Source organism: Homalodisca vitripennis, chromosome 1 (genome assembly GCF_021130785.1).
Source record: "Homalodisca vitripennis isolate AUS2020 chromosome 1, UT_GWSS_2.1, whole genome shotgun sequence".
In the NCBI taxonomy this organism is placed as follows: Eukaryota; Metazoa; Arthropoda; class Insecta; order Hemiptera; family Cicadellidae; genus Homalodisca; species Homalodisca vitripennis.
Window position 1 is genome coordinate 21,464,205 of NC_060207.1, and position 72,089 is coordinate 21,536,293.

The 72,089-nt window shown below is 32.1% G+C and overlaps 3 protein-coding genes across 3 annotated transcripts; 2 read left to right on the forward strand and 1 right to left on the reverse strand.

The window, feature by feature from the left end:
- Nucleotides 1-850: 850 nt before the first annotated feature.
- Nucleotides 851-20,079, forward strand: LOC124358019 (protein BANP-like). The gene is made up of 7 exons (XM_046810256.1): nt 851-993; nt 3,247-3,547; nt 5,092-5,274; nt 9,101-9,248; nt 12,402-12,542; nt 13,156-13,272; nt 17,142-20,079. The coding sequence occupies exons 2-7, from the start codon at nt 3,441-3,443 to the stop codon at nt 17,301-17,303; spliced, it is 858 nt and encodes a 285-aa protein (XP_046666212.1). The 5' UTR covers nt 851-993; nt 3,247-3,440; the 3' UTR covers nt 17,304-20,079.
- Nucleotides 20,080-22,720: 2,641 nt separating this feature from the next.
- Nucleotides 22,721-36,646, reverse strand: LOC124358021. The gene is made up of 2 exons (XM_046810272.1): nt 36,468-36,646; nt 22,721-26,921 (listed from the first exon to the last, which is right to left on the reverse strand). Exon 2 carries the CDS (start codon nt 26,912-26,914, stop codon nt 25,574-25,576), a length of 1,341 nt encoding a protein of 446 aa, XP_046666228.1. The 5' UTR covers nt 26,915-26,921; nt 36,468-36,646; the 3' UTR covers nt 22,721-25,573.
- Nucleotides 36,647-40,050: 3,404 nt separating this feature from the next.
- LOC124352655 (uncharacterized protein KIAA1143 homolog) lies at nt 40,051-44,961 on the forward strand. The gene is made up of 2 exons (XM_046802259.1): nt 40,051-40,448; nt 44,722-44,961. Exons 1-2 carry the CDS (start codon nt 40,341-40,343, stop codon nt 44,944-44,946), a joined length of 333 nt encoding a protein of 110 aa, XP_046658215.1. The 5' UTR covers nt 40,051-40,340; the 3' UTR covers nt 44,947-44,961.
- The last annotated feature ends 27,128 nt before the right edge of the window (nt 44,962-72,089 follow it).

Here is a 72,089-nt window from a genome sequence, read left to right on the forward strand (position 1 = left end):
CATAACATGAACAATTAGAAGTGTTTTTATTAACACTTTCATAATATCTAATATTGTTGCAAAAAACTGAACATAAATGTGAGCAAAGTAGTTTGTTGCTGGTAGGATCAGTATCGTATTAGAGACTTTGACTTCTCCGTTTCCGGTGAGGTGAATAGGGTACTACAACGAGAGTGCGTTTAAAATGTAACTGGAGATCGGGTAAAAATCTTGACAAAAGTACTTTCCACTCTATTTTTTTTTTTGTTTTACTCTATGGTCTCTACTACTGTTGCCATCTGGATCTGTGTCTGCTTCGTCGTCAGTCAGTGTTGATTCACTTAGTGTGTACTTCTGTTATAAAATCAGTTTTAGTGGGCCGACGTAGAATATTATCGTATATCGCGAGAAATCGTGTATTTTTACGTGATATCGAACCAACGTATAGGTCAAGACAACAATATTTGGTGGAGGGAATTTTAAATATTGCCTACAGTAAGTTCGTTGGAATGCATATTAGAAACCTTATTTCATTTTCCATTTACTTATTTGGAATTCTAAATTCTTTGACAAATAAATATTTTAGCTAGTATGTTAAAGGTTTTTACTGTTAAATTAACATACTATTACTTATCCTGTTCTGTCATGCTAGGAGCAGCTTTTTTACAGTTTAGGCCGATATACTGTGTAACTTTTGGTAAGCCTAACCATCAATCCCAGCCACAGTCCATACATTTGGAATAGGCCTAATGATATGATTAGTCAAATCATTCATTTTATATATTTACTGTATAATAATCTTACAGTGCTTCAATAGAGTACTATACATTTTATCCCTATTTAATATTAAGTTTATAAATGTACAAAACCCTGTAATCTCAAGTTGTTGCACATATCATTAAAAACAAAACAATTCAAATTTTATTTATTTACCAGGAACTTGATCAATATATTATGACATTTTAATCAGGTTTGTGAGAGAGGAGTAAGAAGGCTGCATTGTCTAGCCATTAGGTAATTGATTGTAATAATATAGTAGTAAATTATGATCATCAATGAAAACAAGGTAGTTTATTTTTAAATCTCAGAAACTTTTTAACAATAAAGATGTAACAGTCATGTCGCCGCACTACAAGATAGTCTACCTGAAGTAACAACGCTACTGTGGGTTTTTATATTTATCTTAGAGCAGTGTGTTGAGATCTAGAGCGTGAATGTCTATTTGTATAAAAAATACAAATAGTAGTTAAAAAACTACTAGGCTATAATTTTTGTATGGATGGCTTTTCTTTATTTTTCCTATCGGTTACCATCAAAAATTGGTTTGTTGTATAGGCTTTGTAAAAAGTGGTTAAATGACATTTTTCGTTAAAAATTTAATAATTCCAGGACTAACATCAGATAAAGTAGCAATATGTCAAACAGTTGTTTAACAAATCTTTAAAAAATTCCGTTTTTTGGGGCTTGTTAAATGTTAGAAAATTACTGCTCAGTGGGTCAATGGTTGATGTGAAATAAATGGAGTAGCTTAAATGAGTGTACTTGGTAATTTATCATGTAATTAACTTAAGCTATTGGTTGGCCTAATTGATTGTAAGTAATTAGAATAACTATTAGCACATTGTTGAGCAATTGCTCAAGATTTCCTGGACTGAAGTAGCTGAAAATGAAATGAATATACTAATGTTGCTTCAACATTTTTGAGCAATTCTTAGTTAATAAAAACTTCAGCCTGGGATCAAAAACTAATCTTACAAAATAGTGATCTAACTGTTTATATGGTTGTAGTATTTCATGCAGATGTGAGCAGGTTTTAAAGTTGAAGTAGCTAAGTTAATGTTAATGATGGATTACTTATGAGAATAAATAATAATAAAAATATATTTCAAATTCATACTTCACTCCAAAATATAATAATGATAATTTTTAATAGACAAGTTATATAAAAATATTGCAATTGCAATTTTGCACAGTTTCAAAAAACGTATATCAAATTAATTGTAACAATGGTAAAAAGTAACAGATATACCCTTTGAAAACATTTGTGATTTTTACTGAAAGAAAGAACTCAAGAAAATACTTCTGTTTGATATAATTGTACTAAAAGGCCAAATTACGCCATTCAATGGTCTTGATTTTTAATATTAGAGCAAGGAATAGTTTTTAAAGACAAACAACTGTACATGCAATTAAAAGTACTCTTTCTTCTTACTTTGACCTAAAACATCTATGTCATGTAAATACATGCTTAACCAAAACAAAAACAAATATATTTAACAGATACACAATCAAAACTTAGATATATATACTTGGACAATATGTGAGAATATTAAATTAACTGCTCAGAAATAAAGATGAAGAACAAAAAATTCTTCACAAGTTGAACAGTTTTATTTAAATTCACTTCATACGAAGAACATTATTAGTACACTATAGTATGTTGCATTATAGAAGTAACTTTCATTTTATTCTCTATTCACGCATATTTTGGTGGTGGGAGAGAGGGTATTTATTTAGAAGCATTCTGGATTTTTTCAGAAAAATGTAATCATTTAGGTATCGCTTATTAACTCAAGCACTTCTGGTGCCGTATTTATGGTAGTTGAATCAGGAGAGTTGGGGATTTATTTGTGTGTTTACATTGTTTAAAATTAATCAAATTAAATGACTGATCGATAAATTGTACTTGATAGACAGATAACATAAAACTGTTAAGAATAATACTTGATTTTCTTTGCAGTTCTTACTCTTAATTTGATGTAATTTAACTTTTATGTACTTAACGAGAAACATGTGACTATTAAAATATTGTAGGTAACAAGTGTTTTATGTACAATTAGAGTAGTGGTCCCTGAAGCTTGGCTGAAGATTGCCAGTCTCTCTCCAATTTCTCCCCCTTCAGCCCAGTGTCACACCCTACAAATATATGACAGTCTCACTGGTTTAATACAAAATACGGATGTTGATAGCTAGCCACAACATCCATGTTTCTTACAAACAATGTTTAGATATAATTTGCCATAGTCAGATTCACCAAATGTGATAAGAAGTTTAAACAGGTTTTCTGTGGGTTATAATTTCCTAATTGTAAATTACAAAACAGTAGTGATATGTGATTTATATATTTTATTTTAAATGATCCAGAATTTTAATGTTTGACAGCTATGCTGTCTCACATATATTAGAAAAAGATTGATTATTTAACCTAATTATATATGGAAAGACTGTTTTAAGTTTAGTCAAACTTCATGTCTTCTTTTTTTTAAGGTTTTGTTGAAATATGACAACCAATGCACAAACAAAGAAGTCTGAGTGGTCTGCAGAGGAGCAAATATACAACAATATTGTACAACAGTTGATTGTCATCCATAACTCCTTCAACGAGAAAGTTAAACAATTAGAGGCGAAAATCGACAATTTTGTCTCAAATATTAAAGATATCTTATCAGAAAATTCAATCAATGAAAAACGATCACATTGTTGTGAAGAAGTTTTGCAAAAAACTCTCAGGAATAGAAAATATAATCCAGAATGTTTCCAAGAAAAGAGACCGATCTGAGGATAGGAAGTAAGTATAAATTATTTATAATTTTTACAGTGTAATGTTTTGTGAATAGCTTGCTATATTATTCTTAGAGCACATGTAACAAAAGTTAGATTCAATTCAGTTAACAACAACTTTATTCATTTAGTGTACACAAAGATATACAAGGATAGTGTCAGGATTTTAATTCACGTCCATACTAGGTAAATAACAGAATACATACAAAAAAGATTCATCACAGAAAGTAGAGAAATTTTAAAAATAAAATTATTAAGGTTACAGTTAAAACAGTTGAAATTTAAACAGTTACACTTAAAACAGCTTTGGGCACAAAACTATTAACACGTTCACAACAACATGTACCACATCGGGTACACGCAAACTTTCACTACTGCCGTCGTGTACACATCGGACTTTCATAAAACGCCGTGTACCCAATCAGGCTTTCGTAATATGTAATTCGTGTGCCCAATGAAGTACACGTTGCTATGCATTTTAATAGTGCTTTTTTATTGTTTGCCTGTCTTTGTGGTTTGTTAAATGTGATCCGGTGATTACATAAATACCTTAGACTATCTTGTACCCTGTCAGGCGCACGATTGTTTAATTTGAGATAAATTAATTTTTTAGTTACTGTATCACTTGGGTACACAGAAAAAACACTGGAAAAAACATATTGAAATAAACTTAAAAAAAAAAATTTTTTTGCAAAATTCTGAAGCCTACATACATTTCTCGATATACTTAGACGTTTAACGCAAGAAAACTACAGTTTTTTTGCCGTTATTATTGAAAAATTCAACGGCAAATGAAAAAGTCTGGATATAATCAGTTTTTGTGAACATGTTAATTATGGAGTACCCTACCTCCAGAGTCATCATATGATAATTCATCAAAGGAATATATGGCCTTATAGATGAGAAACTTTTTAAATTTTATTTTACATTTATTCAATGTGGCCTCTGACTTAATTTCAATAGGAAGATTGTTATAATATTTTGATCCAATATACTTAGATTTCTTTATAACGTAGTTTAAAGTTGTAAGGTGTGTGGAGGCTTATTGCTACATTATTACGATTTCTTGTGAAATAGTTGTAATTATCTCCTACCAACTCCAGTCCTTAAGTTTGTTTTTAGTTGACAAAATCATTTCAAAAATATACATCCCGTAAACTGTCATAATATTTTCTCCTCTAAAGTATTCTTTAACGGATGTTTCTATCATGAAGATTAAAAATGATTCTAATGGTTTTTTTCTGAATTTTTAGAATAGAATTTAGATTATTTACAGCAGTAGCGCAGTATAGTAAGATTCCAAAAGATATTATTGAAGGAATGTACCAAAAATGAACAACCCTTAAGGTTTCTTTCTCAGTCTAATCAATGCATATAAACCTGATGAAATTTTGGAAAGTAATTTTTCTCTACATGAACATTCCAATTAAGAGTTTTGCCTGTTTCTAAACTGAAAAATTTTTTGACTATCTTTCACACACACGCACACACACACTGTTTGAAAGATATTTCTTTGGATGAGGTAACTTCTCTATAAGATTTGACTGATAGTGCAGAGGGAGGAGTGCCGGTGGTGGTGGTACCTAACTACAAGCCCCAGCCGCCAGTACTAGCAGACAATGAAGGCACGATACAGGTGATCGCACTTAACAGTGAAGCTGACTATCCCAACGGGTCCTGGCTGGGCAACGAGAAGAACCCAGAGGCCAGGGTTAGGGTACCTATCACACCTTCGTGAGTATTTCTTTCATCATTAGTGTAAAGTTATGTAAATATTACTTTTGTTTATATTATACATTAGATAACCATTTACTAAATAAGTGTTAGTTTGGGTTAGAGTTAGAGGAATTCAAAAATTTTTTAAAAATACAATAATTACAAGTTTTTTTAGAAGATTTGACTGTTAAGATGTATGGATTTAAGTTAATGTAACTAAATTTTTAAAAATAAATGCACTTTACTGTATTGATTATTATTTCACATCAGTTGAAGACTAAAAAACTGTGATAAGAACAGACTGATGATAATTTTGCATTGAACTTCGCATCAGGATTGCAGCAAGCAGAGGTTCTACTACTGCATTTTGTTTTGAATGTTTTCCATTGCACTGTTTTATAACTTAGTACCTATAGTAAGGCTGACATAATACAAAAATACACAAGGAAATAAATTATAAAATGTTTACCAAAAGTTCAGTTTTGTGAACAGATGCTTTTAACGCTAGGACTGCTGACATGCTAAATCTGTTAAATAGGGTTCGGTTTTGTGCATGTTGCTAGCCTTTTTTAAACAATCCTTAAAAAAAATACTAAACCTGTTTAATACAATTATACATTGTGTAGCACATCATGTTTTCTCATTAAATGAAGTTTTAGAAGCAGCTACTATGATTTATAAATGTTATGTTGTACTGTATGTTGTCATAAAAAGAATGAGAACCAAGAAAACTTTTTGTTTACCAAAGTTTTATTTTTTACAACTTTTAAGCATAAAAAAGAAAGAAAATTCCAAATAGCCAAAATGTGTGGAATATTATGCAGAAACAGTACACTAATTATTTTTTTATAGGTACCTACCTTAGTATGGCTGTAAGTTTCAGAAAAAATATCTTTATATTGTGAAAAGTATATCTTGTTAGAAAATAACAATATATGTAACCAAAGCTATAAAGTTATACTTTTAGGAAAAAAGGAAATAAAAATTTTGTAGAAATCCATATGTTTAGTGAAAACCCCAAAATCCCCCCCCCCATTAATATAAGCTTAAAAATAGGCTCTATACTGAATTTTTATACTTGTATGGAAATATATCTCACATAGGAAAATAAGTAGAGGATCAAAATACTGTGAACCAATGAAGAAACAATGAAACAAATCAATATAAAATTACATGTTCATCTAAAAACATACAATAAATGAATATCTCATTTTGGAAGAGAAATATGACATTTGTTGGACAAATAAATAATGTTTTTCACACTAAATGTGCCACTTTCATTATCTATGTAAATATAGAACACTTCACATTACTAATCAACGTAATCCTTACTTACTAGTACATTATGTAATAAAAGAACTTACTGCACTTCAATAAGGTTATAACTTGCGTTACCAAGATAGCTAGAATGGTATAATTGATTTGACACTTGTTGTGGGAGAAAGAAATTACCTCCAAATTCGTTTTGATACTGTTGTCAACCCCATAGAACAAAATGCTCAATGTAGAAGCTTTTTTTAAATTATTTAGATTCATCGAATTATAAAGGAGTTTTTAAATTTTCCCAAACAATGTATTTTGTGCAAACAGGTACAATGTAAGTGTGTGGAAGAGTGTTTATTGTAAACAAAGTAGGACACGGAATGAAATGGGAATCACAAGGCTGAAAAAATAATTAATTTCTGCATTTTGTAGCATTTTGCAATGATGTGTCAGTCACGTCATATCAGTCCTGTAATTGGTTAAAATTACGTATTTGGTAGTTTCATCAGACCACCAGCATTAACTTTCAAAATTGTGTTTTTGCAAACTCGTTACATTACACATATTTATAGTACATTTTAAATATATATATATATATATATATACATGTAATGTAATGAATTTGATAAACGCTCTTTAAATATATATATAGGTATAAATATCATCCAGATATTTAGCCAATAAATAGTACTTTCATCCAAAAATCCAGAAGCGCATAAATGACACTCAGCTTTTTCTAAAACCATCAATGATGTGCTTCACACACTGCTAGGTCTAAGAGATTGAACGTCATATTAATTTTGATTCAGAATTCAGATTCAGGGGTAAAAATACATTACATTTTAATGGAACAGTCAATTGCCACAATTTGCGTTATGGGTCTGACATAAACTCACATTGGAAGATAAAAACTTGCACACAATATCCACAATAATAGAAAGTATGGCATAATTTTAAGGGATTCTGTTGTTAGACCTTTTGTTTATTTTAATATCCAAAGAAATTGAGTATGGTGGAAGATATTAATCGACTTTCAATTCTTTCTTTTAACAGGATGGTACCCCATTGCACTACAACACACATTGATGATTGATTCATGGAAAGTACAGTATCAATGAAACAGTACCACAAAACCTTAACAATTAGGATTTAAAAACCGTTGCTACATTATCATATCAGATGTTTAAGGAAGTGTTAGATAGGTCTTTGACTCTACGCTTATTTATATAAAGAAGTATACAACTGGTTGAGTTAAGTTTTTAGTTCATGCAATTGTACCGTTATTATAATACATATATTAATTGACTTTGGAGCTAATATTCTATAAATCAGAACAACCTTTCGGAAATACTTAATTTATTCCGATTTAAAGTTCACCCAAAAATTTAACAAAGTTTACAAACTTTAGATTTGATTTTCTTCAAAAACTTCTCACAATCGGTCAAATCTAATTAAGAGTCTGATCAAAATTAAAATGAAACTAAAAATGTATACTTCTCCAAAATGGTTTTAAATTAACAAAATAAAATAAAAAGTTCTCTTGTCAAAATATTCAAAATCAAAATAACAAAACTTGATATTAACTTTACAACCAAAATCTAATTTACAATACTTCAAAATTGAATTAATTCTCAGACTCTGTAATGTGGGAAACTTTAAAAATTAATTTAATCACAACAGTATAAAATAAAAGATATTAACTAAACGCTGGTACGGGACTTACTACTTTGAAGACTATGGAGGCTGAAAGGAAACTATTACGCACTTAAAGAAAATTTAAAAACTTGATTTAAATTACACCCGGTAAAAATTACTCTATATCCCAAACTATAGGATTAGAGGAAGAACTACTGCTTCTAAACTCGACGTCTGTACGCTGTGATCGACACTCCAAAACAGCTCCCCTCTCTCAAGCCAACCGGCTCGGGAACGTATCACCGATGACATCTCGATCAGCTGATTTCCTGGTCTAACCAACAAACAATGTCCACGCACCGTGTTTAGTTAACAATGGAGCCTACTTCCTACCGCGATTCAGCATAATAATTATAACTATGGTACACAATTATTTCACTTTTAACATGAAAAAAGGTCACATTAAAAAAAATTGTGAGATGCCCCATTGTGCAAAGTGCATTGTATGCATTACGTTGACAATAATTCTCGCTTTAACTAGGCGTTCTATATTGTATTAGATTGATACAGATAAATCTAATGTGCATCATTCTTATTTTTTAAAGATTTTCAATAAGTAGCTATTACGCAATTGGGGAGTTTTATATTTGAAAATGTTGATATACTACCTCTGCAAACTTCCATTTTTAGGTAAAGTTATCAAAATTTACAATTTTTAGTCACAACTATTCTACTATTCAGGATTTGCCAATTTATAGACATTCGCACGCAAGAGGATGTGTGAATTTTGAGGGACTTGGTGTAGACAATTCTTATATTATGTTCTTAGTTTACACCTTTTATTAATTTATAATTTACTTTATGTATGGTACATTTGGTATGGTTTTTAATTCTATCTATTAAAAGCGTGTTGAAAGTAATACATTTTTTGTTTTGTTCTGTTAAGGCAACTTCTCCACATAAACTCCTTGTGCACCACTCCTGAAAAAATGGCCATTGTGCTTCTAGACTACCTTTTTTCTCAAGAAACTCAAGCCAAATCAAATTTGTCAGGAAAAGGCAAACACTTTAAGAAGCAACTGGACCCATTAAAGGTAATTTCATTTTAAATATATATTTTTAAATTAAAATAACTATTGAAACACACATAGTCTTTTTTTCACTGTTCATAAGGCCTTTAATCAGTATAATTTATAATCAGACTTAAATTGTTTAAATTGATAGAACATATTATTAAAATATTAAGTAGAGTACAGAAAGGAAAATAATCTTTTGAATAGGTCCTGTATGTCAATAAACACTAGTCAGAAGGATTTACGGCACTGTAATAACATCTCCTTATTATTTGTTTTAGTCATAAGAGTCTAATATTGGCCTTCGGAGTTTAGAAGGCTGTTAAATAAAAATTATCATATTTGTCTTCATTTTATCATTTATTGACTGAAAACCCTGAACAACATCTATAATAAATTAGAGTTAAATTGGTTTTAACATGAATTAATGATAAATTAATAATAATAAACACTACAACGTGTATAATAATGATGGTAATAGCAATAATTGGTGATATTAAATTAATAATTTAATATTTGTAAATTATATTATGAGTTTACTTCCTATTCAGAGTCAAAAATTCAGATAATCGTCAATGGCCAAGAGCTGATTACAAAGTCTGGAGATAGTGGTGTAATAAGTTCATGCCCTGAGGCAGAAGGTTCACACAAAACTGGATCCGGATTATTGTGTTGTTTCGTTTATAGACAGAGTGAAGTCTAGAATTCTAGATGAGTTGGATATGAACCATGATGTATGGAGTGCTCTCAATGCAGAAGGCAATTGATAAATCTTGTACCTCAATAATAATTGAGACTAAAACATTTGTTGGTTTTGGCCAAGTCAAAAATGATATGAAACTCATAATTTAAAGAAGGACAGAAACTTATTCCAAAATCTTTGATGTAACCAACCTTTCTCATCTCATTTCTGCGTTGGTGTTGAAAAGCATCAGAATATTACATTTTATGAAAAGATACACATACGCACATTTCTCACTGTTCAGTCTCATATCAGTAGCTTTATGGTCTTACACTAATTTAATTTGTTCTGGAGCTCCCTGGAGTATAGAGTGAATGAGGAATATAGTTTCAAATCAGCAACGAAAACATGTTAATGAAAAAGGATTTTACCATTAAATAAAGATAATTTTTGATAAAGATAAAATAAGTATGAATAGTTGTTTTTGTTTATGACACTAAGAATGGATTGAAAATCTTGTTCTGTAGAGGATTTCCATATTGCATATTGAAGAGGATGTTCAGAGTTATGCATGTATACACAATGACATCTTACAGTAAGTGTAACTTGATGGACACATTTCCTAAATTCTGTTTATTAAGTAGAAGCATCTGAATTCAACCCATTAAAACCTATACAAATTTTGTAATGTTAATAAACCAAAACATATTGTTTTATTAAACAGTTTTTTGTAGCATTAATATGTCAAATATATCTACGTAAGGTGCCTCTTAACTGACCACATGTGTGTTCCTTAGTCATGTAAAGGAAAAGCGGGTTAAAATGAAAATCACCATTATACTATCTCTATAATATAAAATATAATAAGCATAAAGGCATTGCATTTATAGCTAGTAACAGTTTGTTTCATAGTCATTAAAACTTGTTCACTTAGCTCAATATGTAAATTAATGATCCAAAAAGCAATACATAACATTTGAAGAAAAGGTTCACAATAAACTGTAAGTAATATTTTATGCAATTTAATTGTTCTGCACACAACTCATATCTAAGACAGTAAAATCATTAACTTATTTATTATTATTGCACTGAGAGTGGCTGCAATAGTTACAAAAATAGAACAATGCTTTTTGAGAACAGCAATTTGTCCTCTTTTACAGGTGTCAAATTTTAAAACATAAGGTTAACACGTTCGTTGTGGCTGACTGCCCAGTCTGTCAGTGGTAACAATATTTAGAGCTCTTTTTCTCACTATAGTATGTGCTGGAATCTAATAGCAGATGTCTGAAACTTTTCAGACTTACTACCTTACTGCTCTATAAGTTTGTACTTATGGCAATTCTGGTGGCTACACAGGCAGTTATTGCGTAATTTATTATTTTTCCACTGTTTCATGCTACTATCTTTGTTATACATAACAAACGTAGCAATGTTAGGAAAGCTTAATTCAATGTGAATATTGAGTTCAGCTGCAGTTCACTCTACTGCAGCGTCTAGAATCTGACACTGTCTCAGACTTGACTCTTGGAAGTCAGAGTCCTGTTTATCTAAAGAAATCCAAAAATAGTTTCAACATCAAAGACTCATAGGCTACAGAATATAAAAATATAGTGTCTAAGTGAAGAGGTATTTTCATTGTCTCATCAAGTGCACAATTTAGTGCAAGATCTTTCTGTCATGGTCTCTAAGCAAAGTTGAGCAACCGAGTTTTCTCCACAAAACGTAGGTATGTTAGGAAAGATTCCAGATGCTGCACTAAGAGGAAGGTGGAATGGAGCTAAACTCAAAATTCAAATTGAATCAACCCTTCCTACAATTTTGTCTTGACGTTGGTGTGGCTAGCTGCCTGTGCAGTCATGGTGATTTCACATGTGTGGATACCTTTTTTCAGTTAAAACTAGTTTTTTTTATAATTTCCAAAAAAAATAATGCATATACAATAAAATTTATGAAATTAAACTTTCAGGCATACCTACCTTTGCGATACCTATATTATGTTAGAAAAGTAAATGCTGTTAGAGACCTCTATTCTGTATACAGCGAAGCTATTTTTAACTCAGTAGACCAGAGAACAGATTCTTCTGTAGTCTGCTGACTGGAAATTGCTGACTTAACTATCATCTGTTTAAGATGGTATCTTCAAGTTAAAGATATGTCACTTCTGCTGGGAGTTTGCTTTACACATTATTAGTGATTATGAAGCGATTGCCCTCATTAGGTGGTGACACCTATAAAGTATTTTTCTAAAATCTGGTGAAGTGGGAGTTTTAGCTCCTAAGGTCTTAAAGTTTATCAAGAGTCTCAAGATGATCTGTGTTGTCTACATTTCATTGTTAAGTCACAATAGATCCCCAAGATTGTGGTGGCATGCATTATTATCTTGCCCTTTCAGTGGTGGTCTGGTAGATTGAATGCAAATCTGTTATAAATGTCTTTTGACCTGTTTCATGTTCAGCAAATGTTTTCATAAGTTTGTGGTTGATTTCTTTTAGATCTATGGCATAAAAACACATCTGATTCATAAGTTCAACATCTCTGAGCGTGATTGGTACAGAATCAAACAAAATATTGATTCAAAGTGCCGCACTGCATGGAGGAAAAAGTCCATGGGCATACCGCTCTCCAAAAGTAAAGTAAGTTCAACCCTAATAAGTTGCTATTTGAATAACAATACAACTAATATTCTCTTATAAGAATAAAAGTATAACAAGAATTATAGACATTGTTCGTCTAATTTTCATGTAATTAAATGATAATATAATTTATTCTTTGTTAAATTTACATACAAGATATATGTTTACATTCTGATGTTTCCAATTTACAAATTCAGAATGTTACTCCTGATCTTATGTTATGTTATCTGCACAGTGTCTTATGTATGATATAGGTAATTAGATGTTCTGTGCTCTATACAGTATATCAAACAATGATCTGACAAACCAAAGGTATATCTTATATATATATATATAAGATATATATCCGTGTTAAAAATTTTCTAGTACATCTCATTGAACATTTTATTATTTACAGTGGTTGTATTTTACAGAATATTCTCCAAATGTGTGTTTCTCTGTAAAAGCTCGTACAATTGTTTCTATAAACATCTTAAAAAACAGAACTTGTATATTAGGGCATGAAGTAGACTAAAATATGACGATACAATAATGGAGGAGGAGTTTGAAGGTAAAGTTCTGTCCGATACTACTACTATTAAGTCATTTTGATAATGTTTTTTTTTTCTTTAAGGCAAAACCAACAACAAATTCAGAAGAGGAACCTGTAGAAAAGATTATAAGAAGCAACTCAATTGTATTGGCTGGTCCATTTATAAGTGAAGAAAATTCACAGGAACTCTCTTCTATGGTGAGAAATTATATTTTGTTGTAACTATAATTAGAACTAATGTTTTTTTACTTTTCCATCTTATGTTATCTGTCCGTCACCATTATATTTTCCACTCCTGTTCTATTTCAGCCATAAGTAGATGGTATTTTGCTTAATTCCTGTATAATTTGTGCCCAATTATTTTGATGTGATGTCAGTATAGTACTTATACATTTAAGCTTCATAATCAAAACTATTTTCAGTTATATTTATTTCTGTCACTTAACTTTTTCTTAGTTTGTTTTTGTAGTTGATAGTATTACAGATGCTTAAAAATAAAGATCAATTTCTTGTGGTACAAATATAAGATTTCCCTTCAGTCCTTAACACAGTTAGAATAATTAAACTACAAAACTAAAAACTTGTTTGGTAGATCCTGGTATTTAAACTTAAGACACTATTTTTTATGTCACAATTCATACAAACTTTTCATTGGAATTAACCCATTAAGGATGTATTTACTGAGGCCTCTGCAGGAGCAATAAAATTGGGCAAAAATGTAAGACTGGTTTCTAAAACAAAATCCATAAAAGAGCAATAGCTTTTTACCACTGTCTTGACAGTAAAATCTTCATTTAATATAAAATACTATGACACATCTTTATTATTTTTTAGTTACTTTCTAACATAACATAACATGCTTTATCTAAAATATGACAATGTTTTTACATTTTATAACAATTTTCATGTATATATAGAAAATAATAAGCTTACAAATAAAATGGAAAATGTAGCTAAAATGTACAAATAAAATATAAGTAATGATTTATGCTTTTGATGGACATGTACTTAAACTTCTTGTTTCCTACAAAATTTAGATATTTATATTCACTGTAAATAAAATTACTTTAAAAATAATGAAACACACTGCTTAATTATAAAATAATCAAAATAACCTTCTTCTTAACGTTCAAATTCTTCATCCTCGCACAAACTGTGAATCGACAAAAACTTTTTGAACACAGGAAATATTTACATCTTCTGTGCTTCTACCTCTATCAACTATACCAGAATTGCACTTATAATCATTGTCTAATAACAAAGCAACAACAGTCCTGGTTTTATTTTTACAAGCATTACGATCAATCTCTAATTTAAACAAAAACAAATAATGCACCTAACCTCGCATGTGGTAGCTAACAATCGAAAACAATACCAAAGAACAAAGAAACAGGTGATCAATTCAGTGCTGCCAGTAACAAAACTAGAGGAAATGTATTTTCCTCGTAATAAATGAACGAGTTAATAACCGTAGCAAAGATACCTAACAGGTATTTTCAGAACTAGAACAGTCCATAACAATAAAAAACTGCTAAACATTGAAGACGAGACCAGCTCGTCGATCGGCATTCAACCCATTCCGCTTGGTACAAAACCAGCTTGCCTGTCTTCCCCAATGGGTTAAACACAGTAACATTTAGGATTATAAAGAAGTTAGGTCATGTAAAATTATAAATGTTGAAATCCATTGTATCATGTAATGAGCTGAAGGAGTACACCAGTAAACAAGACAGCATACTCATAAAATTTTATGGTGAACTGACCTTGTCAAGTTCTTTAATCAAAGTATTCAAATTTTGAATTACTCCTTTTAAAAATTGTATTTGTATGTTAAAAAAATGTTCATCAGAAATGAACTTTTTAAAAGCATTAATTTATATTCGAAAATTTACATTAAAAATATGAGACGTTAAATGATTTGAAAGAAAATACAAAATAAATAATTTTGAATTTTATGAAAAATTGATAACAATTTTCTGATTGTTGTTGGTTTTATTTTACTTGTAATACCTTTCAAATAAACTTATTGTCCCTTACAGTTTGTGTGTTACAATCAGTTGATGATTTGAAAAATTCAAAGGATTCTTCTTCATTTAATGCAGATAATGAAAGATGTATAAACATTTGTTTAACATGTTCTGGAAGTTTATTAAATTCATTACAATTGTTTTAATTTATAAGGTTTTTAAGCGTAAGAAACAGTAGAGATTTTGCACAGTTCATTTTCACACTATATTTTTATAGGATGAATTTGACTATTTAGTAAAATAATTTTTTATTTTAGAATTGTTTTTCATTATATTTTGATGCAAATCTAAATAATTGTACGATTTTAAAACAAATTATGTTATATTAGAACAATTTGTCATAATGTAATTTTAAATTTAAGTATGTGATTATTCATCCTTTGTTTTTAAGAAAAAAGTAAGAAGGATTCTAATAGATTTACTGTTTAATTTAGTTTTTTTAGTAATATGGCAATAAGTTTTATAGATTTTTTAATGGTTTTGAAAAATGATTTTTCAGATTCATTTTTGGTATGTACATTAAGTATAGATTTTTCATTCATCTTTTTACGGCTCAGAAAAAGTTTTGGGAACTTTACCATATGATTTTATAGATCTGTTTATGGTATTTTATACAGTATTTATATGTGAATTTATGTTATGATAGTTGCGGGGCAAACAAGCGCTAAAAAAAGAATACTATAGCTACTGTAATACGTTTTGAGGCAAACGTATCAGGCCAGAAAATGTCTCCTAGGCTTAAACTGGCTATTACTAAGTGTCATTGTATAGGTCAGTTTTATACAGAAACATTGTTTACATTCTTTCCAATGTTGTCTAAACATCGTTCATGTAAAATTTTTTCTAGAAGTAATCGTAGACATGTATGAAGGAAACATTGTCGACAAATAGATAAGTCTTTTCAAAGTACTATTCAAGTCTGTATTCACCTTTTGTTAACAATAGGTTGATAGTGATGGTGGACTGGTAAAATACTATTTAGGACCTATATTATAATGCCATATTTGTTTTTTTTTTTTATCAGAAATGTATATGGATATTATTTAAATTTTTTTGGTATCTTAGATAATATAACTATTAAAATGTAACAAATTACTTTTATAACAATACAACTTATGTTAAAGATGAGATTCATGAAACATGTGGTTACATTTTTGTTTATACAAATTTATTGTGTTTGTTTAGTTAATAACAAAATTAAGTACAGTGTATGTATTTATTATACAAACTATGTTCTTAAAAGACTGACATAAAATAGAAAATCAAATGAATAATTATTTTACAGCATTCTTAAAAAAAATTTCATTTTGAAGTAAACTTTCACTTTGATAGCATCACTATATAAGTTTAATTTGATTTTTCTTTAGAAAAATATACTATATATTGAAACTGGAAGTTAGTTTTTAAAGCTTTTCCTATATTAGTCACAATGTGTTGGAAAAATATGGGATTGTCATCATTACTAAAAATATAAAAAAATATTAAAGACTCATTTTCTATTTTTATTTTTTAGTTTTTGTATTCATTTTAACAATAATATAATATGTGCCATTTTCTGCACTCAATTGCATAAAATATAAAGAAAGAATTATATAAATTGGTTTAATATTTGTTGAAATTGTTTAACAATAACTTTTTTCTCAAAACACTCATAAATTTACAGATTAGCACTTTATGTGTATGACTTTAGAAAATGGCTGTGGCACTTAAACTCTGCCAGAATACATGTAGGTTAGCAAAATTATTTCTATTTTTCTGAAACTATTTACTTTAATTAGTTTAATTAATTAAACAATCTTTAAGGAGACACCTTATTAGCTTTGAACTCTCTATTTTAGATAAGTCTCACCAACTCAGGGATAAAAAAGATCTTTTCTTCAGTTCAGTGTTAAAAAAAATTATTGTTGGACTAATTTGTGTGAATTTCACCAACTAAACCGAAAAGATTGAAAAAACTCAAATCTATGAGATATTTAGTAAAATTAAGAAGGTTAATTTTAAATAAAATCATTATTAATCTATTTTTTTTACATTTTTCAGATAATTGAAGACACAGATTGTTTTACACTGACAGGTTGCTGTGAACAGACTCTGACAATCATCACAGACAGTGGAGAGGTCAATGTTCCGATATTAAGCACAGAAGACAGTTTGAGTGATGACCATACTACAACAGATGAAATGCTTGGATTATCATCATAACTTGCCACTGTGCCACTCTAGGCTGCTAATAGACTTTGAAAATCATCACAGACAGTGGAGAGGTCAATGTTCCGATATTAAGCACAGAAGACAGTTTGAGTGATGACCATACTACAACAGATGAAATGCTTGGATTATCATCATAACTTGCCACTGTGCCACTCTAGGCTGCTAATAGACTGAAAATCATCAAAGACAGGGGAGAGGTCGATGTTCTGATTTGAGCACTGAAGAGAGTCTGAGTCATGATCACATTACAAAAGATGGAATTGTTATCATAACTTACCATCTTAAACCGTGAAGAGGCCAATATTATGGTGTTGAGCACTGAAGACAGTTCTGAGTCATGATCACATTACAAAAGATGGAATTGTTATCATAACTTACCATCTTAAACCGTGAAGAGGCCAATATTATGGTGTTGAGCACTGAAGACAGTTTCTGAGTCATGATCACATTACAAAAGATGGAATTGTTATCATAACTTACCATCTTAAACAGTGAAGAGGCCAATATTATGGTGTTGAGCACTGAAGACAGTTCTGAGTCATGATCACATTACAAAAGATGGAATTGTTATCATAACTTACCATCTTAAACCGTGAAGAGGCCAATATTATGGTGTTGAGCACTGAAGACAGTTCTGAGTCATGATCACATTACAAAAGATGGAATTGTTATCATAACTTACCATCTTAAACAGTGAAGAGGCCAATATTATGGTGTTGAGCACTGAAGACAGTTCTGAGTCATGATCACATTACAAAAGATGGAATTGTTATCATAACTTACCATCTTAAACAGTGAAGAGGCCAATATTATGGTGTTGAGCACTGAAGACAGTTCTGAGTCATGATCACATTACAAAAGATGGAATTGTTATCATAACTTACCATCTTAAACAGTGAAGAGGCCAATATTATGGTGTTGAGCACTGAAGACAGTTCTGAGTCATGATCACGCTACAAAAGATGGAATTGTCATCATAAGTTACCATAACAAATCGTGGAGAGGTCTATATTCTGGTGTTGAGCACTGAAGACAGTTCTGAGTCATGATCATGCTACAAAAGATGGAATTGTCATCATAAGTTACCATAACAAATCGTGGAGAGGTCTATATTCTGGTGTTGAGCACTGAAGACAGTTCTGAGTCATGATCATGCTACAAAAGATGGAATTGTCATCATAAGTTACCATAACAAATCGTGGAGAGGTCTATATTCTGGTGTTGAGCACTGAAGACAGTTCTGTCATGATCACGCTACAAAAGATGGAATTGTCATCATAACTTGCCATCTTAAACCATGGAGAGGTCAATATTCTGAGAAGGCAGTCTGAGTCATGAAGACTACAAAAGGTGGGATTGTCATCATTACTTGCCACTGTCTAACTCTGGCGGGCTGTGAACAGACTCTGACAATCATCACAGACAGTGGAAAGGTCAATTTTCTGATAATGAGCACTGAAGACAGTCTGAGTGATCACAATACTACAACAGATGATATGAACTCATTATAACCGTAATATAATTGCAGCTGTTTATCTGCCCGAATAGAGATTATTTTCTTTTCTACTGCCACTTTTAATTTGCTGAGAGGAATGGCAGTCTCAGGTGCTATCATCAGGTTCAAGGCTGTGGCATGTAATCTGTAGAGGGTGCTATGAAAGTGTCCAGGATCAAGCTCCAGAGTTCACTAGAGGGTCATAACATTCTACCAGCCCAATCAATTAACTCAACTTCCATCAAAACTTCACGGATTGCTGTGTGCACTGACAATCGTCACAGACAGGTATTTGAGAGTTAAATGTTTTGATATTGAGCACCAAAGACAGTCTGAGCACTCAACAACCTCTCATCAGACATGTTGAGACCAGCACTACTAAAAACTTGTAGTAGTTTCACTCTAAATTGGAACATTGATGAACTCAATAGACAATGGAAAGGAGGATTAGATATTATTACTCCACAACTGAGTAAAGTAATTATCATTGTAATTTATCATGTTTCATTTATTGTGATGCTTTGCATAATTCCTCATATAGAGACAACAGAGGATTGAATGTTTCCCCCACTGACAGCCAAATACTACCACAAAAATAAAATCTTGAGTTGTCATCAACACTTATTGTACTCTGTCTAGTGTTGTTTTTAACAGCAAGTAAAATATAAACAGCAATGAGATAAGTTTTTATAGATGTATAAATAAGATATACTGTGTACCAATTATAAGATTTTCAAATCTTAAAGGTGTTTTTGGAACTTTGATTTAAAACTGAAAGTAATTCATGAACAGTTATTTGAATAAATAAATGTGCCATTTACCTTAGAAGACAAAGATTTTCATGTATTTGTTAAAACTTGCATGAAGTATAAAGATCACATGTTTTTTTATTATTATTTTAAAGTTCTTATCTATATCAAACAGTAAGTGAAAATTAATTTTACAAACTTTCATATTGACATTTCCTTAATCGTCTAGACATATTAGATTTTATAAAAATAAGCAAAGCAAACTGATTTGATTCCTAAATCATCATTAACAATGTCACTCTCTGTACTTGTAAGGCTGTTGTAGAAAGTTCCAGATAGTATAATAAACTAAAAAACACAAAGAATAAATTATAATTGTAAACAAATATTTACAAGAAACTTTTATATTTAATTTATTGGATTGAGTTTGCATTATATATGAATTATTTATTTATTTATTGCCACCACAATAAAATATGTAGTCATAAATATTATGATTGACATTAAATGATTTCATACAGTACATTGTTATATATGATTGTTACCCTACTGGTGATGTCTCAATAAAGATAGAATAGCTATTTATTATTTGAATCATTAGTTAATTGATGAAAATCAACATTATTTCAACAAAATAACACTAGAGCTGATTTAATATTGCATTCGGATCAGAATTTTAGTGTTTATTGAATTATATATATATATATATATATATATATATATATATATATACAGACACATATATATGGTTGAACGTATAAAATGTTAAAAATTGGTGACCAGATCTGATTTCAGTGGTGTTCAGTACCTTCCCTACCTCACCAGAACTTTTATCATTTAAACTCTATGAAACCTAACACATTTAAAATATTGCATGAAACCTCAATTCTACATAGACACATGAGTTTTATGATGAAGCTCAGACCATGGAATTCCATAATAACCATGGAATTTGGGCGATCATCTGAAACCTTTCATTTAGGCTGACACAATTTCTCATTTGTCTGCCTGTAGGACATCTCAAGAATAAAAATGAGCTATAAACTTGAACTATAAATTTTGCATGCAACATTAGTGCAGCCTGTTACACAACACGTGGTGTAGCAACGTAGCGTACTCCTACCTTGTATTAAGTTCTTGAAAGAAAGCCAATAGCATCAAGAATTGTTATGTTGTATTGGGTAATTAAAGCATGTCAATTGAAACCTGCAAAAATATGGGTTATATGAAAAAACTTCTGATCATATTTCTATTTTACTCGAATTGGAGTTAATGTACACTTATCTAAAATTTGTAAGTATTGGAATTGTAATTTTGAATCAAAATAAATTTGTTCATTATACAACATTTGTGTTAAATGTCAAAGAATAACTTTCCAAAACAATAACAATTTTATTCATATGGAGTATAATAAACAAACTGAAAATATAATCATTTATAGTCAAAGTTAAGCGAATTTATATAGAATAAATTTCAAGTATTTTAATATAAATATTTTTATTTTTTTTTATCTAATAAACAACAAAATGTCAGTTTGAGATCAACATTTTAAAGTGACTACTATGAAATTAAATGTTACGAGTGCTAATAAAACAAATATTTTTTGTACTGTATTGTATCACCATTTTAACTGTTAGTTGGCAAACATAAAAAATATAAAATATTACAACCAGGATTTTCTTATTCTTAGACTAGTTGTTTGGACTTGTTCCATTTTTTTCAAACATCCTGTGTATCTCTGGCGTTACTGAATGTTATAGAAGTTCTATTATGAAGCCTATGAACTATATTGATTTAACACCTTCACTGCAGCTCTATCTTGAGTGATAAGTATTTTAATGACAGCAAGCGCACTAGGGTATCTGCCGCAGAACGTGTTAAGTCAGGCTTATACACTAGTAAATATAAGTGGTGAGTCTATTTTGGTAAATAATTTGACCCTACTCTCTATCAAAAAGTATAGATACCCGTGTTTGAACGTTAAGTACAAATTTAACCATTAAGAGGTAAAATAACAAGAGTTACATTAAAATTTAGCTTTTTCATTTCTGCATTTAGACATCTAAAATAATTATTCATAAACAATGACTTCCAGTGTTTATGTTAATAAGAATAATAAACTGCCTGGGCATTAATTCCCTCGACAGTCTGACGGGTTATCTACTCAAACGAACAGGCACTGTGTGCAGCAAATAACAAAACCAGCTCAATTAAATCTGTGATAAAAATTAAACATTTTAAATAGTGGTTAAAAAAAATACATTCCCAAAATAATGTTTAAGGACTCCATAACGAAACCAATGCTGAATTGTTGAATCATTGTAATGTGATAATGACTTTCATATAATTCTAAAATTTCATGTTCAAAAACAGTCCATGAGATATGAATTTTCAAAGTTGCAGTTTGGTTACAAAGCATGAAAAACCCATTACCTTTTTTCGTTCTTACCATCATAAAAACTGGAAGTTATTGTTGGTAAATACAGTAATTTACTAAGTGCAGATATAAACGAGCTAAATTTTAATATTACTCCCGTTATTTTAGCTCTGCTAGTTAGTTTATGGTTATTGTTCAAAATCTGGTATCTATACTTTTTGATCTGAAAGTAGGAGTGTTATCTTTTTTGATTGATCTAATCACTTCTAAAGAGAAATTAACTGTACACAGATTATTCATATTCACTAGTAAGATTGAACAATATACAATTGTTAATATTAAGCAGAGAATTGATTTATGTATCAAATGAAAACCTGTGACATAGCCATGGTAGAAGGGTTGTTTCAATGTGAATATTGAGTTAAGCTTCATTTCACTTTTTGCTTAGTGTAGTGCCTGAAATTTGTGTATAGAGGAAGCACTAAGCAGGAGATGAAATGGAACTTAACTAAATATTCACATTGGAATAATCCCTCCCACCATAGCTATGTTATTGTAAAAAAACTCTGATGTGCTTTAGGATCTTATCTGAAACATTATAATGTACCATATGTCATGCAATGGAACTGTTACCAATCTGAGGTCATGTTCTTCTGAAAAGATCCAAAAAATAGTCAGCGACAAAGAATTTTAAAATTAACTCTTTACACTGTTTTAAAATTGTGATGAAACAGGATTAAAATGTATAAAAAAAGGAGATGAGGTATTTGAATGAAAATACAATTAATTATTTGGTAAACCTTTATTCATATTAGTAGTGTAAAATATTACAATATAAATTTAAACAGGCTGATTGATGGAGACTTCCGTGGCCCTGTGGCAGCTCTCTATAACAAACATGAGGGCCACGGACGCCTCCAACCAGAAAATCAAATACTAGTACTGTGATATTTGTCAGTTGCATAAAGGCAATTAATTTATTATTTAAAATTATAAAATCCTAAACTGATAGTCTTGAAATTTGATTCTATTAGTGCTTATATTCTTGATTATTTTGTTACGTCATTCATGCTTCAAGAGTTAGTAAATCATTTCTACTAATGTTAAAACTATTGTGATACTAATATATAATTAAATAATATAAAGCTGTTAGTATTTTCTATTCACCACCAGTGTATCGTACTAACTACTAATATAATGGAATTGGAAATTCAAAAATGTACAAAAGTAACCTAAAATGTGGTAACCTTTCTGTAGTACAGCTCTGATACAGAATTGAAGTGTTAATTATTATGCTATTCTATGTACAACTTAAAGAAGATGAGTGTTTTGTAGGTGTTGCAATACTGTCTTTATGGGGCTCATTAAAAAAATCACTTCTTTGCAGAAATGTAAAACAAAGTGAACAGATAAATTATTAAGCAATACACTACCAAAAAATATTGCAATAAGAACAATTTTTTCACTCCCATTATAATAACCAATATGATTAACTTTATTTTTCTCTTGTCAATCTTGAAGTAATTTGGAATGAGCCGAAAAATCAATGTCTTGTCAGCCTTGTGGGTTCACAAGGAGGTTCAGGTAAGAGAAGATCCATATGATGACATTTGCTGATGATCTGACAGTATGAAGAATTGTAGTAGAGGAGGTACAAAAATAGGTGATGCATGGGTTACTAGATACATTCTGTGGTGAGTTTCAATTCAAGGGTAAGTACAATCAATATATCACAACGCTACTGGCAGAGACAAGTGGAGGTTTACTTCCTCTGTGATTGGGTCTCGTATTGTATTGATGGAAAGTAGTGCCAAATTTGAGTAATGCCCCAGTGACAGGACTGAACTGATACCTCTTCAATCATCTTTCAAACACAAAATTCACTAGACCAATCAACGAATTAAATGAATAAGCTGTAACAATGTTTGATGTATTTGTTAACTATACTCTTCAGAGGAGAGGCTTAAATAAAGGAACAAGAGCAAGTTGTAAACATACAAGACGAGGTTTTTGAGGAGCACCACTGGTTAATCATAGATCCGTAACCATATGATTTGCCTGCAGCTATTTGCAACCATTTGTTTAAAGAATCAAAGGAAAGGGTGATTTGGATTTTCATGTGAAGAGGATGGAGGATATAACTAACCAAAGATACAAGCAAGCAGGACTAGTGTGAGTGCACACCGTTTCCAAGAGCCCAGTGCGGAAAGCACAGACTATAGATCAGGGAAATAAATAAAATGTTCCTACTCTCATAATTACTTATTTGAGAGTAAGTAATTATGTTACATCTATAAGTGTAACACCTAATATCGTAGGACCTTAAGAATCTGACAGATGTCTTAGGGAGGTTGCCGAGGTGATAGTATAGTGTTGTGTGTTGGTGACATGAGAAGCGATACTGTGCAGAGGCCACCATAATGGGCACTCCGATCATTCCAATTCTCTTTTAAAACTATTTCCTTCTCAATGTATTATGCTGATTTCATACAACTTCATATGATAATCTTCAGACTAGTGTAATTTTAAGTATATATTTTGCGGTATTCTAGATTAAAATTTTACTTCAATACAATCAGTTGCATCTTAAAACTCTTAGTTGATCGATACTGGCCCAGACTCATCCAAGATGCAACTGGTCAAATCTTCTTACTAAGTTCAATTTAAAGCAGTTATTGTTTTAACTTTAGCTAATAGGTTTAGTTACTGGTTCTTTGTTAAATGTTCCAAGAGTTTAAAAGTAAATTTTTGCAAAATGTATCTGATACAATACAAGATAAATAGGTTATTAGTAGTGTTGATAAACTTTAAACTCTACTTATATACATACCTTATTTTAAGGATTAGTAAATACAAACAGATATATATATATATATATATTTATTTATGAAAACCATAGATTACAGTTCACATTTTAAAACACATGATTGTGAACATTAGTTTTTAATTACAGTAGTTAAAAAATAGTTGAATTCTTTTCAAAATTAGCCTATTGAAATTCAAACTTTATTTTTCAAAACATAAACAGTGCAATAAGTATTTCAGTAAGGTATATGACTAGTTTTCAGCAAAAATAAGTAATTTCTTACATATGCCCTGATGAAACTTTGGTATAGAATTACAGGTACTATTTTGTTAATAATAACCATATTAAAACAAATTTGATTTTAGGTATTAAAACTATAAATAATGTATCTTAAATTTAACTTATAACAAATGAAAGAGATAGTATAAAAGAAGAAGCAACAAAATGTAAAGACAATGTTAAAGAAATAGTAAGTACTGATCACTAAACAATTAAATACTAAACTAAACACTAAAAAATGTTAGTTGTAGTATATTTTATATGCAATTTCGTAAGTAATTTTGTTTTGTCCAATTTTATTGCATGTTTGGTTTTAGAACTGTGTTCTTCTGTTGACGAAATTTTTTTTACCTGATGGTTTTTCTTGTCTGTCTTCGTTAACTCATGTTCTCTAATAGAGGCTGAGTTATAACTATATGGAATGTTGTACATTCTGGCATAGTGAAGGAATAATGTGGTTTAAAATTATTCACTAAGCTGTGTTTTACACAGTTTTAGACATCGCCCTATATTTTATCTTTGTCATTTGAGAACTTTTGTTATAAAAAAACAATGTTATTTATCATCAGACTGTCCATTTGTTTTCAGACACAAGGGTGTGTGATGAAACCAACAATGACGCACTAAGTAACTGTTCCTGTAGAACTTAGCATTGCACGCACCACAACGATATTGAGCACTTAGGCTGAGACCCTTGTGCTGACATTGTAAGTGGTTCAAGAGCTGAGCATTGTTTTCAAAATCTTCATAACACAAACCACACTTGAAGTGGTTAGTAGTTAATGGACTCACTCCATCATGCTCCAGGTGGAACTTCGTAAAGAAAGATGTAGTCTTCTCACAAGGATTCTTTGGAGGCGTCATGTTCGGTTTGAATACTGGTGAAGAAGACTGATACAGCTGTCTCTTTTCCTTCTTAAACAAAGAAAACCATTTTACTTTATTTTTCTTCACTTTAATGGGTTGGTTAGGTATTAAATTATTCTCTTTGTCCTCATCCATAGATTCAGGTATATCAAATCGCAGTTTTCGACGAGCACTATTTTGGATTCTAATTGCCTCATAACTTCCATTATTTAGAGTCAGACTGTTTATAGACTGGTTTTGAGGTGTATCACATTGTGAGTTTACTTTTGAAGGTTTTAAAATGGATTTAATCCTTTTGACTTTTTCTTCTGCTGTCATTTTTTCTAGCTTCTTACCAACATTTGATGCACATTGCATTTCTATGTCCTCACAAAAAAACTTCATATCTTTTGAACTCAAAGCTACACTTGTATTTTGACTTTTAAGAAAGTTTTCAAATTCAGAAACATGCTTTTTCTCCACATGCATCACTAATCTTTTAATATGTTTCCTCAATAGCTTAAAAGAACAAAACCTACACTGAGCATAATTGTTCCGACCTAACCCTGTAAAAATCACTGAATCTTCATGCTTGGATAAAACATGTTTTGGTAATAAATCTTTCACATAGAATTTAGCATGACAAAATGGGCAAGCATGAAACTCAATATAAAAACTGTTACTTCTGATGATATTCATTATTTCACTGGGATGTGAATTTTTTATGTGATCTTTGAAAATAAACTCAAAGTGGCAAGTGAAGCAACAAAACGGACAGTACAGTATGACTGGTACATTGCAAGCTTCAGAGACAAACTGATTAGCTATGAAGCTTATGTTATCAGCATCTGGAAGTATCTGGTTCTGAGGTGAAATTGGAGATGATGTGAAAACTTGCCCTCGAAAGTCATCAAAGCGACTGTCATCCATGAATGGTAAGCAAGGCGGTTTCCTTGCCTCAGCAACAAAATCGGTATAATCAAAGTTCTCTTTGATAGTTTCAACACTGCTGTTGGCGAAAACATCTGCCGAGTCATTTAGTTCAGCCATCGATACCCTGAAAATCATAGTGAAATTAGTGTAAAATAATTAGACAAATAAAATTATAATTTTAAAGGAGAATTGTGCATCTGGAAAGTAAATACCATTTTAAAAAATTGCAAAAAATCATTCTTTTCAATATTATTTTTAGTATTAGATGAAAGATTTTACCTTAAACTATTTTTCAATGTATTTTATATTGTTCAGGCACTTATAACTTGTGACAGTTACAATAGATAAAAACTAACGTTTACAAACCAATTCTTGAAATTTTTGAAACTTCATCTCTTGCCATTGTCATTATTAATAATCTCTTCTCTTTAATTTTGTCTAATCTCATCTCCTAAGTCATCATTCACAACAAGTCTCTTTTTCACTTCAGACATATTTCAGTACTTCACTGAAGTGCCTAACCCATTTCGCACAATTCCATCACTTATTACACGTTCACCATAAATCTCCATAATCTGACAATGGACTTGATGTTCCCTGTATTTTAAAACTGAATGTAAGCCAATGGGATCATCTATTGTTTTCAATTGCCAGAGTACACACAAAGATGTATCAACCATAATGGTGTCAGGGTGGAGTTAATAAACAAAGGAAAAAATCACTAGTGCTTTGTATATTACCTATGTAAATAATTATAGTATTAAATATTATGAATTAAAAATACAATTTAATAGCTTTTTAAGTTATATTTGTGACTTGATAAATTTAAGCTAAGGTTATAGAGGATATTACAGAATTATTGTTGACCTAATTTTGTGAACATCATGACTGTATTAAGTTATAACTATATTTTTTATTGTTGATTTTTACAAGATATTGTTTCTAACAAACCACATCTTGTCAACTTCAAAATGCTACATGGCTTTATCCAGACTGAAAGCATCTCCAATCAGCTTTTAGAACATTACTATTTTTGTGTTTAGAGAATATCACCTTTCAATCTATCATAACATTCTTATTGTAACATAAGATAAAAGGAGCCCACTGCTGATTGATAGAACTTCATCTAGCTCGGAGAAAACACCCTGTATCTAAACCACCACATCCCACTCCCTCAAACAATTATACCAAAAATCTCTATCTATTTCACATGAGAAATGTTTGTACAGACAGCTTCAAACAGTACCAAATAACTGATAACAGGATGCTTGTAAATCCACTCAAGTGTCTTGACAAGGTGATGGGTGAATGACGAATGCCTGTTTAAATAAAGTAACATCTAAATGTCTTAATAACTTGTTATTTTTTTATTAAATAATCCCAGACAATCAATGGATGATAATGAGAATGTGCCTGAAGGTAGATTGAAATGGCACCCTTACGTAAATGAATGGCTCTTAGGGATGTATAGTTTAAAAAGTTAGGGTTTAAGTTTAGTATTGATTTTTATAAACTAACTAGCGGGCCCGGCGCGCGCTTTGCGCATTTCAATATTTTTTTGCAAAAGTTGCTCGCGGCTTCGCACGCAATTTCCCGTTGAAAACAGTACACTATATTCACTTATTCTTTTTCTATCACATTCTAAACATTGCTGAGATAATTGATAGTCGTTCCATCGTGAGCCTCTTGGGCGTATTATGAAGGTATGTACCATATTCCTGCCTCTATCTAGCTGTTACCACGGCTTCGCACGCAAATCTTAAGAACCGAAGTCCTTATATTACTTAGTAAATTTTTTTTTTTACTATAATAAATTTTAGATTAAATTAGTTATATCTCCGATGCCACGATTGAGCTTGCTTTGTTGTCTCGATCGAGAGAATATGTACACACGGAGTTTTGAGAACCATACTTCTGTCAAAAAAAAACAACTAAGGTTGATTTTATAACATTCTTTATATTTGTAGCCAACGTAAGATAGTAATTATGATATCTGCATTACTCTTCTGATCAAGCATGAGCATGGTTTATATTAAATAAATATTGCAGTTAAAGGTGAATTTTTACGTCAAATTTGAATTGTATTATCTGGATAGTAAAGTCTATGTTTAACAGTGATTGCAAAAACAGTTTAAACAAAATTTGTCGTTTCTCTTAAGCTTACTCTATGCTTTAAAACTATAAGTGTAATATATGTTTACAAAGAACAGCTGATTAAAAATTTGAAAAGACGTTAACATATGTTTGCTGCAATGCATTTCTTCTGGGTATTTCTGTAAACCAGTGGGGCGGAATCCTGAATCGGGAAAGGGATGGGCATTAGCTTATAAACCTTCTCCGTGGAAAAAATACATATACGTACAAATTTTCATCATGATCGGTCCAATAGTTCACGATTCCATAAAGGACAAAACATACAAACATTCATTTTTATATATATAGATTACAAGAGGATTAAGATTTTTTACAAACTCAAGCTTTTGTTCAATAATAGTTTGTTCTACATACTTTAATTTATAACCAGACAATGATTTTTAATATAGTTTTGAAGCTCCCTTCAAATTTTGGACAATCAATAGGAAATTATCTGTTTAGACAGGGAGGGTATGCACTGACCAGTTTTGTTAATTCATATTTAATTCAATTAATTGAATTATTAATGTAAAGGTATATATAAAAATGAAGCAAATGGGTCCAATCATGATTAACTTAGTAAAGGTAACATTGAAATCTACAGAGGGCCATTCTAATACTATTCCCTTAGTCTAACATGTCACATCATACCATATATAGTCTCATTCCCTTTATTTCTTTGAGGAGATGAAATATTTTATATAATTATTTACACATGAAAAATTTTTAAAATTAGTTTCTGTAACACCATGGTATTAGATGATGACAAAGCAGCTAGGTAGTTGTGTTGCGACAGCCAACTGTGAAATATTGTGTACAGTGGTAAGAGGGTCTACAATTCTTAAGAAGTCGCCCTTCAGAGTTTAGTTTTTTTTTTTGTTGTTGTTTTTTTTTTTTGTCTTTGCTGTGTTTTGAGTAAGGGATTTTCATATTTATTCAGATCCTATGTACAATGTCATTAACAATTACCAAGTGAAGCAGTTACTAATGTTGGATGACACCATACTGTGTTCTTAATTAAACTCAGAACGTATTTAAACTAACAGAAAATATAAATATGTAAACAAAAAAAGTTCCATTACATTAAAAGGTTGATTATTTTGGTTGAAATACTGCAGTTAGAACATATAAAAAAGAATCATATCTAGTTTCTCTGTTTGCCATCTTTTGTTCCAGAAGTTAACTGTTTTCTTAATTTTAGTGTTATAATCTATGTTTAATGAATGTTTATCAGTGGTAATAATTAGGTTTTAGAATAAATAAATGTTTTATTGCTATCTGTTCGACAAATTATCCTAAGTTACTAAGGGTGTTTTTTTTTATCTATAGTGCACTTCTTTTATTTAACAAATTGATTTATTTATGGTTTTACCATTTTATAATTGAACAATTGAAAACATTAACAATAGAAAAATAAATAACAAGTGATAAGAATATCAGCAACAAATATGACAAACAAAACATTAGTTATTCATTAAAAAATTTAGGAAAAAATAACACATTATATGAGCAAGTAAATAAAAGAAAAGTTAATAACTCCCAAATTCAACATATTAAATCATTAGTCAGTAATACTACTAATACCAATATCTGGAAATTATCCCAGTCTAAAGCTTTCATTGAATGAGATGGTTAGTTATGGGTCAAGTATAGAACTATGGCTCAGTAATATAGGTAGCATTCCATCAGGGCAAGTGCTTTTACATGGATCTAGATTGGCTAACATGTGCTCAACTTTCTCACATTAAAAAGCATAAAACAACAGATTGAATGATTATTTAAAGTCATAATCGGGATGTTTATATATGGTTTCTTGAACACTGACACAAAAAAGTAGCAACAAGTTTAATAAGTACCAGTGGAAACTTTACTGAAAAGAACTTCAAATGCAGTGATAAATGTGTTGCTCTTGACAAATCCCCAAAATGTCCTAGTGTCGGAGAGTACTGTATCACTAACTAGAAACATATATCTTCAACATTCATTAATGAATTTTACTTATGGAACGGTTGCAACAAGATTCTTCTTTATCAGCTCAAAAATATTCTTTTCATATTTAATATGCATCTCTTCCTTTAAAAGACCAGTGTTGTTATTTCAATTAGGAATAAAGAGGAAAATCTTTGGGTTCCAAACGACTTAAAAGTGGTACAAGACAATACAATTTTAAACACTATTGGTGTACAAGGAGAAGTCTTGCAGATGAAAAATATGAAAATGCACCGTGCCAAGCCTAACTTGAAGAAACTGGAGAAATCTATGTGTATGAGATCATGTTACATCAATCAGAAAAATTATCTGCAAGGAGGACAATCCAATTTTGGGAATGTCATTAATGTATATATTAATGTACATGATATCGTTCTCACCAGAATCAAATAAAGATTTCTAGACTATCTAGCAGATTTCTTTCAAAAAGAGTTCTGTCTCTAACGCACAGTATCATATTTTATTTGTAAATTTATTATGGTTCAATGTACAGTATTTGAACATAATTTATGTTTTTCTCAAATTAAATAAAATTTCAAATCACTTAGATACTTACCACAGGTTTATCACTGTTGCTAAATTTTCTAATCATTTTATACTCGAATTGTATGATTTTTTATTTGTAAAATTTATCACAAAAAGTCATTTTTTATCATTTTCCAAAGATAAATTATGAAATTGATTTTATTGCTACAGTACTGTTCTTGATTAAGTATTTGATACTGAGAAAGAAAATACGCAGTATAACTCACATACAAATTATATTATTAAAACTATATTACAAAACTTGTAATATACACTCTTTATTTATCTATTAGCATAATCATGGTCGTTTTTAGTTGTAGCATTAATACGATTACATATGTGTAATAAAGTTTATAATTTATAAAACTACATGAATTTTGACATCCTTTCCGAGGCTGTTCTTATTCTTGAAAGCAAGTTTTTATCCACTACCGGCTTGCTAGACCTGACGTAGCTTCACCAGAGCCCCGTTAGCCGTCTCTTTGAGCCGTTGCCCGTCCCTCACGACGAGTACGAGGGGTTGGACAATATGGAGCAGAGACGTGGACGTGGACTAAAATGATTTAAGCATATTGCAAGCTGCAGAAATAAAATGGCGAAAGATAAACTGTAAAATATATACAGTACGTACATAAGTAATAGCTTCAGGGAGTGGACATGTTTTATTTGTGTTATTTATTTTAAATAAGTTGAAGGAAAAAGACTTGAAAAGGTGAAGAATTTCTGTTATTTAGGAAGTATCATAACAGATAGGGGCACAATAAGAGAAGAGATAGGAAACAGAATATGGAAGAGTTCAAGTTTTTCAATATGGTGAAGAAGATTGTGTGGAGTTGGAACATTGGGAAAGAATCAAAAGTATTGATGTATAAATCTTATTTCCAACCAATTTTATTACATGGAGCAGAGACGTGGACGTGGACTAAAAATGATTTAAGCAGATTGCAAGCTGCAGAAATGAGATTTTTAAGAGGGATAGAGAAGACTACAAGAAGAGATAGAATAAGGAACGAAATAACCAGAGAAAGATTGAAGGTAGTTTCACTGCAAGAGACAATGGAAAGAAGAAGAATACAGTGGATGGGGCATGTGAAGAGGATGGGAGATAATAGAATGCCTAGAATAGCACTGGAGAAGGAGGAAAGAGGAAGAAGACCAAGAGGAAGATGGGAGGATCAAGTGTGGAAAGACATAGAGAGAAGGGGACTACAGAAAATGCAGGTGGAGGAAGAGGAGACCTGGAATGACAGACAAAAGTGGAGGAGGCTGTGTACGACGACACATGATAACGGAAACGTCAGATGATGATGATGATATGACATGAATTTTGACACAAAATGACTTACTATCTGCATTAATATTTTTATCAGAACATTTCATAAACATGTTTGAAGTTTGAAATGAAATTTGCATAAATAATCTAAAACATAATATCAGTCACACTGCAACTTACTATGCTTAGAGAAATATGCAAATTAGCTGTTGGTGACAACTAACTAAGCAGTTTATTGTGAAGTGATAATTTAATTGTGGTTTGACTTTATATCTTAAGCTATTATTAGTGTTACTCTTTCTTTATATTTTTCATGACAGAAAACTAAAATCTTGAAAAAAAATATGTTTACAGTAATTATAGGCAGATTTATTTTCCAATGGACAGTAAGTTACAATTTGTTAAAACATAAATATTTTTCAAAATTTATTTTATGTACGGTATGTGATTCTTTTAAGGTAAACTAGGTTACCAATTACCTGTACTAGATGCAGATTTTAGTTTTTATTTCTTTGGCCTTCAAGTTCATATTATAGGCTATGAATGTACAATCAGCTAATTATGGAGGAAAACAAAGCAGTTTTTATTGTTGTATATGTATATAAACTCTTTCAGAACTTTTCATTTAAAGCTCAGAGAGTTATAAAGTCAGCACATTAAAAAAAAAGAAAGGATGCTCATTTACTCAATAAAAATTTATATTTATGTACATTGTACATTACACTGATCAAAACGTAACCTTAAGACATTTAATATTTTTAACCTACGATTCATTATTATCATAATTATTTAAATTTATAGACTCTGTAAACTTGTAATCATTATGTAGAAATAGTTCTATTTTGTTAATATTGTATTTTTACCCATATTTATGATAGTATAATAACTTGAAACACTATTATTCAATAAATTAATTTATATGTATCAACTTGTGGTGTTTTCATTAAGGTAAACTGTCTGTCCCGTCCATAACAATCCATCAAAAAAATGCACTTATTTATAAAAATCGAATAAAATTGCTATTTTTTTTGCAGTATTAACCTGAAAATATGATAAGATATACAAGTATAACATTATAGGATAAGTTTATAAAACTAAAAATATGTATCTACTTTAACCGAAAATCGGATTATATTTAACAGTTTAATATACAGTGTCCAAAATTGTCCCATCCATAACAAAAAAGAAATTCTAGAAATACTTGTAAATATTTCTATTCGATAAATATGTTTTACACTATGATAATGACAAATAAAAAACATTGGTTTAAAACATCTACATTTCAAATCTGTCAATACATTTCAAATCTGTCAAAATAATATCACATAAAAACATTTTAAAAATTCATAAATGTCCCGTCCATAAAAATAGAATACCTGATCAGTGCTTTGTATTTTTAAGTGACTTTGGGTAGGGTACAATAAGCGGACCCGGTTTTTTATATTGAAATTGGAAAACGATAGTACTTAATCATAACCATCTATATAATCAATCGATATTAATTAATTATTTTGAACTATTAACTTAAATAGTGTATATCAACAGCTGTAAACACTTTAAAATAATACACGTAGGGTAATATTTCAATTTTACATAAGTAATTTTGATTATTAAAAATGGCAGTCAATTTTAGAAAACTACAAGACATTGCTTTGAAAGATGATAAGACATAAATAAAATATAATGTTTTTGTGACATGTTGGACTCGTATCGAAAACCCCATTATGTCAAATTTGTGGGATTTAGAAACAACTGTAACTGTGAGAGGAGCAAATATGGTCGTCTTAAGTTTTCCTAATTTTTGTTATAATAATTTGTTTGATCACTGTAAATATTAAATTCTTATTTTAATTTAAAACATATGATTGTTATTGATACTTTTATATCGATTGATAGTCTATGATTTGAGATGTGAATATTAGGTATCGATGACTACATTCTTCGATATAAAAAACCGGGTCAGCTTATTGTACCCTACCCGTGACTTTTGCTATAAGTAGTTTTTATATATAGGGTTATTTTATTGCAAGAATATTTATTCCAGTTGTTCCAATATAATTTAGCATATAGTTCATGCTGAGTAAAAAGAAAATGAGTTCTTGAACATTTGTTTAAAATAAATTACATTGTTTCGCAAAGGTCTACAAAAAGGCGAAAAATAGTGTTGTTCCCAGCAGAAACCTTGTTTGAAGTAAATTGCTGGGACACGATCCTCTTTACAGTTGAGTTGGCTCACTGGAGTTTTGGGAGCGATAATAGATCCTTCTTTCTAGCATAGGAAGGCTTCTCTAGCGAAGGTTGGGATCGGATATGGTTTGGTAAAAAGGTATTTTGAAATTCTTCCAAACTGTACAAACAAGTTTTTAATAAGAAAGTTTAATAACTTTTTATTGTGCTTGGTAGCCTTTATGTAGGAAAATTTCCTACCAATGAAGAAACTCTGGTTTTCTTTCATGTATAATCAGTGTTGTTCTGAGAAAAAATCTGAAAAATGTACTATTATATACATGAAAATTATGTATTAATAATAATCTGGTTTAATACTAATGTGGCTAAAGCGTAGCTGAATTCTTTAAGCTTAAGCCAACTATTGACCTTGAGGCAAATGATTTCAGCAAGATACTTAGTAGTGCTAACATTGCGCTACACGTGGTTAAGTCAACATTTACAGCAATTCATATTATAGCATCCATAAATGAAATTTCAAAATGTATTTAAACAAAAGTAAACTAGAAAAATGGCACTATTATTTATTTCTATGTCAACTATTATTTCCTGAATGCTGTCAGACCCAGCACCTGTAATCATCCAGTCTTTTGGTATATCTGTATTTTAACTACAGATTTTAGTTAGACGTACTGTTAGCTGGAATCGTAGTAGCTTGTCATTACGTGAGTTACTTTGTTGTTTATAGCTAAAGTAGTTTTGAAATTCCTTTAGTGTTTTCTTTAAGATTTTTATCTTTTTTAATCATAGATATCAACAATATGTAAAATACCAACATGGACGCTTTGTAGAAGCTACGCTATAAAACTTTACCATATTTTTAGAGGTTTTCAGTGCACACAAATTGTTATGTGTTGTTGTGTCTTTTTCTATAGGCTAAGGTAAATGTGCAAGTTGTGTACATTACAAATAAAAATAATTTATTAAAAATAAAAAAATACATTTTTTTTATTTGTAATAAATTTGTCTCTTATTTAGTTTTTTTATATTTGATTGAGTTTAGTGTTGTGCTAAATGTAAACAATGTTTTCTCTAAAACAGTAAACAACTTGTGCACCCCAAAAATGCACGGGTTGTAGTTTGTTCTTTAGTGCAATAGTCAAGTAATTAGACTAGTTTATAATTCTGTAGCTTTTAAAAGATATATAATATGTTACACTTTGTTAATTTTAATGTACTGATAATTTACTTTTAACATATTATGGTTTCAAAACTTCTATCAAACTATTGCACTTGGAAATGAACTATTGCAATCATACAGTCAGCATTTGGACGATTGTGATTAAATAAGAAGTAAGCTAGTTTACACTATACACAAATCTCAAATTTTAAGAATAAAGAACTTAAAAGAAAATATAAATTTGAACTGAATTACAAGTAAAAGTTATGAAAGTTATTGACTAATCCTTTCATTGGGTTATATAGGCTACCCGAATGAATAAGACAATGTTTTTAGAGTTGCGTCTAAAGTTTTGTAGCTTACATTCGTAACTGTCAATTTAAGTAATGTATTGTCCTTCTCACCTTCTGTTACGGCATCAGTAGCAAGCAAAGTAAAACTATATAAGATCAGTAATTTATTATAATAATTAACGATACATTCCAATTCAAATTTAAAACTCACTACACAGTACGCTCAAGCTCAACAGCAACGGCTAAACAAATGAAATTCAATGGGTTCAAATAAAAAACTAGCCCAACCGCCAATGAATGAACGTTGGTATCTCAAGAGTAACAGATGATAATAGCTTTTTTTCCCCCAGCTCACAATTTTACGCGCACATCTGACCTAACCTGAAAGAAGTACCCAATTTTACTCTTAGAAAACAGATATACAAATATGTGTATTATAATATGTTAGTGTATTATATAGTGGTATTGGTAAGTTATATTAATATATGGGTATTGCATTTTGGACTTGTGTCTATACTTTTGTATATATTTAAGTATTGTATTTAGTAACTACTGTAAAATGTATATCTTGCAAGTATTGATCAGTAACGAGAAACTTTGCAGCTTACTCAACGCGAGTAATCTACATCTTTAATATAAACCTCAATACGTGGTTACACGCCACTAATTTTAGTTGGAGTAGTAGAAAAGTGTTGATGAAGTGAGTTTACCAAGCCCATATATTTTCTGCTCTCTCGTATCGTATGACAGACAAATACAATAGTAATTTAATGATGAAATCAGCGCTGGATTAATCATCTTTCAATATAGAATACTTTTTTAGTTTATTATCGTACGAATCTGTATTAGATCAATTATTTTTAATAGAATAAGAGTAATTCATTCTTTGACCGTGTATTCTAAATCTGTATTGTAGACGTCACAAAACTAATTCTAGGACTTTCGTCATAGAGAGCAAGTAAAATAAACCAAAATTATAGAGTTCCAATTTAAATTTAAATTAAAAAGGGCGCACTTATTCACATTAACCTTAGCAGTTTACCTAATTCCGACATGTAGAATAAGTGAACGAACCAGAATTGATAACGTGATTGATCATACACAATCTCTGAATCTCAAGCTTTTTGGAATTTTGTTCCTATCCTATTTAAACGATTCCCTCGAATATATGATTTCTTATGAAACTGATACATATATAATAAATATAATTACTAAGAAATATGCACCTTCAGATCACCAAATCACGTGACATGTGCACAATGCATGCCAAAACCTTTATGTTGCTGACTATGCCGTTGTACTTTTGAAACAGTGGTAAGTTCATTTACTAATTATTTCAATATTTTTGACATCTTTGCACCATGCAAATCACTCAGCACAGATACCAAAATAACATCATGGCATATTAATAGATGCCGTTACTACAAACATGACGGGCTTCCGTAATTATTTATTAATGATGAACAACTTACCTTATTTCACAATCCTGCCAATGTTACAGACAGCCGTAGTCACTTTATTATATTCGGTATCATATCACTAAAGGCAATCACTATGATTTCTGTGGCAATTATTTTAAATTAGAGAGCGTCATTTTATGTCGCATAGTAACTTTTTAAAACCTGTCGACATTTCTCTACAGTAAAATCAGTATCTTGAAATATTTTCTGCGAAATGATCGCTGCGAAACATGTAATAGGCATATTTGATTTTTTGTAGAATACTACTTCAATATCACTTTTCCAAGAGGAGTAGAGTTTGGTGTTAATTATTTAATGAACCTTCGAGATAGAATGTTATTCATAGTAAGAGTACAGTATGTTGCAGCTAGAGAATTAGATATTTATTGATGGAAGCTCTCTGCTTCAGTAACTGGGGGAAAACGTATTGTCTGTACACGGCACGGCACGGTGGTGGCGCCCAAACTCTCTTCCCTCCCCTACACGTCAACATAGAGCAACATTCCAATCCCATAGACGTTATAGATTTAAACTCACGAGTAGCTATTACATTAAAACCACCAAACCTTGATTTACTAGAAATAATATTTTTGTTAAATCCCAGACATACAAAATATTTTTGTTAAGGCTGTACATGCCTACAGCCGTAAGCATGTAAAGCATATGCGGGCATGAAAGAGGTGACGAGGGTGAGGGAAGAAGTCTCAGACAAAATTGACTAGACAAATTTTTCACGTGTAACATAACATAGACCACACACCAGACGGTAATGGATTGTCTTTACCACGGTCACGTGGCGAAAGTCGCTTTTTGAGACTGCCAACGCCGCTAAATATGTTTGTCAATGTTGATTATATTTACAATTAGACTTAATATGTCTATACTAAGATATAAGATAAAGTAATATTTATACTAATTATTCATTTTAAATAGTAACAACTCATTTTCTTTTGATTTCTCATTCCTTCCAACCATGAGTCTTCTCCCAGCCGATAGGTCTTCTCATTCTATAAGTTTTGCTGTAGTTTTTGCTCGTCTTTAACTCAATCAGACTTACAATGCAACTAAGGCTATCAATTGCAATATGTATTTGCCCTTTAACCATTTTAGGACATCCTTTTAAATTGACTCTTGGATAGACTTCTAACTTCTGAGGCAAATAGTTCTTGGATAGTCAGAACGGATTGCCATAATGGCTATAGTTTTTGCACAAACACATTCTCCGAAACTAAAAAACGATGTGGAACCATTGAAAAAGAATTTTGTGCTGTTGTGCTTGGATGTGAACAATGATTTAATATAATGTGTGCTTAATTTCTGACATCGTCATGTTTTGACATTTTAAGCCGAAACTGGCTTTTGACAGATTTGTTTCGTTATGAATTATAATTTCTTTATCATTGTGTTAAAAAAAAAAAAAAAAAAAAAAAAAAAAAAAAAAAAAAAAACAATTAACAGCGTTGCACTTTATATGGATCCCATACTACATTCTTATGTCTTTGTGAAAAATGCATCTGCTATCGATTAAGAAGATTACCTTACTAATAAATTTTAAATTTAGTTTTATTATTTGTTACTATTACTATATTAAATACATATAGTTATATTCAGCTTGACATATCCCTTACATTCATTTTAAAACTTTACAAATACGAGTTTTCTTCTCAAGAGGTTTAATGCATGTTTTAAATAATATAATTATTGTAATTTTGTCGTTGTTGTTGCACTGTTTTGCAGCTATTAGATTTCTGATTCTCATTCCGAATTAAAAAATATTTTAAAAGGAACCTGTAAAGAATTTGAAAAGATAAGTACTTTTATTTTTAGCAGAAATTACATCTTTTTTGTCCATTAAACACGGGAAGATGAATCGTATAAGTTTGAAAAGAATGATAAGCCAAATAAGGCAATAAGAGCCTTGATGAATGGTTTTCGTTTACGTCCTCTTGCCCAGTAATCGTGTTTTAAAAATGTCTTAAAATTGCCTATTGAATCTATTAAGAAAATAATTAATAAAATCGGAGCCAGTAAAATTTACTTTTCCTTTTTTTATCCGTAAATGTATTGTTTTTTAATGGTAATGATGGATCTTAAACCCCTAAAATTAAGTTAAAATATAATTGAGAATTTTTATGAGATTAACGGGATAAAACGGAACTTTTTGATCAGAAACGTGGGATTTTAACTTCCCCTTATTAAAAACTGATTCAATGATACCGTACAGAATACAGATGTTTTTGTGTGTTTGTGTCTGTCCTCTCGTGTATCGTCTGATGCTGTGATCCGTTGACTTAACCTCAAATCTGATAGTGGTACAAGGAATAGTGTGAATTATCGTTACAATAGATTTATCAGCCTCATTTAAAATGATATAGCTGATTTGAAAGTCGAAAGACAATAAGTTTAATATATTTGATTATAATTTTTAAATCGTGTTGAAGATATAATTCAAACTTAGTCAAACTTTATTGTAGTCTATGCTTGCATTGACATATTTAATTTGAAATGGTTTTAGTTTTTAAAAATGTCTAAGAGAAGAAATGTAGCTTATATTAAGCCACAGGAACCTGAATTTTTAGCTCGACTTAAAAGGGAAGCTGGATTCATTGAGGGACCTACAGTTGATACAAAGGTTTGTATTAATCATTACCCAGTGACTTGGATGTAGTAGCTACTATATATGATTGCTGAACTGAGACTTAGGTCTAATACTTAGTTTGAAAATCATGTAGTGTTGTAACTTTCATGTTTAGTAATGTTCTAAAAATACTAGTAGTAGGCTATTTTCTAAATAAGGAAGCAGGAATCAATCACAATAATTGTGTGAAACATTGGGCTGCTAAACATATTAAGCGGCTATTACTATAATCGAATCGTTCATATTCATGATCTAGACTACTGAAACCAAAATGTCGAACTGAATTATGCTATAGGTATTTCAATTTACAATATAGCAAAGTTCAACTATTTATATATATAAAAAATAATAATTTAATGATGAATTAAAAACTATCTATAAAATGAAACTAACAAAACGGTGTAACTATTTACTATTTTGAAGGGTAAACATGAGTCTGATAGCTTGTGACACAAATAACATGTACATTTTAACAGTCTCTACGCTTGTCAGGTCACCATACCATAGGAGGGTAGGGTAAGATAAGCAGACCCGGTTTTTTATATTGAAATTGGTAAATGATATTACTTAATCAGGTAAATATTAAGATCAGCGACTACCGCTCCGATCGCCGTAAGGTTTTTCGTACTAACACAGGTTAACGTAATTTCACCGAAAAAAATAGTCCCGATTATCGCTAACATATAAAAAACCAGTTTTACGGCAGTACAATGTTGGGCAATACAAAACACATAAATAACAAGATTTTCGACTATCAAACTAAAAAACAATGGCCGACCATTAGCGTTTTGATGAATTGACAGTAGCCACGTGACAAACAGGAAGGTTTCCGATTGGCCGGACGTGTCACGTGACCTATAGGACGGCTTCGATTGACCGCCAGACGTACACAAACAAACCCACATGGACAAGGAATAATTAGTGAAGTTATTGACATGGCTTGCGATGGTTCTTGTCACACGCTAAAAAGACCCCTAGCTTGCCTATTCAAAAATTCAGATCACGCGATGCTTGCCCGCTGCGCAGCGCTTCGCGCTGCTTGCTCTTTTAGAAAAAAAATTAACTCGAGCTTGCAAAGTCCAAGCCCAGATCACGCATGACTGCTTACACACACAACAACTCAAACAGAACTAACGCAGGTTTCATTACAGGCAAAAGATAAGCGGCGTGCGTAATAAACGTATAGTAATAAACTGATAAGATAAGACGAGTTTATACTAGAATTAGTACATGGACTACTACCCTACGAACTAATAAACACCAAAAAACGAAAACCAATTCAAATTTATTTTTTCCAAAATTTCTTTTGGGGGGGGGAGTAAACGGCTACGGCGATAATCGTGACTACTTTTTTCGGTGAAAATTACGTGCCCTACGAACTATAAACACCAAAAAAACGAATAAATGCACTGTCAGTCAGGTTTTTTAATTTTATTTTTTCCTAAAATTTTTTTTTTGGGGGGGGGAGTAAACGGCTACGGCGATAATCGGGACTATTTTTTTCGGCGAAATTACGTTAACCTGTGTTAGAATGCAAAAAAATTACGGCGATCGGAGCGGTAGTCGCTGAGCTTAAGATTTACCCTTAATCATAACCATCGATAAAACCAATCGATACTGATTAATTATTTTGAACAATTAACTTAATCTATATCAACAGCTGTAAACACTTTCAAATAATACATGTAATCGTATTATTAATATTATATATATATAAGTGTGTATATAACAATAATAATTATTATAGACATGTAATAATATATAATTAAGTATATGTATAATTATAAACAATTCAATAATTATGACATAAACCATATGAATTGTGACTCATAATTATTTATGAGTTTTTCCTATTTGATCGCTCTTGTTCTGGTTTGTTTATTATTTATGTAATTTCTTAATTATTTATGAGTTTTCCTATATTCCTATATACTCATATTTTAATTAAAAACATATGATTGTTATTGAGAACTATATATAATTTTATATCTATTGATAGTCTTGGATTCGAGATGCGAAAATTAGGTATTGATGATTATATTCTTCAATATAAAAAACCGGGTCCGCTTATCATACCCTACCCACAAAGGAAAATGGGTGAAGAAAACTAAAATGTTCCTCAAATACTATATGGAATGAGTGTAAAATAAAAAAAATGTTTATGAATAGCGTATGATAAATGTGAAGTAGCACTTTGTGTTTCAGCGTTTTAAAAATTATCATACTTTCTCAAAATTAAAAAAAAAAAAACAAAGTGTACAGTTGTAACGCCTAGAAGGTGCAAATAATGTATTATTTTGGTAATTTATAATGTTTCAATATATTTAGAATAAATAGAAAAAATTATTCTTTACTCCCTGGAGTCTATTAATGATAGTTTTGCTTACTCTAGTAGACCCTAGGTAGGTTGAAGGTTATAACCGTCAGTACTCTGTAATAGGTTAAAAAAAAAACTGGCAATAATTAATTGTAAATGGGCTAACTATAATTAGAATATTTTTGTGTTTGTTAGTCTAGGTATTTTTAATTGATTACTTCATACCCTGATTTGGTTGGGGGTGGTTGCTGTTTACTATATTATAGAAAAAAAAAAATTAATCCATTATCTTTCAGGTGACATCTCTTACCCCTTTCACTTTCCTATTGAAAGTTTGGTTATATACATAACTTTTGTAAGCTAATATTTCAATGGTTAATGTCATTTAATTCTCATATCACAAACCTATTATACATGGTACTCATAAATCTGTAACTAATTTCAGTAGGTACTATTAATTTTTTAATGATTCAAGTAAAATGCTAAAATTCAATTTACGGCAAACATGTTCCACATCATATATGTTTTGTTGATTTGGGTAGACTGTAATAAGCGGCCTACATTCTTTATTCGTTTGTTTTTATCGAATGGTTTAATTGTTTTTATTCGAATGAATAATTTGATATTACAATATTATTTAACAAAACATATGATTACAATGCTTATTAGTGAGTCATTTGTCATGTAAACAATAAACAGCTAGAAGTAACTAAGTTGTTGAGAATTTGAAAATGGAGATGAATATGAATATGAATACGAGGAAATTAAGTGATAAATTTCTAGATATGCATGTGGGTTTGGCTATTGCCTTCACAATAGCGGTTGCTCGCCGCTATCCGCACAATCTATAAACATTGTAACGTATTTCTGATGTGTATTGATAGGCTAAAGTTTGTTTTGTTATTTTGTAATGTTACTGTTAATTTATGTTATTCAAAATTGTAATGTATTATTCTTGTTGTAAATGTATTATAATTCTTGTTTCGTATGATTAATATATATAGAATTGTAATAATAGTATATTGAATAGTTTGATAATAACAATCGAACAACGAGTGTAGGCCGTTTATTAAAGTCTCTCCGTTGATTTAAAGAAATTTAAAGTATGTATAGGATAGCAAATTAAAAGTGAGGGAAGATTTTTTTCAAATGTCTTCCAAAACTAAGAAAATCCTTATATTTAGAGAATTTCTGATGCATTCTACCTGCAATAATCTACTTTTATCCAAACATTCACTGAAACATATCCAACCGTATCAGTTGAAAATATTATCAGTATATGTTTTGAAAACTAATTTTTAAAATCTTTCTGCAACTGTGATTTAATTATCATTGCTATCCCATTGTCTTCTTACTTTAGTTACTGTACTTTCTGTTCAAAAATCAACAAAGTGGGTCCTGTAAACAATATCCCAAAGGTACATTCTAGACAGTACTCAATTATTCAAACCCCATTCTTTACCTAAGAGAAGCTTTTCAGTTAAAAAAATCAATAATTACATATAATACAGAAAATTGAAGTTGTGTGATTATCTTAAAATTTAGTAATTATAACGCTAGAGTTAGTATAATTAGAGTTAGTTATGTACGTAACCTTAGGTTCACTTAATACTAAACTCAATACATGATTTTTGTATAGGCTAGTAAAACCTCGAGTTATCTTACTGTACATTTTATTGAAGCAATCTGGTATAACAGATATAAAAGTAATTTTTGACATGAAAAACAGTAAAGTAAAAATACATTTAAATGAAATTTACACTAGGATCCAATTTTGACTCAACAAAATCACTTGAGTCAGTATCCATTAGAAATGTTCCCATTATTAACACTTACCACTAATGCAGTTTAAAACTAAATCACAACAATTCATAACACTAAATATCAGCACTGGAAATTTTCTAATTCAGCAAATCAGATTTTCACCAATAAATTTTTAATCTGTTTCAGAGGGAGACATTGCCCGAGCTAAGTGATGATGAAGATGAAAACAGAACAGATGACTCTCCTGTTGTTGTGGTGCTGAAACCCGGAGATCTCACACAAGAGGAAGCGGAAGAAATAAAAAAGAAACAAGAATCAGGTACATTACTTTTATTTTCTCTAAATCTTATGACCTACATTGTCTTAGAAGGCCTGAGTACTGTGCGCTTTTTATTCTTTGCCTGGATATGAGTAGTGGAAGTGCCCTAGGCTTTTATTAGTTCCAACCCTTCTCTTTTTTTTTAGAGACAACTGAAAGGTGCTAGGTATATCAAGACAAAACAAAATTCTCAAAGGGATGAAATTTCATTTGGCTGAGTTTAAAAGTCAACCTTCCAAATGTCCATTGTCCAACTTGGACTTTTTGTAAGTGCAATTGTCAAAGAAGTTTTTGATGATAAACGTTTATATATTAAATCCATTGTATTGCCATTATTACCAATCAAATCACATTAATGATCATACGAGTCAACCATTTAAATCACATAAAGTCATATAACCTATAGAGCCTGACCTAAAGTCAGCCTGAGAGATTTTTGTTATTAGACTTATGTAGAACTTCAAACACATGTAGATAGATAGATAGATATTTATTGACCATTAAGCAATTACAAAAATTATAATAGGTCTTGTCAAGAAATAATAAAACTACTACAACCAGCAGTAGTATATATAGTTAATAAAAAATTCAAAAATGAGAGCAGACAACAAAAAAATAACTTGCAAAAAAATAACTTGCATTAGCCCCTGGTAGATCCTCATTGTTCAAGTAATATTCTAGGTAACCTTCTGAAATACAGTTACACATAACAAATAACAAAATTTCAAATAACAAACCAGTTAACAATAACCAATAAGATAACAGATATAAAATTTTGAGTCATCACAAAGTAACAATTCAAATTAACAAGAACATTAACAAGAATAGAGGCTAGTTCCTTTTTTGCAAGCTAGTTTCTATTTTTGTTTATAATTTCTTTTTTTTCTGAACTAGGAACAGTTTTTTAAATGTTATGATTATACAGTCTGAAGGCATAGTTCATTACAGAAAGAATGATATACAACACTAAACATATAATATTATAATAATTGTTTATAAATAAAGTAGAAGCATCAAAGTCTGTCACACCGTTTAAGAAATGTGTTAGAACAAAAATAACTCATAACAATTAAAAAAAAATCAATACTGTAAAGTTGAGTGTATTATATTAGAAAGAGTATTACTAATATTAACATACTGAATTAACACAAAACTGAATTCCTTAAGAGCGGCTGTTCTGCTGACCATATTGATTTCAGCCCTATAAGAACAATGTTAAATTTAAAACTGTTAGTTTTGGTGAATTTAAGATATACTTAATACTCATAGAAATGCTTTTTATAATTTGTAGGCAATTCAAATTACCTATAAATAATCAAGTTAAGTTAAATAAGGTATATATTTTTTGTAATTTATTGTTTAAATACACCAAAAGTATACACTTATAAATATACTATATATATACTTATATATATATTTATACAACCCATCTTAAAAAGAGAAATATACGTGCCTCATTCTGTAGCTTAGTCAATCATGCAGAGACAATATTATAAGACAGAAAACAAGAAAGTGCAGTTCACAAACCAGAATGAAGGGATCCCTAAAACAATAATGTTTGTTCCCTATGTTATTGCAAAGAGAAGCAGATAATATAGTGTTACTTGTCAATTGAAAATTTTAGAGCAAATTCTTATTAGGGTCTATGTTCCCAAGTCACAGAGAAGAGCTTGTGTTGTGTGGATTATGAAAGAACAATCATTCATGGGAGACCTCCCTGCCTAAGAGAAGGCATACCTGCTTTTATTAAAACAATGGAATAATCTGAATGTCCATAGGATGGATGAGATTCTCAGTGCTGAAATGAATTCAGTGATGAATTCACAAGAGGACTGCATAGTTAAGAGATAAGTGCAAAAAAAGCACTTATGACTCATTGTGGGCCATCCCCCTGATATGACAAAAATATTGTAGTTACTTCAAAAAATACATTTATTGGTGCAGTAATGACCAAGTTTTATTGCTTTTCCTGTAATCATTTGGGAATTATCAAACCTGTTCAGAACTTTTTTTTACACTCTGTATTTATTTTCTTAATGGTGCAATAAGACTATATGTTGGGACAACTCTACTTAAACACTGAAGATATCTTTAACCGAATGTAAATTAAAAGGGCCGGAATTATACGTTTTTGACCATAGCAGGTTTTGAGACCTTTACTTGTATGTATTTCCTTGATTGAGAAATTAGGATAGGGACTCAACTGTTACGTCAAAAATGTAATTTAATTAAACCAAAACTACTTCAACACGTGCTAAACCTGAAATGAGCCTGTAAAAATTTGTATCACCTTTTAAATCTCTTAACCACAGTCAATAAAATAATTATTACCAGATATATCCCTACATTTGAGTAAAAAAAATTGTCATAAGATTCCATCGCATTACATCATAAATGATTTCACTAAGAAGGATGATCTTAGATCTTGAACATTGCGTGCTAAGCCACGGGTATCTGCTAGTAGCATATAACATAATAATTATTAAGTACTTCTGGATTTTTTACATGCTGATTTAGGAGCAGCAAAAAAGAAGATTTTTTAACTGCTGGTGTTGAGAGGTGGAAAAGGGCGGCAAATTTAGGGCTTACCCCCCTGGAAAAATATGTAGCTGCGGCTCTGCTTATACATGTCCAATGTGCATTACAAAAGTGAATTACGGTATACTGTAACTTACTAACTGTGCTTAGTATTCGCAGTCTAATACATTTCTCCTATGAAATACAGTATAACACTCCAAAAAAGGAATTTTAATAAACATTTTGATAATTATATAACAAAATAAACCCATGCTTATGCTTAAAACCGTGGTTTTCTGTCATTCCGGCTAATTCAAACAATTGCGTAATCCAAACTGAGTTCGGTCCCAATTATTTCGGATTAGCGGGACTCCACTTATTTATGGTAATTTTAATTTACTCCGGTCTTAGTATTCTTTGCTCCAAAGCTGATTTTTCCTCTTTCTTGATGTATAAAATATATATATATATATATATATATATATATATATATATATATATACATACACAGCTCTGAGAAGCCTACTTCTGTCAAATGACAACTTAGATAGGTTTCATAACAGTCCTTAAATGTATAGTAAAAGTTAGACTACATTGTATCTTCTATCTGTACTGCTAGCAGTTACCCACTCCTTTGCCCGCAATTTATTAGGCATTGCTCGTTTATGACCACTGCTGGTTTTGAGTGAATTATATTATGCAATGCTGAGTTTGCCTTGTTGCCACAATCAAGAAAATGTGTCCAACAGTTTATAATTATGGCCATGTTGTTGCCACGATGAAGATAATACATCAGAAAGTTGTATTTATGGCCTTTATAATTTACTTAGATTTTAGTATGTTTTGTTCCATAGTTGAATGTTTTGTTTTCTGATCAATAAGATATATATCACAGATGACAGAAGCTTAATTCTGTCAAAAGAGAATTAAGATGGGTTTTATATCAGTCTTTAAATTTATAGTAAAAGTTTTTTTTTAATATTTTAGAAATTAAGGGCTGGAATTGGTACATTAGTTCAAAAAACCTGTCGAACGAAATGACATCTAACACAGTTCTTGTCGACTGCTTCAAAGGAAGTCTTCAGAGTCAAATTCTGACCTTAATCTTTGGGATATTTTTTTAGGTTGATTAGTACTTACCTAATCGCTGAAATCTAAATTCTTAATTCTTAATAAAACATATACTCTTTAGACAGTTTATTCACTATAAATATAAACAAATAGGGAAGAGATTTCCGAAATAAGAATAGGCCTATATTTATCCCAGGAACAATAAGAATGTCCATGCAAAATTTCAGTACAATCGTACAATCGCTTGAGTAGTTTACACATGAATACTAAACAAACAAAGGCAATTTCACATTGATAATAATATTAGGATTTTAATAATTATTTAGATCATTATATTAGTTACTGATTTTTCATGTCTTTGAACAATGGAAAATGTCTAGAATAATCATGTTTCCTTAATTATATTATATTCATATTATACTTATTATGATTAATTATTGTAATTTAGAATATTAATACAACACACTTTCGAGTTATACCAGATTAATTTTTATTGGCTTTCCAGAACATAAAAATAAAAATCAATTTACATGACTATAGTAAAAACCCACAGAGTAACACTATTCCTAGAAGTCTACTAAGTCAGCTTTTTTGATTTGACAGTTTAAGATTTTTTTTTTATTTGATCATTTAAAAATTTTCCTATAGAAAATCTTTTTGCAAAAACATTTATGTAGAAGAACTAGCAATAAAACTATAAAAATTACGAGTACATTACAAACATAATGTCACTAGCAGAATTTATTATGTATATAATCTAGAGGTACAAAATTAAAAATACGTAGTAAAAGTTGTAATGTTTCATGCAATTCAATATTTTGTTAATCAGGCAATTTTAAAGTTCTGAGTGTTTTTTTTGTTTTACTTATAATCATGTCTATGTCTAGTTGCAAAAGCAACAGAACAGTACAAAGACAAATAAAAAAATTGAATCAAAATACGAACGTAGGCCAACATTATCTATTTATGGTCATGATTATGAAAACTAAAATAGACCTAACTAGACGGAAGTCGTGTTGAGAGGACATCATCGACTGTAAAACGCCTTCAAGAAGGTAAACACAAATCTCAATACTTTACGTTGGTATCACTGCCTCGTCAATCTGCCACAGGCGTTGCGGTCGTTCAACCATGAGTAGTCTTCATTGTAGAAATATAATTTAATATATTTATAGAAAATGTGTGGTTTTAAATGTTAAAACTCAAGAATAGTCAAAATGAATTATGAGGAATCTACCGATATTTGTTACCAGAAATTGTTCATTTTACTATCAATTCATTAAAGGTTATGTTTGTGTTATGACAGACGCAATTTAATCAGGTGCCATTTTATTTAGTGCTAAATGTTATTTCTTGGCGGTCCAAATTGAAACGCAACATTGCAGATGTATATTGTTTGTACACATCAGTTATATAGACATTTAATTAGTCTTTACCATAGATACAAATGCAGTAACATTAACGATTCTTTTAGATAACTGCAGGTTTCGGATGTTTTTGCTATTTACGTTCCAAAAACGATTACATCAATAAACTAAGAAAATATTTCATAGGTCAGTGCACGCAAGGATTTTAGTTTTTAAAATATTAAAAATATAGAATTTATGTTACAAATGTCAAAATACGAGTACATAAAATTAAACTGTGAAAATATAGAGATTTTCGATAGAACAAAGACATTCAATGAAAATGAACTCAATCTCCTCTATAGTACTACACTTCCTATATGCATAATTAACTTAGATTATAAAATATCCACTCGAAAAATAATTCAGAGCGTGTTTGATAGCGTGTTTGACTAAATCGAAGTCTCAACATACTTTTAATTGCTAATTGAAAATAATGGGAATTTTAATGACAATCATTCCAATTCTTAGAAAAAAATAAAATAGTTTTGCATCTATTACGGCCTTTAAATCGATCTATGTTTATATTTACTTGTTGCACGTCATTGCACCAATGACAGTACTGTACAACTGAATCTTCGTGAAATTACCCTGAAGAACTAAATAATTTTTGACATAAATGTGTAACACTTAATTGTAATGGATATGGAAATACTTGTAAAATATAGCAATATTTTTTAATTTTTACAGTCAGGTTTTCACATAATTCCTGAAAAGTCACAACAATATTGACAGTTTAACAAGATGTAGATACCTTACGAAATGGAACTAATGGTATAATTATATTTTATATTGTTATCTCTGGCACAAATAAAACAATCTCTTTTTAAATATAGGTTAATCCTCATAAATACCGATTTACATGTGTATAATAAAACTCGACAATGTGTACGCTGATGCTATCTTCAAAGGAAATTCATTTAGTCAAAACTCTAGCATACGGAAAATCAGTTGCATGCATAAGTGGTTTCAAAACAGTAGCAATATTTTTTAGCCTACGTCTTGCCTGTGAACAGAAAATTTGTCGACGTGCGAATAAGACATTTTGCTACTAATTAATAAGAAAGTGTAGTTGTCTAGTTTTATGGTTTCTAAAGTGTTTCAGTCGTTTTAGGTTCAGTTACAACAGAAGTGCAGAATTTAAGTTGATTTAATTGTATATTTGATTTAATACTAGTAGACAGACCTAGTCTAGAACTGACCCAATGTTGACAGAGGTCGTAATTTTAAACACGAGGATTCTAATATTTATCTGTTTAATTTGTCTATTTCGCCAGATAAACGTCCAGGGTGAAGAATTTTTTCAGTAGGCTACATAATATATTTCACTGTGAAAAATAATTTTAAGAGGCTCTACGAGACAAAAAGATAATCATGTAAAACTCTTGTAAAAGTGAAAAATCACGTAAAAGTGAATCCGCATAGAGTCCATGATGAAGCTCTTTGCATCCTTATATACATACACATTTAATTCCATTCCAGTGATATAAAGCAAATACAAATCGGCAAATTGATAAAAAAATTAAAAGCCATTGAAAGTCTTTTGATTCGGGTATTTATTATAGTCTACCAAGCATTTCTTGTGTAAAGTTGATCTACACGAGAATAGATGGTTTTCTGCTTTTAATAATAATCACGTCGAGCTCGTTGAAAATTACCTAACTCAATTGTAAGTAATTCGTAGGTCTAGTGGCTTGTTCCCGTACGAATTAAGACATAAATTTATCAATAAATTTTGATTTTATATCGCGTGTTTCGATGCGCAGAGTTTAATATTTAAACAAGATTGCATTCATTGATATAAAATGAAGATATTACGAGAACGTCTTGTCTGTTACATAAATAACAAGATCAAATAAGTACATAACACGCACCAACAAGGTTTAATTAAGCTCACTCGTTGTGATTATGCGATGTAATTAAGTACGTTTTACAGTGTTCACGCAAACTGTAAAATGCCTTTCCGACCACATAACCGTTTACCTTTGTTTGGATGTTAATAACATTGTTATTTTTTTTAATTTCCACTATTAAATATGACTTTAGCAAATGTTTAAATGTTTAACAGTTATTGAACGTTTCTTATTCATGAACAAAACTATATTTGTTCCTTTTATTATTTCTTCATTATTCCTTTTATTCATATCGATTCGTCACTTACCATATTCCTATTATTGAGTAATAAATGCAACGTAAGATCATGGAGGACATTCTTTGAACACAAAAACATCCCTTAAGTGCGAGGAGCTTTTGTTATGACTTCCTATAGAATATTTAAGTTATTGTATGTTTATTGCTTTATTAATTTCGTCGGTAAAGAAATTTAAAGCGAATTCAGGTTTTTAGGGGTATTTACCATTAATTTGCTGAAGGTTTGCTGGTAACATTACAGGGTGGTAAAGTACATTTCTGCAATAGTTTTGGTTTAGTTTTTACCGTTGGACCTGATGTAAGATGTTAATTGTTATTTTATATCAGGTTAGAAAGCCTAAGATCCGTGTGTTGGCAAGTCCATAACTCAGTTATTCCTCGAGCACCTACCTTCGCTAACGCTCAGCCAAATCCCAGAGTGTGATGATGGAGTGACATGTACCTAATAAAATTCTATATTAATAAATAAAGCATCGGTGAAAAATTTAAAGCTATATCTCAATTAGATTTCAGAATATCGTGCAGACAAGTGGACAGAACAGAAAGTTTGCCTGCCGCCTGAACGTTTAGCCAATAAACACTGTCGTAAAGTAACGAGCTGTGAACCCCTGCAAGACAAGGTGTAGGCAAATTTGATATGTGTAGATGCACTTCAGGTTCATTTGCTGCTCTGGTGATTGTAGGCAATGCGTCGCGTAGTCACTCCACACTCGCCGCTGTTACTAAACCACGAGTGGCAGAGTGTTCATTATTTCAGATGTAATTGGGTGAGCTCTCCTGTATCAAGCATGCCTTACTCTTAAACAACCATTACTCTGGTTTGCAAAAAGTACAGTTTCCAAGCAATTAAAATGATTATTGCTGTAAAGCATTATTGGTGTACTCACTTGATGACGAAATCTTTAACAATATACTAATCTAAATAACAATTATAACTTGTGTGTATTATATCCTTATAAATATTATTGTATTCTCGATGATTTTGTGTAGCATTAATTTCTATTGTTGCACTGCAGATAAGTGTATCGTAGTACTAATTTAACATGAATAATTTGGTGTCATGTTATTAATGCTTATATATCTATCAGATCTTATGTTTATACGTTGTCTTAGCCTTACATAACAACGATAGATTTTATGCGGAAATTGTTGGAAATGGGTAATAATCCAATCAATTGGTGGATTGATATAAACTATTCTTTTCAATTAAGTAAATAAAAACCATACAGAATTAAGTGATATGAACTTGATCTTTGGAAAGGAATCCAAAGTTTTTGTATCCTTTTAAGAAACTGAATAAATAGATTCAACTCAGTTTCTTAGAAGTGAGCTTATTAGGAGCTTCATACCCGAGTGAGTGTATTTGTTAGCATTCGACAACCGATTATAATTAATGTAGTGTGTTCCTTCGCTCTTTTTGTTTAATATCGGTTAAAAGATACAGTTTTAAAAACAAATCTGGCCTCAAATCCTGAAAAAAAAAACTGTAAAATATTTGATATAAAGGGAGTTATATTGAGTTTTACTTATAATTTAATTATTATTAAATTAATTATCTTTATTAGATGGAGGCTCCAAATCGTATTTATTAAAATTTGGGTAAAAGAATATTCACATCCGGAAAGAGAGGATCCTTTTAATGAAATATTCTGCTCAAAAATATATTGAACCATTCTAGTTCAAAATTAAGATTTTTCCAATATGCTGTACAAGTTTTGGGGTTCGACCTCTGAGGTGTTCATCAATACAATTTTTACAATTTAATACCTCTTTCTGTTATGAAATATTTTAAATTTTCAAACACACATGTCAAATGTTTTATGTATTTAAGTATATGAAAAAACATTTTGTCCAAATAATTCCTTTAAAAATAATGATAATGATTGGACTTTTGTATTGTTAAGTTCATGCAAATGTATGTGGTTTGTAGGTTCGGGCCTAAATATTTATGATATTGGTGGTGGTGTTCACCTTAGTGAAATGTTAACGTAGTGAAAATTTAATTTGGCCATACATTTTCGTCGATAGAAGAATATAACAAAACTTCAATCGTAAATTGTTATTATAGTAGTTAAAAATTAGTAATTAACAAAACAATAATTTTAAATATATATATAAATTGTCAGTTATTGCTGACACAAAAAGAGAAAGAATTGTTCACTTTCAAGGGCCGATAAGTTACTAACTGTCGGCAACTATTTCTAGGATTTGTATAAATACAAAAAGTACAATTAAAAAATAACTGCATAAGAATGAAAACATTTTAATCTTAGTGTAGGTTATATTTTAGATAAGTATGTAATAAATAAATAACTAAAAAGACAATACAATAAATTAAGATACAAATTAAAGAAGGTAATGTATGCTTGCGTCCAAAATTGACCGCTTCTCACTATTTACTGAAATATATAGGCCTAGTATAGTCTGGATTGAATGGAATTGAAAACAATTTGTTTTAATCCCAGATTAGATTATATATTTGATAAGTATATAATAAATAAATAACTAAAAAAGCTATAAAACCATAAAATAAATTAAGATAAACATTAAAGAAGGTAATTTTGTACTTGTGTCCAAAATTGACCGCTTCTCGGTATTTACTTAAACATATAATATAGTATGGATTGAATGGAATTGGAATCAATTTGTTTTAATCTTACTTCACATAATACTTTTGATGAACTTCCTGACAAACTCTAAATTAATATACAACTTTGAGGTGGCAATTTTGTGATCGATTCCTTAATCGACAGCTTCCCCCAGATTACCGGTTTTACGCACACGAACCCAACTGCGGTTCTGGATTTTGTGTTCAGTACTGATATTGATGTTAGCAACATTAACTTATCACTACTGCTGTTATAATAGTAAACATAATTTAGTAGTTGCATTGTATGATTTTTTATTAAATAATGGTATTACATCTATTTTTATCTCGTCTGCGTTATGTAAGTGACTGCGTGTTCTTGGTAAAACTTCACGATTATCGTATGTAGTGATTAATTTCGTGAACTATACATCCGGGTTACATGAAGTCCAAGGTTAAGGGAAAACCGAATTGTCGATAGGAATTTCTTTGCGTCTTCTGTACGAATATCGATGTCAGCTTAGTTAACGCATTAGATGTACAACTAAACATAATTTACTACATTATATTACTTTTCGTAAAAGTATGATTTTGTAGTATGTTTATTTTAGATTATGTATTCTTCGATTTGGGAGCAGCTTCTTTTCGTAGGAGCTTCACAACTATCTTGAGTGTAGATCTACTGCTGGTATATTAGATATCTTGTTGTGCCTGATTGTGTTATTTATAACGACGTATTCTTTGTTTTGTTTTGTTGTACATTTTATCTGTATAATTCATGTGCTTGTTGATAAGTCGTATCACTTGGTCGAGCGAATATGAACTGGATTTCTTTAATGTAAGACAACTTTATGTGTGATGTGAATAACTTCACAAAGCGTATAACGATTATAATTTTATATAAACCTCGTTTTATTTTATCAACGCCAGTGGAATAATAAATGACATACAATCATTGCCAGTGGAATAAATAACATACTTTTAAAGAATCTGTATTTTGTATCAGAGCAATAGCGTGTAGAATGTGAAGATATAGAGGAGCAAGTGATAATATCATGATTCACTTAAAAGAAAATAGGATGAATAATTTGGGGAACTTAGAATTTTAGTGGGAATTTTAGATTTGTCACAGAAAATTGTATAAAAAGATCACGAATGGTATTAAATCCAGTGCAACTGGAAGTAATAACTTACTAATACAGACGATAATGTCTGTGCATCCTGTTGCTCTCGTAGTGTAATTCGCCTAGTAATTCAATCACTGGCAAGCAGGATGTTTCCGTAATACTAAAAATAAGTATTCTACATCCGTTCCCGAAGTCAGCTGCCCCAAAGAAGTCCAACAATTAAGACCAATTTCAATTTTGCCATACATTTAGACAATACTGGAAATTATTGTATCTGCCAGATCAGCGAATACAAGGACGGTGGGAATATATTACCCAAAACTATTTGAATATACGTCCACTATACTGGACTGATCCCAGGATTTCGAATCTATTAGTCATGGCCGTCTGAAACGAGTTAGTATGGTTTTTAAGGAGGTATAATTGAGTAGGTTAAATGATATTTAGCCAACAGAACGCGTCACGAAATGTGAGAGATGTCAACTGCTTTTATCAGAGACTGTGATGCTCCTCAGGGAAACGTCTTCGAGCCTTTACTCTTTAATCTGTACATGTAGAATTTTCTTTTTTATGTTCAGAACTGCACACCTCACTTAGTCATTTGTACGCATACGATTGCCGTACTATCCTCATCTGGTACAGGATGCCGTTCCTCAGATAAATCCTTAAAAAACATTTTGATTTGGCCAGGTGAAAGTTGAAAGCTGAAAGTATTTGGTCTCAAACGAAGCATAGACCAAATATAAGACATGCACTACAAATTATTTCAAATATCACAGAACAAAAAGCATTGTTCTAACATTATCCAAAACACTACAAGGTTATATACAGACCTCTACTGTGAATGGTGTAAAAGTCTCTGGGCGGTAATAGTTTGTAAATGTGTAATAAAATTGCACTCCACTCAGAATATTCTTAGACTGTGGCCTCTCTGTTCCTGACCACGTGACTGAGCAATATTTAGCATGTTAGATGTAGGCTGAGGGGGTCTGTATGGATTTAGAAAATTATGATCAGACGCTATGAAACTCCTAAGCTATACAATCTTTCGTCTTTTCAATATTTTACTACTGCTACCCAATCTAGGCAAACAGTATCACAGTAGATGACGCTTAGAGTTGGGGTCAATCCTGCCGTTTTCCGTCCCGAATTGTTAAGTAGCTCATTGAACTTATGAGTGGCCAACACTCTGTGAGGATTTCAGTGTATTATGCATTGTTTGGTATAATTTTTATATAATTATAAAACTTTTATATAATTATATACAGCCGACTCTCGATAATTCAAACATTCGATAATTCAAAACTCTTGGTAATTCGAACGAAAAGGCCGGTCCCTTGAAAAACTCTCGCTATTTCGAAATTTTTCAATGCATTTTGATACACTCGGTATTTCGAACTTACCGCAGAGGACAGACTAATTTTGAACACGCAGTAATTCGAAGTCTTGTCGGCGGAACTCTCTATAATTCGAAATGACGTAAACGAATTGAGGTTAGGCCGATACAGAACACGCAGTAATTCGAAGTTCACTATACATAACTCTTTGTAATTCGAATTGAGAGTCGGCCGGTGGGAAACACGCATTTCAACTTATTCCTGTCATAACAAGAAACTTTGCATCCTGTGTCCCAGAGCATACTCTTTGCAGTGTTGGTTATGTTTGCGCCGTGTTGTGTGGAAGTCGTGTTTGTTGTGTGTAAGAAGTGTTTGTCGTGATGGCTACTAAGCAAAAATATAAATGTCTTTCTCTTTCGGAAAGTGATCGCGGCGGTAGAAAGTGGTAAAGCGAAGTCGGAAGTTGCAAAAACATTTCAAATCCCTGCGAGTACCTTGTCTACCATTCTAAAAAATAAACAAAAAAATTGTTGAAGTGAGTTCCGTAGCAGGAAGAAAAAGAACGACAAAAGGTGAATATCCTAGATTAGAAGAGTGTTTAGTCACATGGCTTAGACAGTGTAGAGATAAAAATGTTCCTGTTGGAGGTTCACTTTTAAAAGAAAAGGCAAAGGCATATGCTAAAGAGCTTGGCATCCCCAGTTTTGCAGCAAGCGAAGGCTGGTTGACTAATTTCAAACAACGTAATGGTATATTTTTTAAAAAAGGTTTGTGGGGAAAGCGCTAGCGTTAGCGACAGTGTGTGTTCCGATTGGCGTGCAGAGTTTGTCCAGCTTAACAGAAAGTTATGAACCACACAACATTTTTAACACCGACGAGACCGGCTTATTCTTTAAATGCATGCCGGACAAGACATTTACATTTAAAGACGAGAAAATGCCACGGAGGGAAACATAGTAAGGAAAGGTTAACTCTTCTGTTTACTGTTAACATGGATGGTTCCGAAAAATTGAAGCCCCTCCTCATCGGGAAAGCAGCAAAACCTAGGTGTTTTAAAGGTATCCAGTCATTTCCCGTAACCTACCGCTCGAACAAAAAGGCGTGGATGACAACGGAGTTGTTTAACGAGTGGTTAAATTCATTGAACAGCGACATGAAAAAAACAAAATCGTGAAATCCTCTTATTCCTTGATAACTGTTCAGTTCATAACAACCCTCCAAATCTCTCGAATGTGAAAACTTCACTTTTTTCCACCAAATACAACATCCAAGTTGCATCCTCTAGACCAAGGCATAATTCAAAACTTCAAAGCATTTTACAGACATAAAATAGACAAGAATGTACTGGATGGAATTTGACAGTAATGAAACTCCAAACATCTCTATTCTCACAGCCATGTTGATTGTTGAAAAAGCGTGGAAAAGTGTGAGTCAAAACGACAATATTTAACTGTTTTCGTAAGTCTGGATTCTGTGTTAACACAACCGATGAAGAACTTCAAGTTGTGCAGCCAACATCTTGGGAATCTCACCCTGTAATAGGAGATGTTCCATTTGAAGATTTTGTGCAAGTTGATGACGAAGTTGCAGTATGGAGAACCCTTACTGATGCTGACATCTTGGCCGCTAAAGATGAAGAACAACCTGATGTTGATAACGATGAGGAAGACCAGGAGTTCCCGCCTGTCACACTGAAGGAAGCCAGCACATCCTTAGAAAAGCTGCGCCATTTTTCTCTCCAGGTAAAAGCGTCGCAATAAACTACTGTAGTTAGCCTATCAATTTGTTAAACTGATTTAAAAATGCCATATTCTCCACACTGCAATTTATCCATCATTTTTTTACTGAATTTGATGTCCGAAAGTAGCGTAGACTTTTTAACCTTAGGGTCTTAGGGCTGTAAAATCAGCTGTTTGTTTAGTTTAAAACTTCAATGTAAATACTGTATGTCATAAGATATAATACAACCAACAAATTACGTAATTTTCGGCGATTTGTTACGAAATACGCTGTGACAGTTGTTTTCTTTTCTTTTCTTTGCAGACTGAAGTTGGGGCCCGGAAGTGTTCGACGCACTATTTGTGTTAAACAAGGTCGTCGATGAAGCACGAATCAACAAGAAAAAAGCAATCAAAGATAACAGAGTTTTTCAATTAATCATTAGAAATTAATGTTCTTTAAGTTTTGTTAGTTTGCCGTACGACATTGTGTGTTTAATAAAAAAACTCTTGGTAATTCGAATAGTTTTCTTTTCCTTTCAATAAATCGAAACTCTCGGTAATTCAAAAAATCTCCCCCCCCCCCCCCCACCCCCCCCCCCCCCCACCCCCCCCCCCCCCCACCCCCCCCCCCCCCCACCCCCCCCCCCCCCCACCCCCCCCCCCCCCCACCCCAAAAAATTTTAAGTTGCTTGAAAATTTAAACGTTCTATTTTTTAACGCGTTCTTAAACTTTAAACGTACATCTGATCTAAACTTTAAATGCAAGGCTAGTTTTAAAAAAGAACTTTGACAACTTGCTTCTAAATTCTATGGTATAAAGTAGCTTTTAAAAAGTAAGGATGAAAGATTTTTGGAATCCGTAATTGGGTGTAAATGTGCACTTCTTGGCATTCGTTAGGGTAAAATGCTCGCGCGCGTGTTGGCGACCTGTTCAACGCTGGCGAGTTACTTATGCTCAGTTATCCAGTGTTAACGTGTGTGATCTTACGCGAGTACTTAGGTAGACAATATAATTGTAAGCTATTTCCAACTTGAACAAACGATATCCAACAAAATCAACTGTATAGTTAACCTCTGTTTTGTGAAAAAGGCACTTCTTCCTCCATCTTTACAGGTCGTCAATTAATTAGGTTCGCCTTTATTCGCGGTGTAATGAATCTTACTTGGAAGTCAGGTGCTAGGGAGATGGACCATATTTCCCACATGTGTTGTTCTCGCTCCGGCTATGTCCCCACACACCGTTCCCCGCGTCAGCAAATAGTAACAGGCTTACCGTAACAAAGGCCGATTATTCCCGATTCTCCAACACATCTTTGGGATACCGGATAGTTTTCTATGGGCGTTGTACAAACCTGTTGGGAGTGCCGAGGGACGAGAGATTTAAGGCGTAGAACTTTAGATCTGAGCTAGAGATATTGCAGGTTCTAATACTGTCTGTGGCCTTAGCACTTCTTATCAGTACCATTGACCTTGTATTGTATCCACTCCTCTCTTATTGTATTTGATAAAATCCTCACACAGGTCAGTGGCCCACGAGGACGGGCAGAATAAGGCTTAAACGAAATCGTCATCTCCTTTATATTAAAAAAGTATAATCAGCTCCGAATCTTAACCGGGTATGGATAACCATACACAGATTCTGTTATTCCACTGGATTTAGTAATTTGCAACTATTACATTATTCACCCAAGATTATAAAAATAAAACAAACCTTTGCTTGACCAATCTTTACTTAAAAATCCAGACCGTTTTAAAAATAATATAAACAATGACTTGATGTTCGTACATGAATTAATGAGTTATTTAACCTCGTTCCCTATTCTAGACAACGGTGACACACGATTTGCTCTGACCATGAATCTATAAAGCATCACACAATAATTGTATTATTTTTTGAAAAATATGGCGTTTTCTAGCTTTCGAAACACCAAAGCTACGTGTTCAGAAAATATAAAACTTAGAATGGAAGATAACAGCATGATGTGTCAACTCTCAATCATATTTCTCCTAGTCTCATAATAACAGAAGCGACAGGTTATTTTTATAAATAAATAAATGAAAACTCAACCTGTTTTGCTAGGACTGTGGTTGATTGATTACAACAAACCCTAGAGCAGAACCAAAGGCGGACATCAGAACTAAATTATTTATCACTCAATTATTTGTCACACAAATTTACAGTTCACGATACATATTATGTCACTAATAAGATATCAAAAAACATATAAGGCTGAAATCGGAGCTTTGAAGGACTCCTGAACTCACAACAAAAACTTTCAGTATACACTTCATAAATCGCACGGTAAGTTCTTTGTTTGAAGTTTATTTTTGACGATGGAAGGATTGTGAAGGAAACAGGATTTTCCCGGACATTTTCCTTCATTCAGTGAAACAAACAAAAAATCAGGATTTACGGTAAGTATTCTGTAGTACTCCAATTTGATGCGTATATGTTTAGGAGAACATAAAAAACCGGAAGTTTATTCCAAATGAGGTGATGTGGGAGTTTGTCAAACGTTTTTTGAAAGTATCAGCCTGACCTCGTCGTTCAACCGCAGGACCCGCCATTGCTAAAAAAAAAAACTACAAGTTTGTGGTGGTCTAACAACCTCTCATGAAGGTCTACTAACGTGGAGGGATAATAGGGAAAATTCTATTGTACGGAAAACTGCATACAATCTTTTCCAATATCTTTGGTGCAATGCTTATAACAGAAATTGATCTAATTTTATAAAGTTTTGGGGGCTCTTTTATTAAATCGACTTTAGTAGCGGGGATTTTCAAATGCGAGAAAGAAATCTGTCAAATCAGTAACTCAGTCACAAAAGGATGCAGCAAGCACAGAAGAAATATGTGGTACGTAAGGAGATGGTAATAAAATAATTATTAAAGTTCCTTTACAATGATTTAAAAACAAAATAAGAAATAAATAATAGATCTCGAAATCTCAGATCATAAGCTGAATCAGCCAAGCCTTAATCTGCAACCAAGTTTGTTAATGCTGACTTGTCCCTTCATCTGATAAGATCGCAGTATTTATAGAAGGAGACATGGAGATGAATTAGTACTTGAATGTTCTGCTGGAAATGTTTCCGAAGATGGTGGAACCACCTAGAAATTGGTAATAGATTATATACATCACATAATCAAGATTGTGTTACAAGAATTAGGGTTCGGACCTGGTTTATGGTTTTTTTGAAGTCACAAACTTTGACAGAATGAAGTTTCTATTAGACCAGAATATCTTAGATCTTGTATTTTCAAATTATGACCAGGCGGATTGCTCTGCTCTGATGTTCCACTAATCATGGAAAGTCTTTAGATCGAATTTACGATTTCTATCCAGGAATTACCTGCGTTTTTACCGTTTTTTAAAATTGTGTAACGAAGACTGCCCTTATTTCTGCTGTCGATGATATGTTAAACCCTTAAACCAAGTTTACGTTTATACTAATACAAAGACTATTATTAAATATGAAGTATCGAGGTACTGTAAGTGGTTTTCAGCCAACTTCAGTTTGGTTAAAAGGAAACGTTCTCCTAGGAAATTTACCCAGTCTGGAGTGACGAATGATTACGATGTCTAATCTAGATTGAAGTGAAAGTTGAAACTGGAAATTTTTCTCTGTGGAAGCGGGTGTGGTACAACAGACAATGCTAACAATGTTATACTAACCAGTTCAGAGGGCATCCTCTTCCATCTACCAATATTTTGGTAATGAGTAGTTGCGCAAGGAACTTGAGTTATTAAAATATGAACACGACAGTATGTCTAATATATTGTACCTTCAATAAATCAATAATATTTGTATTGCTTTTACATAATATAGTTGTACCTTGTACCCGCAAACGCAATTTGATTTTCATAATAGAGAGACCGCCATGTTTATTTTACATTAAACCCATTCATACACGCATAATTAAATTATATTTGTATCTTTCATTCATTCACGACTTATATAGGGTGTCCCGTAACTCTCTGGACAAACGTACACCTGTTATTGCTTAGGTCAAGAAAAACATATTTCACCATATGAACGTAGGTCTCTGATGCATACTTATATAAATGCTGAAATATAAACATGTCTTGACCTGAGCAATAACTCGGTTTACCTTTGTCCAGAGAGTTACGGGACACCCTGTATACCTGTACATTGCAGAAGAACCTCTGTCATCGAAGCTTTCGATTTTGCCACTGAAGACTTTTAATTATTCGTTGTTGAAAGTATAGCTGCAATTTATTATAAAAGGTATATCTTATATTGTTGAATCTGTACTTCTTGAGAATTCCTATGAAATGCACTCTCGTCACCTTTTAGGTAGGTTCAGTGACATTACGAACATTGTAAACATAATTGCCGTAATGTCTAGTCAATTCAGACTAACCTTGGTACTAATACAGTAAGTACAAACGCGTTGCTCAATGCATTCGTTACCGCTAGTCTCAGCCAAAGTTTTAAGATGGCGTCTATTCGCATTTGTGGCAAATGTTTATCTCGGGTATTTCACAACGTAAATAAAAATAGACACATTTTTTAAGATTGAAGAGCAATTAAAAGCAACTTTCCCATCCTCCTTTTAACTTTTTTTTCATTCTCATTCATTTTCTATTAACTCTTAAGATTTCATGGTGGCGGCCAATTAATAGTTTTAGAAGTACATTGAATCGTAATAAGTGAGTATGTTTACAAACGTAATTTTGTACTGAGTGTAAGTAAATGAAGTATACCTCATGATAAATGTATTTGCTTATATCGATTTGAGTTTTGTCTTCTAAAGTTTCAAAATGAAGGAGTTTCTAATAATTTGAAAGTGTTACGAGTATAAGTGCCAATCGTACTACCAGTGTTGTGCAAATTAAACTTCCAAACCAATCACACATCTTCGTTAGACATTTCCAGAAGACAGCCAACCAGCCACAAGTAAAATCTACTTCTCTTCCGACAAATCTGGAAGGCATATTTTTTAATCATTATTTCTTTTTTAGCATTTTCCCCGGCCTTATTATTTTAATCGTATCCTATCTTTTTAAACGACCATTTAAAGTTTAGTTTGGTGTTTTGCACTCTCAATTTCATCACTAACTCAGGAGTGCTTTAAGGACCCATTCTGGAGCCTCTATCTTTATCAACAGCATAGCGTCTACCCAGAATGATAAGTCCTCAACGCTATCCTGATCTATACGCTGATGATAATTTTATTAAGATATTGCTACCGATTGACTGAACAGTGTAAGTCCTCTATGCTATCCTAATCTATACGCTGATGATAATTAAGATATTGCTACCGATCGAATGAACAGTGTAAGTCCTCTACGCTATCCTAATCTATACGCTGATGATAATTAATATATTGCTACCGACCGACTGAACAGTGTAAGTCCTCTATGCTATCCTAATCTATACGCTGATGATAATTAAGATATCGCTACCGACCGACGGTGTTGTAAACTAGTGAGTTCTTCAATCAACCAATAAGGTGCGATGAAATCAAACACATGCCTCCAGTGGCTAGACTCCAAATGCCAGCAAATGTTCAGAGTGCAATACGAAACTGTAAAGATATACAAAGTCTAGGCATATTCAATTTAATTTTAAAACAAGTCAAGCTCAATTCAAACAGTTTCTAAGTAACTTGTTTTAAATAAATTACTTCACATTTATTTTAAAATGTTAGCAAAATTTAGGGACCAATTAACTGTTTTACCTTTGTTTTGCACTTACATAGATTACCAATAACTTTTTTTCCTGCTCCATTACAGACTCTCAATCCCCTGAGTTGGATGGGAAAGCATCATCACTGGGGAACCCCATGCCCAGGTCCACCTGCCGCCCGTGACCAATCTCAAAAAGGTCGTAAATCTTAGGACAAGCTATTTACACAGTTTAAAACCCGCTCTGTGACCCACTCTATTACACAGACTCTCAATCCCTTGAGTTGAATGGGAAAGCATCATCACTGGGAAACGTCATGCCCAGGTCCACCTGCCGCCGTGACCAATCTCAAAAAGGTCGTAAATCTTAGGACAAGCTATTTACACAATTTAAAACCCGCTCTGTGACCCACTCTATTACACAGACTCTCAATCCCTTGAGTTGAATTGGAAAGCATCATCACTGGGAAACCTCATGCCCAGGTCCACCTGCCGCCGTGACCAATCTCAAAAAGGTCGTAAATCTTAGGACAAGCTATTTACACAGTTTAAAACCCGCTCTGTGACCCACTCTATTACACAGACTCTCAATCCCTTGAGTTGAATGGGAAAGCATCATCACTGGGGAACCTCATGCCCAGGTCCACCTGCCGCCGTGACCAATCTCAAAAAGGTCGTAAATCTTAGGACAAGCTATTTACACAGTTTAAAACCCGCTCTGTGACCCACTCTATTACACAGACTCTCAATCCCTTGAGTTGAATGGGAAAGCATCATCACTGGGGAACCTCATGCCCAGGTCCACCTGCCGCCGTGACCAATCTCAAAAAGGTCGTAAATCTTAGGACAAGCTATTTACACAATTTAAAACCCGCTCTGTGACCCACTCTATTACACAGACTCTCAATCCCTTGAGTTGAATGGGAAAGCATCATCACTGGGAAACCTCATGCCCAGGTCCACCTGCCGCCGTGACCAATCTCAAAAAGGTCGTAAATCTTAGGACAAGCTATTTACACAGTTTAAAACCCGCTCTGTGACCCACTCTATTACACAGACTCTCAATCCCCTTGAGTTGGATGGGAAAGCATCATCACTGGGGAACCTCATGCCCAGGTCCACCTGCCGCCGTGACCAATCTCAAAAAGGTCGTAAATCTTAGGACAAGGTGTAAACTGGGAAACGTGGACCAATCTCAAAAAGGTCGTAAATCTTAGGACAAGCTATTTACACAGTTTAAAACCCGCTCTGTGACCCACTCTATTACACAGACTCTCAATCCCTTGAGTTGAATGGGAAAGCATCATCACTGGGGAACCTCATGCCCAGGTCCACCTGCCGCCGTGACCAATCTCAATAAGGTCATAAACCTTAGGACTACCGATTTAAAATACGTTTCGACGATTTTAAGCAGGACGGGTTCGTCATTAGGAATTCAAATGCTCCCCACCTCAATATGCGCAGGAGGTGTTTAGTTTCTATACCTTGCCATTGCAAATCACGCGGGTTTACGTTTATAGAAACGTTGGCTATAAATACCCAGAACGTTGGTTATACGCAGAACTTGGTGTTGTAATATAACTTCGATGTACTTGTACACAGAATGCGAAAATGTTTAAACTGATTTACTTCAGGTAGCGCATTATGTAAAACTCATTTCATTTGAGTGGTAAAATAAATAGACGATATAACATTTTATGTACTATGACGAATTTAATACAATAATTATTTTAAATATGCACTGATTCAAGTGTTGCAATGCGTTATAGATGAGACCATTGTCGATTATATTTTTCAGATATCGAGTCTAGTTGACACACTGCATGCATTCACCATTTCATTTTTTACAAGGATAAGTATCAGTTCTGTCAGCTCTATACACGGTCTTACGATGTTTGTGAGACCCTTCTGATTTAGCAGTGGAGGTCATTTATACACTGGAGACCACCATTATATAGTGGAGGCTTAATATTTTAAGCCCAATTGTATGTCCTTTAAGTTTTGTAAAATTACGACTCCTTGTCGTGTTACATCTTTTATATAACATTGCATTTAACCAACTCAGTTTCAGTTTTAGTGATATTACAACTACGATCCTTACTTGGAACGGAGTATAATCTCTAAAGAGAGTTGTTCTGTAAGTTTAGGTACCGCCACTATGGTTCTTCGAGATACCTATGCATCTCTCTTAAGAGGGATAATTGGAACGTATAGCTTCAGAAAGTCCATCCATCTAATCCGCCCTCGTGAGTTTAGATTACATTGGGTCGGTTTTGTTATCAGCACCTTTCCTCTGTTGTTTGAATCATTTCCTTGATTATTTTCGTTTGTGTTGCTACAAAACGTTCGTGGAAAAACCCCCTTCGTCAACTTATCCAGGCAATGCTGAATGAAATGTCATCGTTCAACGACTTCAGATATCATCTTTGTTTGCTGTATCTGATTCTGATGAAATTCGAATATCGCACTCATGTTGATACACAGATATCTTGGTTTTCTGAAAACTGTCTACAGGCTTTTAAAGTCATCATTGCTTGAGAAAGTTTCCATCCTTCAGGTTATCTTCTAGCCTACTGTATTAGCTCCATCAAATTTCACCTTTTGGCCACGACAGTTACGGCACGGTTACCTGTTTGTCCTAAACTGTTTTCACCGTTTAATGAATTGAACTATTACAAAAATGTCATCTCCATTAAAAATATAACTTTAACACAGCATAAAATATGTGACATATTAAAGTAGTGGAAATATATACATCTATATTTAAAGGAGTGCATACTTGACTTGAGCACCTAGTCACTCAAAAGGGCCACGGCTTCTCGAACAGGGTACAAAACTATTGTAAGACTTGAGTCCGATTTTCTAAATCACTTTCCTTTTAAAAATGAAGCGCATTTACTTAATTTTGTCAAGTATTAGGTTCGAGCCTCACTTAGCACTCCACGGTTGTATGAAATTACGCTGACGAAGTAATCGAGGAACTGCTATCCTGATTGGCCTAGTAATTCTTAGAATGCCGAATCAGTGCATATGACATCAGTGTACATCCTGTATCTTTCATTCGGCAGAGTTGAATGTTCCTATCATTGGAGTACGTGATCTTGTATTTATACTTAGTTAGGCAATTTGGGCGCTAAGCCTTTTTGGCAACTTGGTATCGAATTTGGTGCGTAGGTGTTTTAAACACTCGCATAGTATAATAGTGTACACTCAACTCGCTGTGAGTTAATTGCTCAGGATATGGATGGTGGTTTTGTAGAATGGATGGTGGTCGATAAAATGGACGAATGAAATTGAGTCCTATATTTTTCTTGTAGTATCCGTTTAACCTCCAAAAATAAAGCATCTACAAAAAAGTAAAACCTTTTGATAAAATTGTTTTTAAATAACGCAAAACTAAATCAGTGTGCATAATCATTATTTATTGACTGCATATTGATGAAAAATACCTTCACAACCAATCTTAACTGGCGTAGTATATGTTTCAGTAATTTACTTTATTTACGACCGCATCTTCGACAACGACAAATCCGACTTGTAGCAATACTAATATCTTTATCTATTTTAGCGTTCAACGCGTATATCACATTCAAGGTCACCATCAATGATTTCCATATCAGTATCGCCATCTTGGAATTAATTAACGTAACGTACTTCAAGGTTTATATTCAGTCATTAAATGTAAACAATACACAACATCTTAGGCCGAACTATATAAGTAAAGCATGGAACCATACAAATAATAAATAAGCAAACTCCTGAAAATCGTGTAATCTCCAAGTTAAATTTGTGGCTCATGGCAGCCCATGTGAGCTTTATTTAATTCGAATGTAAACTTTCTATTTATATGCATTACTTACAGATAATTAATACTTTCTTTAAAAGTAAAACAGTAAAATGACTAAATTAAGTTATATTCACCATGCTATGTTAGTATTACATCGTTTACATCTAATATATTGAAAGTTGAAATTGTTTAACCCTAACATTGCAACACAGCATTATCTTAGTTCTTAAACACTGTAGTTTCCTAGTTAACTGTATCGTACATTATTCGAATGTTAGCATCAGTGTGTTCATTGCTGCACGAGACCCGAATTCGCCATTAACATATATTTACATACTTAATGTATTACGATGGAAACCAACCCTATGGCATACAACTTTCCTCTGATCGTTAAGGGTTCGGCTTAGAGGAGTTCGAAGGTTCGACTGTACCCGGCTAAGGTGGCCGACGGGAAAGAATCGATCGATCGACGCTCTACTATACAGTTCAGTATATCTCGTACAGGACTGTGACGCCCTTGTCAGCCGTGAAAGGGCTCGCTAGCGTCGAACCGAAGCTGACTCACTCACTCAACGATGACTCATTCTACCACTTCACGTACGGCTTGACATTCCACATTACACTAGTCGTACTTTTCTCTCACCTTCCCTCGCTCGTCGCGTCTCATATCGCGATATAAGTGTAATCTCACTCAAGTGTTCACCGCCTTACGTGTACATCATAAGTGTGAACATAATGTACGACTGTCAGTTAGAGTTGAATCATCCTCATTCTGGTTCATTGTGATTGGCGCTTTTCACGTTGCACAATGTGTCTGCCAATTGGATATGAATCATTGAGATGAGTCACTCTCACTGACTCACTCTGCCACCTCAACTGGATTTTCCACCTTGCGAGGCCTTTTAGTGGACATGATTCATTTTCAAACTATTCACTCTTCCACCTCTATTGGATTTACCCAGTTGCAAAACCCTTTCGTGGAGCTGAGTCAATTACCATTAACTATCCCACTTCTATTGGATTTTCCAATGTACAAACCCTTTTAGCGGAGCTGAGTCATTCAATTACTATTCATTCTCCCACTTCAACTGCATTTGCCACGTTACCAAAACCTTTCCTGGAGCTAAGTCAATTACCATTAACTATCCAAACTCTATTGGATTTCACAAGCTTCAAAATCTTTTCTTGGATCTGAGTCATTTAATCCTACATCTGTATTGGATTTATCCAGGTTGCACGTTATGTTTATTAGTTTGAGTCTTTGTTTCAAACTATTCACTATTCCACCTCTATTGGATTTTTCCCCGTTGCCAAACCCTTTCGTGGAGCTGAGTAAATTACCATTAACTATCCAACCTCTATTGGATTTTCCATTTTACAAACCCTTTTAGCGGAGCTGTCATTTAATTATTATTCATTCTCCTACTTCAAATGCAATTTGCCACGTTGCCAAAACCTTTCGTGAAGCTAAGTAAATTCCATTAACTTACCACCTCTATTGGATTTTCCACGTTTCAAAATCTTTTCTTGGATCTGAGTCATTCACTCCTCCATCTATATGGTATTTATCCAGGTTGCACGTTATGTTTATTAGTTTAAGCAAACTATTAAAGCACAGTTCCACCTAGTATATTGTCTGCAATAAACCTTATCCCAAATTGTTTGTAATACTGCCTTTTGATTGTGATTTCAAACGTCGTAACATCAATTAAATAGCAGGGCTAGAAGTAATCACAGTATCATGCTTTCCGATAAATTAACTGCCAAACCAACTTTACAACTAACAATCTTGTGAAAATACAATCAAATGTATTTATAATTCTTTGACTAAAACTAATTGCTTCACCCCTTCATAGACATATCCAGTAAGTAGAAATCCATTAAGTGATAAATTTCGCAGTGTTCTGGTGATAAGCTTGCGTATTTGCACGGTCTAGTAGTAGTCTACCCCTCCTCCACCACTAGACGTACTGCCGCTTCCGCTAGTTGACCTATATTCGCTAAGTTTACGGCTATATTCTCGGTAAAACATGCGTAAAAACTGACAATGGACTTCGACTGTGCCCGTGAACGAAGTAGTTCGACTCGAACAACAGAGTCTAATTAATTACCTCGTGTTTATTGCACTCAATTGAATTGTATATAAACACGATTAATTGAAAATTATATAACATTGTGCTTATGGCAGAGCTTTATTTTGCACTGATCCGAACCATCGATGATTGAAGTGCAATAACAATAACATTCCATATTTAGTCAATTCTATAGGTTCCCACCAGTTGTTGAGTTCGTGTACGGTCGGAAAATCAAGTTTAGTTTGAAAAATAGCAAAGAGAAGAGAGAGTGAGGTTTATAAAATGACGGTGTAAAAATGGATGAGTTTAAAATGGGAGAGGTGTGGGAGGGTGGGAGTAGACAGAGAAGGAGGGGTAATATAGGAGGGGGAGTTCAGACGATGTCATAGTATTGTAGTGAATTATGAGAAGTAGAAGTCTACGTCAGCTAACTTATAAAATACTAAGATACGAGTATATTGGCAAATTTGAATTTTTCATCCAAATACGTACTTATCTAAAATCAATTTATTACTTTCTATGCCCATTCTGTCAAAATATTTAAAGACCGATTTACCGATAATAATTAAACAATTCCTTCGATATCTTCTCATTAACGTTTCAGCGAAATAAAAGCAAATAACTCTGCTCAAAAAGGATGTATTATATCCGTATACATTTATAAAAGCATTACAGTGGACTAAGATGATTAGTAATTCAGATCAGACAATAACAACGGTCAGGCGCAATGTTTTCGGCTCAGATAGTAACTTAGACGATAAGGTGGATCTGGCCTACTGACAAATGAACGTGAAACGCCCGGACCTAACGCAACAGCCAGTGCACATCAAAACATTCTCGGGTTCTGAGAACAGGCTCCGCTGACTTCAGACTGACGCGGGTGAATGAACAGTCTGACCTTGAACGTAAATGACGACATACCGGCAATACAATCGTTGATGAATTACAATTCATAATTGACGTGATAATCTCCATCAAACGTCAAAATGAGATGATCGAGATTTAACACAACTATCCATATTAAATACAAGTAATATTATATCGGGCAATGTTATAGACTGTTTTTGTATAGTGAGTTTACATATTGTTGATTTAAAGCGTTGAATACCCATGAGCCCACAATAACAAATGTGTACCGTACGCTAAATTTTGTTCATCCACAATGAATGTCAGAAAATATTGTTGGTATCCTAAAATGTTTAAAACATAATTTATTCAATTTACAAGTATGGAATGTACACATTGAATGTGTTTCAAACGCCACTGCGTATATAAAATTCTGAGTCGGTACACAATAAGCGTCCAGAATAAAAGAATTTATTCCCCCCATCAACATCAACATGAACATAATATTGCCGAGGCTAGAGCGCGCGCGCGTAGCAGGTTCATAGCCACTATATCGATTATGGAGGTATCCAGCGGGACAGGGTCGATATTTGTAGCTGCGGTACGAGCTCCACTGCTACGCCGCTACCCGCTACGCTACCCGCTGGCTACCTGCTGTCGCTGCTGCTACCCGCGCGCCAAGGCACACTACCCGCTCTCCTCAGCGCTGCGCTGCGCTGCGTTGTTGCCGCATTGTGCACCACTGCAATACCGCCACTTACAATCTTAAAATAGAACATGAGCAACTAACTCACTGGCACAATTGAAAAATATTGCCTGACCACTTGAAAAGTAATTAAGTGGGACAGTGGCGGAATATTTATAAAAGTATACTATTGTTCGGCATTTCAGTATGATTTCAAAACATTAACAATCTAGTTTTAGTCAAAATAACAGGAATAATAAATGTAGGCATCA

Coding starts and splice junctions, on each gene's coding strand:
- LOC124358019 (XM_046810256.1), top strand. CDS start 3,441: ATGAAAAACGATCACATTGTTGTGAAGAAGTTTTGCAAAAAACTCTCA. Junction 3,548..5,091: donor GACCGATCTGAGGATAGGAA/GTAAGTATAAAT, acceptor TTTGACTGATAG/TGCAGAGGGAGGAGTGCCGG. Junction 5,275..9,100: donor AGGGTACCTATCACACCTTC/GTGAGTATTTCT, acceptor TGTTCTGTTAAG/GCAACTTCTCCACATAAACT.
- LOC124358021 (XM_046810272.1), bottom strand. CDS start 26,914: ATGGCTGAACTAAATGACTCGGCAGATGTTTTCGCCAACAGCAGTGTT.
- LOC124352655 (XM_046802259.1), top strand. CDS start 40,341: ATGTCTAAGAGAAGAAATGTAGCTTATATTAAGCCACAGGAACCTGAA. Junction 40,449..44,721: donor GACCTACAGTTGATACAAAG/GTTTGTATTAAT, acceptor AATCTGTTTCAG/AGGGAGACATTGCCCGAGCT.